The sequence below is a fragment of the Pan troglodytes genome, chromosome 5 (genome assembly GCF_028858775.2).
Source record: "Pan troglodytes isolate AG18354 chromosome 5, NHGRI_mPanTro3-v2.0_pri, whole genome shotgun sequence".
NCBI lineage: Eukaryota > Metazoa > Chordata > Mammalia > Primates > Hominidae > Pan > Pan troglodytes.
Window position 1 is genome coordinate 39639990 of NC_072403.2, and position 69633 is coordinate 39709622.

At 52.9% G+C, this 69633-nt stretch overlaps 2 protein-coding genes across 2 annotated transcripts; both read right to left on the minus strand.

Moving 5' to 3' along the window:
* Positions 1–11564: 11564 nt before the first annotated feature.
* Positions 11565–29571, minus strand: LEMD2 (LEM domain nuclear envelope protein 2). The gene is made up of 9 exons (XM_001171510.7): positions 28780–29571; positions 27133–27173; positions 24721–24796; positions 21447–21523; positions 20470–20549; positions 18605–18750; positions 17501–17602; positions 17317–17419; positions 11565–13132 (listed from the first exon to the last, which is right to left on the minus strand). The coding sequence occupies exons 1-9, from the start codon at positions 29513–29515 to the stop codon at positions 12982–12984; spliced, it is 1512 nt and encodes a 503-aa protein (XP_001171510.1). The 5' UTR covers positions 29516–29571; the 3' UTR covers positions 11565–12981.
* A 5721-nt stretch (positions 29572–35292) lies between these two features.
* On the minus strand, positions 35293–41395 carry MLN (motilin). The gene is made up of 4 exons (XM_054686560.1): positions 41221–41395; positions 39279–39395; positions 35899–36001; positions 35293–35303 (listed from the first exon to the last, which is right to left on the minus strand). The coding sequence occupies exons 1-4, from the start codon at positions 41335–41337 to the stop codon at positions 35293–35295; spliced, it is 348 nt and encodes a 115-aa protein (XP_054542535.1). The 5' UTR covers positions 41338–41395.
* Positions 41396–69633: the final 28238 nt, after the last annotated feature.

The following is a 69633-nucleotide window of genomic DNA, read 5'->3' on the forward strand; positions in this document are numbered from 1 at the left end:
GGTGAAACCTCGTCTCTACTAAAAATAACAACAACAACAACAACAAACTAGCTGGGCGTGGTGGCGGGTGCCTGTAGTCCCAGCTACTTGGGAGGCTGAGGCAGGAGAATGGCGTGAACCCGGGAGGCGGAGGTTGCAGTGAGCCAAGATTGCGCCACTGCACTCCAGACGGGGTGACAGAGTGAGACTCCGTCTAAAAAAAAAAAAAAAAAAAAAAAACGAGGGGAAAGGAAAAACAGAAGCCCCTAGTATATGGGTCCATGCACCAATGTGGACCCCCCACCTTGCCCTGCTGAAGCACCAAAGGATGCACAGTGCAGGTGGATCAGCACAGGTGGCATGGCTAAGGACTCAGAGAGGGACTGAGCCTGCGAGCCTGCGGGAGGTCAGAGACAGATGCCGATGTGAAAAACTAATGCGCGCTAAGGGGTTAATTGCTCCACCTCTCAGCTATCACAAGGGCTCTTCAGCAGCTTGCTGATGCTCCATATATATTCACTAGCTAGAAGCTTTGACCCTACATTAGAAAGCAACCCTTGGGTGGGATGTAGCTCATGGTAGCCACCCCTGGAGAGGTGTTAGGAGTGCTCAGTGGAGACTGCACCCCTTCCCTTCCCCCATGGGTCATCCAGGCTCAGGGTCTTATGTTTCCCAGGTTCCATGTTGAATGCATGACCTGAAGGGTGAGGGTGCAGGTTTGCATATATAGTTTCTCATATGCACGTGTGTGCACAGGTGTGCACATGTTGACATGTATGTGAGGGCATGTGCCTGTGTGAATGGTGTCTTCAGTGGAGGGGCATGAGTCTGTTCACTCCCTGCACACAGGAACGTAATGGGGAGACTCAGAGCCTCCTTCTCCTGTCTGTTTTGTTTTGTTTGAGATGGAGTCTTGCTCTGTTGCCAGGCTGGAGAGCAGTGGCGCAATCTCAGCTCACTGCAACCTTTGTCTTCTGGGTTCAAGCGATTCTCCTGCCTCAGCCTCCCAAGTAGCTGGGACTACAGGTGCCCACCACAATGCCCGGCTAATTTTTGTATTTTTAGTAGAGACAGGGTTTCGCCACGTTGGCCAGGATGGTCTCGATCTCTTAACCTCACGATCTGCCCACCTCGGCCTCTCAAAGTGCTGGGATTACAGGAGTGAGCCATTGCGCCTGGGCCCCTGCAGATGTTTTTAGAGCTGGCCGTTAGCCAGAGCTGTGTAGCCCACAAAGGAAGTCCTGGGAGCCCCCGCCTGCTCTCTCGATGGGCCTCTGCCATTCTTCTTCACCACGAGACTATGCATCCTCTTCTCTCCTTCGACAAACCTACTTGTAGGTGAGACTCTGAGAGGTTTGCATTTTTAAAAAGGACAAAGTGTTAAGCTAAAGGAATGAATCTTTAACGGTGGGATTTCAGGCCTCTTCCTCTTAGGGGAGGTTTTATTTGTTTTGACTCTGGCTTGGTTTTGGCAGGGAACCTCCCCTGTGTCCCTGGAGCCACCCTGAAGCCCTCAGATCCCTCCTGGAACTGTCAGCTGGGTCACTCTCCCCTTTCGACAGAGCATTTCCTGGGGTGGGAGTCGAGGTGGGGGACATCAGCTTCCTTAAGCTCCAAAGTAGCCCACCTGCCAGGGACCCATGCCCTCTCTGCTGAGCCTTCAGCCCGTCCCCTTCTCTCCTGCCTGCCCTGCTCTGATACAGCCTCCCCGAGGGGAGGCCAGGAAAGATCCACCCCCACTCCTGAGGGGCCGGGGCTGGCCAGGCCGCAGTGGGCAGAGGGCATCCCAGCCACCTCTGCATCTGACTCCACAGCTGTGAGACAGTGCCAGCTCTTACCTGGACTTAGCCCACCTCAGTCGCTGGGGATGCAGCTGCTCTCTCTGAATGGGAGCCTCCAAGAGTCAGATGCAGCAATAAGCCCCTCATCTTCTGCTGGGGCCCCCAGTAGTAGGCTCTGGGGGCTTTGTGCACCAGGGCAGGCTGCAGGGATGTATCAGGCTCTCCCCTCCTCTCCAGAGTGGGGGACAGTTTCATACTCTGCCTGCCACCTTCTCTCCAGGGCAGCCTTGTCTCAGGCCCCATGCTCTGCAGGCCTGCAGGGCCAAAGAGGGAGAAGCCTGGGTGTCTCTGTCTGGCCGAGCCAGCTGGGATGAGGGTCTGGGGACAGGGTTGCATCCCTGGCCTTCCCAGGGCCCAGTCTCCTCATCCTCAGTCTCCTGGCCCCAGGAGACCCCCAGTGGAGCTGAGAGGGCTCAGTGCTGGGGATGGGGCTCGACGGACCCTGGCAGCCTGCTCTGTGGCACTCAGAAGGGGAAGAAGATCTCAGCCCTAGCACAGAGGGCTGGGAGGCTCAGGCACAGAAAGCCTGGTCAGCAGGCCCCATGTTGGCCACACGAGTGACCCTTCTGGGGGCCTGAACCCAGAGCTCTGTCTCCTGGGACGCCAGCAACCCTGCTCCAGCCCCACAGCCTGCCCGGAGCCCTTGTGTGTTCAGCCTGGGGCTCCTCACTGGAGGCCTCAGAGCTCCCCTCTCCCGTGGCCCCAGCCCAGACTGGCTGCTGTCCTTGCCCTGGCCTGGCCCCTGCATGACACTTGTGAGAAGCTGTCAGCCTGGGCTTAGGGCCAGTGACTGGGGACTCTGCCCTGAAGCAAGGCAGCCTGACCCCGGTGTCACTCCTGTCCCCAGAACTGGTAGGGAGGTTGGCCTTCCTCCCCTCCTGCTGCACTGCTGACCCCTGCTGGCCACCCTCGCACACCCTCCCCACACAGGCATTTCTCCACAAGGATCTGCTGCTTGAATGCTCCCAGCACAGGGGGCTCAGCACCTTGCACAGCCTGCTCCAGTGAGAGACGCTTCTGCCTCTCTGAAAAGTTCTTTATCATTAGCTGAAGTCTGAATATTAGTTACTTCTATCTGTTATTCTTAGTTATACTGTCTGTAGTCACATATTTTCATAATAACAATAACAACAACAGATACTGTCTGTGTGCCAGGCGCCGTCCACTATGTCATTTAATCCATTCAACAGCTGTGAGATTGGTGCCTGTGTCATTCCCATTATACAGATGGGAACGTGAGGCCCAGAGAGAGCGTGTCGTCTAAGGCCACCCAGCCATGAAGTCAGGAAGCCACTGAACTTGGAATTGGAATCCAGGGCCCAGGCCTTGCCAGCTGTGCTGTGGACGGCACTGCCATCCCACACCCACCATCTGCTTGTCCCTCTCTGGCTGGTTCTTATTTCCCCACCAGGCCCTGTGGCCCCAACATGAACTCACTCCTCCTCCTCCTCCAGACCTTGCAGCTGGATTGACTGCCTCCTGGAAGCCCTCCAGAGACAGCAAAGAGTGAGGAGTGAGCCACCTGCCCCCTCCCTCCTTATCTTCTGACAGGGAGGGGAAAGGAGGGAAGGGGATAATGGGGTCATATCTGCATGTGGTGTTAGTGGGTCTTCAGTGAAGAGGGGTCTGATCCTACTGCTCCCCTCTCCTCCAGACCTGAGGTCCTCACTCAGAGCCTGGCAGGGCCCCAGGAGTCTGCATTTGGTGGGCTGGTCTGGGCCTGCTCTCACACTGACCCTTGGCAAGATGACCATGGCTGCGGCAATGGGGGTGACATCTTCCTACAGGTTCGTGCCCCGGCCCTGCCCAGCAGACACTAGGTTCTTTTGGGGTCTCAGTAGTGCAGAGAGGGCAGGGCTGGGGTACAGACTTCATTGCCCCTCAGAGGACAAGGAACAGGGAAGGGCATGGAGGGGCTTTCTAGGTTCCAGCCTCCCTGGAGCACAAGGTCACATGCGGAATGAGGAGCTGTGTGGGAGCATGAGGGGTGGGACTCCGGGCAGTTCTGGTTCCCAGAGGTCTGGAGTCCCGCTTCCTTTTGTGACCCTTGGCCACACTCCAGGGCCACAGTTCTGCAGTCATGCTCAGGAACTTCAGCCCTGGCTGCCACCTCAAACCCCTTCCATTTCTCAATTTAACACGGAGACCAGGCAAACAGCTCCCCAGGGAGAGGTACCACATTCAGGAGGATTTGGATTCCTGTGGGTGAGAAACTCGGCCCAGCTTTCATCAAAAGCTTGCCTGGAATCACACCATCTCAGTGTAGGGCAAGACCTCAGTGCATGCATCCAGCTCTATCCATCCATTCAGGGCTAGCGTCCCTGCTGAGTGACCATGTAACTCTGCTTACATACCTCCAGTGACCTAAGCCTCACTACCTCTTAGGGCAGCCCAAAGCCTTCCTCCTCCTGTAGAGCTGGGGTTTGTTTTCGGAGGTGTTCACTCACAAAGCCCAGCCCTGCCCCCTTAGGTGTCCTCAGAACCAGCCTAACCCTCCCTCCTATAATGTTTAGAACAAGTGACCATCTTCCTGCTGAACCTTCTTCCCAACCAGAGCCAAGAGACAGGGCCAGTAAGAACCCCCTTGGAGAACTGGGAGGTGCCCTCCAGAAGGGAGAGAGGTATCTAACGTAACTAACTCCCAACCCTCAGCTGCTGCTGAAACTCCAAGCCCGGCCTTGTCAGCTTTGGTGGGAGAGTGGAGAGAAAGTTCTTGTAAAACTGACCTGTTTTCCCTGCACTTTGGGGGATCTCAGAGGCCCAGGCCAGACTTGCAAGGGAGATGTGTAAAGAGAGAGAGGGCTGGTGGTGCCTGGGCCACAGGGAAGGAGAGACAGGGTGTGGAGGAAGCTGTGTCCCTGCCCAACAGATCCTGGGCTTCAAACCCAGGTGCCCTGACTCCTGAGTCCCCACTGCCCTCCCCAGCCTGGATGCTATACCTTTATTGATGCAGCCACAGACCAACCCTTCCCCTGCCAGCCCCTGCCAGCCACTGTTGCCCATAGAACTGACCATCATCATTAAACCCCCAAGCCCACACCAACCTCAGCCCCCCACCCACTCCCCACCTCAGGCCTGTGCAGTCAGGTCTGTGGCCCCAACGGTGGCGGGTGTTTCATTTTTTTCCTCCTGTGAGCCTCATTCCTCCCAATTCCTCAGCACATGGAGGCAGGACACAAATAAATAAATAAGGTGAAATAAACATGTTTGTCCCTGTTAAGTTTCATCTCATTAGATCTACCTCATCACTCCGGCCTGTCAGCTTCTCTTTAGATCCCAGCTCTGTCATCTGGCATATTTGCCATCGTTCCCTCCAGCTGTGTGGCATCTGCAAATTTGATAAAGTACATGGAGCATGTTTGTCTCAGAGGAAGCCCCTCCCCCCACTGGGTGGCTGGAGCATAGGCGTGCGCGTGTGTCAGTGTGCCCACATGCGAGCATACACACACGCACACGCACACACTTCCCTCTCTCTGGCCCGGGCTCCTCACTCCTGTCCAGTCACCTTCAAGATCCTGGTGGGGCCTGTAATCGCAGTACTTTGGCAGGCCGAGGTGGGCGGATCACAAGGTCAGGAGATCAAGACCATCCTGGCTAACACGGTGAAACCCCATCTCTACTAAAAATACAAAAAATTAGCCGGGCGTGGTAATGGGCGCCTGTAGTCCCAGCTACTCGGGAGACTGAGGCAGGAGAATGGTGTGAACCCGGGAGGCGGAGCTTGCAGTGAGCTGAGATCGCGCCGCTGCACTCCAGCCTGGGTGACAGAGCGAGACTGTCTCAAAAAAAAAAAAAAAAAAAAAGATCCTGGTGGGGATCGTGGGCACCTGCTCCACACAGGGCCTGCATTGAGCAGCAGCATGCTGTGCACATGAGTCCCTGCGTGGGATGGGACGCTCTGAGATGTCCACCCTACCTCACTTCCACTTCCACTGACTGACCTGGTTGGGCCCTGCTGGCTTCTTCCACCAAGCTTTGGTCAAAGCTGACTGGCTGGCATGGGCCCCGGCTCTCCTGGGACTGCTGTGTGGCCGTCCCTTCACTGCTAACCTGCCTGTGCAGCACCCAAACGTGCAGCCTCATCCTCTCTGCTGTGGCTCTGGCTGCTGCTGGTGGAGCTGGCATGGCTGCGTGGCATGAGGACTCCTTGCCTATGCACCTACTGGGCGCCGCTTCTTTCATTCTTCTCTTCAGGGGACTCCAGACCTTGTGTAGGTGGTAATTGCACAGCGAGGGTAGCCAGCTTGGAGGGATTGGCTGCAGTGCCTCACTACAGAATCTGCCAGACACTGCCCTGGTCTCTGCACCAAGGCTTAGCAGAGCCAAAACATCCTACGGCCTGGATACGCCTTCCGGAGTCTTCACATCCATTCCCCACCTTCCAGGCACTGAATGTTGGTGGGTAGAGGACTCAGGTGTTCCCCTGCCTCCCCTACTGCAATGCGAGTGTGTGTCCTCCCCTCACGGAAGATGGCAATAGCCAGTTACCTGTGCCGGCTATCACAGGCCATCGGATGCTGCAGTAACAAACCCTGGATTCTTGGTGGCTTATGACAACATCGGTTGGTTTCTTGATCACACTGTACATTATGGGGCAGCTAGAGCTCCTGCTCCCAGTCGCTGTTACTCTGGGACCCAGGCTGAGGGGCAGCCCCCAGCTGCAGCACCACACCCTGACAGAGGAAAAGAAGGGGCTCTAGAGGTTGTGTCTTGAAGTGCCATTTGTCGCTTCCATTCACATTTCTTTGGCTAAAGCAAGTCATATGGCCATGCCTACTTTCAAAGGGGTGGGGAAATCTAATCTTTTCTGGTGCCAGAATTTTGGCAAATGGCTTCAGTGACTACTCTGTATATGAGCTGTTCCTATCTCTCAGGGTTGCCCCCAGTTCCCACAATACCTCTTGGATGCTCATTCTGGGTCCAGTGTAGAATGTCCTTCCCCTCCCACCTGGGGCCTGCGTACCCAGGGTTTGTCCTGGGTGCTCTCCTTTGCTCTGCAATGCATATCTCCCCTCTCCTCTTCTGCTCCCAGTGCCCATCCCTTCCTTTGAGGGTTGCTCCTCTTCCCTGTGCCCTTATGATTCTGACCAGCCGCCAAGCATGGTTCTGTGCCCTGACCCAATGGAGGCACGGGGCTCGGTCCTCCCCCGCCCGTGCCCCACCATGGTGCTCCCTCCCAGGGATTGGTTGGGAAGTGGGTCCCTCCTTCGTCTCATATGTGTCCTCTAGAAGGGACCTCTAGAAAATGTGGCTCATGCCCAGGACTTGATACTTCCCCTGCCCCTGGGTGGAGCTTCTCTGAGGCCTGCCACCCTGCCTCTAGTGGATTGGTTTACGTGAGCCAGCACATTCACCTTGTGCTGAAGTTTGTCTGAGTTGTGTTTCTGGGGGATCTTGTCCATTCTTGTGTTAATTATCTATTGGGAGTAACAGTCTACCCCCAAACTTAGTAGCTTCATGGTATAACATTTCATAAAAACTGCACACACACACGCACACACACACACACACACACACACACAAAATTGTTGAAACCCAAATACGGCCTGCACCTAAGTTAATAGGATTGTATCAAGGTCAGTTTCCTTGTTTTGATAGTATGTTGTGGTTATGTGGGATATTATCATTGGGGGAAGCTGGGTGAAGGGTACACACGAACTCTCTGTACTATTTTTGCATCATCTTGTGAGTCTTAAACTATTTCAAGTTAAAAAGTAATAATAGGAATTTGGTGGCATAAGACAACCATTATTTACTTATGCTTCCACCCTTTGGGCAGTGTGTGGTGGGAACAGCTTATCTTTTCACCTGGTGCATCTGGGCTGGTACAGAGTAGCTGCACTCACGCATCTGTTGTGTCAGCTGGGATGCTGGAACGGTGGGGCTGGCCAGGCATCTCTCCCCACAAGGCATCTCCAGCTGGGCAGCTGGACCTCTTTCTATGGAGACTCAAGGCCTAAGAGGGCAAAAGGGGAGGCAACGAGGCCTCCTGAGGCCTCAGACTGGAGCTGGCCAGTGTCCTTCTCACCACATTCCACTGGTCAGTGCAGTCATGGGGCCAGCACAGATTCAGGGGAGACAAAATAGACTCCACTTCTTGATGAAAGGAGTGGCAAGGAACGTGTGGCATCTTCAACCCACCGCCATTGCCAAATATGACAGAGACTTCTGAGTTTGTCAGCTCAGATCTAGTCCAACTTTCTCACTTGGGATGAGGAGATGGCAGCTGGAGACAGGAAGAGGGTCAGCCACATGGGAAGTGTCATGGACTTAGGGACAGAGCTGGACTTCCAGCCAGGGCTCATCCACCCTCACCCCATCCAAGCCCTCAGCTCCATGGGTGGGACAGCCTCACCAGCCTGGCATAGCTGCTGGATTCTGTTTTGCACATGTTGGTGTTTGCAATCAGAAAGTTCAGCGGTCCTTCCAGTGTGCTTAAATTAGTCCCCATGAAAACCAAATCATTTCATTTGCAGAGAAGGGCTTAATTGCAAGGGGAACGAGGCAAAGGGAATTCTGTTGCCTGTTTTCATTGAAGAAAATTACTGTACTTTCCTCTGTCTCCTTACTAAACAGAAGCAGCTTAGAAATTGGGCTGTAATCATCAGTGATACCTCCTTACCCTTTCTTCTCAGAGGTTGTTGTTCAGCTCTTTCCCTGTTCCAAGACTGTACTCGGGACTGTTCCTGCTTATCTGCCCGGCCAGGGCAGCCCAGTCCTGGTCCCTTAGTGGGTAACGCTTTCATGGTTTGCAATATAGCCATCCGTCCCTGGAATCTCACCACACCTTCACGATGCTGAGACAATCACCCTGACTTCATGGAGGAGCCTCAGTGATGAACTGGGCCACACTCTTGGCAGGAAGAAACATCCCATCACTTTCTTTAGAAACCAAGTTAAACCTGCTTCAAGCTCTCACTCACAGGGCTGGTGAGAAGTCATGTTTTAGAGGGCCTTCCTGGCCAGCATCTTATACAAATCCTGGAGTTTGTGTGGTTCTGTGCCCGGCCTCTAGACCATCTTCACCACGGCTTCTTCTGTCATGTGGTGCTGGGGGCTAGGCAGGTCCTCGGGGCTCCCCTGGCTGTTCCACTCAAGGAAATGCAAGTAAACACAGCTGCTCCTGGCCAATTTGTCTGGCTAGTCTGGGAGACTTGTCCCATCTCATACAGTCCAGCCTGGTCCCCTCTGTGGTCAGAATAAGGCTGCCTTCCCAGAGATAGCCTGCAGGGGGCGGGGTGTGTGCTGCAAGGCAGTGGGAGGGCTGGGGCTGTGGGAGGGCTGGGGCTGTGGCAGATCAGAGTCACTCAGATTGGAAAAAGAAACACGAGTAAACAAAACCAGCCTGAAAGGAAACTGGAGGAATCCAGACGTTAGAAACTCAGTGCCAGGTTGGGCGCGGTGGCTTATGCCTGCAATTCCAGCACTTGGAGAGGCCAAGGCAGGAGGATTGCTTGAGCCCTGGAGTTTGAGACCAGCCTGGGCAACGTATTAAAACCCTGTGTCTACAAAAAGACAAAATTAATCAAGCATGGTGGCATGTGCCTGTGGTCCCAGCTGTGCCTGTGGTCCCAGCTACCCGGGAGGCTGAGGTAGGAGGATTGCTTGAGTGACGGAGGCTGCAGTGAGCTGCGATTGCACCATTGCACTCCAGCCTGGGCAACAGAGCGAGTCTGTCTCAAAAACAAAACAAAAAAACCTCATTGCCAGGTTCTTCTCCTTCTGGGATCGAGGTTTCCATTAATCTATTTCTTGAATATTTATTGAGTGCCTCCTGTGGGCCTGGCAGTGTTCTGATTGCTGGGGACACAGCAGTGAATGAGCCAGACAGAGGCTTGTGTAGTAACTCACCTAGATACAGGGATAAAGTGATTTGCCCAAGATCCCAGCCACTGAAGGCCAGAGCTGGTCCTGAGGATGCTGAGCCCTAGGCCTCCACCCCCACCCGTGTGCAGCGTCACTCCTGGGAAAACATGGGGGCGCCAGGTGGCATGGTGCCCACAGGGTCCTCCCACCTGCCCTCATCCCTTGCCTCTGTGTCCCTGCACATCATGGGACCCTCTGTTCAGACTCTCTGCTTGTGTCTAGAACTTTCTCTGGGGATGGGTGGAGAGGCTGGCCTGGCTGCCCGGGGAGGAGTGTTTTGGAACAGTTGGGTGACTTAACTGTATAACCGCTCTCCCGCGCCTTCCTTTTGGGGGAGACCGACAGGATAATGGATTTGAGTCCACACACCTGCCTCAGCAAAGGGATTTTTTTTTTTTTTTTTTTTGAGGCTCAAAGTCAATGGTGTATTAATTAAGGGGGAACAGCTGCTACCGCAGCTCTTATGATAAGTCAGTGACAAATGGCCATGTTTACCATCTTCTTGAGTCGAGACTCCGGAAGGTGGCCTGGAGCTCCTTGGTGGATGTCCATGGCTGAGATTTGTGGGGTACAGCCTCCCCTTCCCTGCCCCTGAAGCTTCTTTATCGGTGTCCACTGTGGCCCGAGAGGGCCGTCTGTCACCGAGAAAAGACAGGTCTGCAGCCCAGGGAGCTCTCAGAAGGGATTTGGGCAGAGAAACTGGGACTTCTCAGCAATCACTCCAGCCCACAGATGCCCTTGGACAAACCCACCGCCCCATACTGTCCCTTGTGAAATAAGAGCTGCTTGAAAGGGGACTTGGCCCTGAGAAGCTGAGGAAGGTGGAAAGCCTGCTCTGAAATGTCTGCAGCCTGAGTGAGGCCGAGGACACACCTTGGGGCCTCTGTGCCAAGGCGCTCTGTGTTCCAGAAAGGAAGAAGCTGGGCTGGCAGGGGCCTTTTGTTATTTAGTTTATTTTGATCTCGCTCCTGCTCTCCAAACAGCTTCACAGAAATAGAGCCCTGCATTAGCTCCCTTCTCGGCTTAAAACAAAACGTGGCAGAGGGAAAGTCTTTCATGAGGAACAGAAAAGGGAAAGACAGGCTCATTTTTTCCCGAGTTGCGTTTCCAGGTCCTTTGACTATGGACCCAACTGTGTGACTCTAGTGACGAGGATAACAGGCTGGTGCTCACTGTGAACGGGAAAGGTGACCACAACAGTCTACAAGCCCCATGGGGCATGGCAGGACTGGCTGCCTTCTTGGGGTGACTGACCTTGGGGCCTCTGCAAAAGGAAGGACAGCAGTGAGATCCAGAAGCACACTCAGCAGCCCTGGCAAGGGAACCCTCACGTGCCTGCCAGACCACATGGGTGGGCAATGAGTGGTCTTCCCTATGGTTGGGCCTCAGAGGAGACAAAGAAGTCGGCCTCATGAAGGGACGCTACCAGCTGCTGGGAAGCCCCATCCAACCTCACCCTGTTCTTTCTTCCTCCTCCTCCCGGGACTGGTGCTGAGCACCTGAGGGGAACCTCTGGGTCTTGAGGGGAGGCAGAAATGGAGCCAAAGGAAAAAGGCCCCACTAGCCCCCACTTCTGGCCACCCACTGGGACCAAGGAGGCACCCTGCATGCTGCAATCCTCATAGCCACTCCGTAAGACAGGGTCATCACACGTTGCAAATGTGGAAACTGAGGCTGTGAGAGTTATGCAGCTTACTCGAGAAGTGGTCACTGGGTGGCAGAGGCCAGAGGTCTGGGAGGAACTGCAGAGCCCACGTCCTGCTCTCTCTCCCACCTTCCCTTCCAGCCACCTCCCAGAGCTGGTGCTTAAGAAGTCCACACATTGCCATTCCTTAGACATAGCTTTGGGGGAAGGGAAAGAACCATGGGCAAGAAACATCCGTTTTTAATAAATAGTTTATTCATCCAGCAGTTTCAGCCCTGATACTGAAGCCTGTTGCGGTGTTTCTTATTTTTCTGGCTGGAGCCTGATTATGAGAACATGGCCTCACCACGGGGCCAGCGCTCAGATTCCTGCCCTGCCGATCATCCAGACATCAGAGGAAATGAGAGTATTGCTCAAATGAGGGAGACTGGAGCTTTATTAAGGAAACAAAAAATACCAGTAAGACTAGAGAGGGGTGGTTAATGTTTCTGGAGGCAGCTGTGGAATTTCCTGTTTGCTCCCCTTCTCCTGCCTGCCGCAGATGAGGACACACGGGGAAGACTCGCTGGAGAGGCTTCTCGCACTTAATAAGGCCCCCCGTCGGGGTGCTTCTGGAGCCTGCCTCCCAGGGAGCAGGCTGAGGAGCTGGCGGGAGGGCCGGTGGGCGGCGGCGCGGACGCTGCTCCCTTGTGGCCGGCAGGGGGCAGCCTGCAGCCACTGCGCCTCTCCCGCCGCCAAGAGCCGCGGCCGGGGTAACAGAAACGCCGGCTGCGCTGAAGTTCTTGTTAAACAGCCCCGCGTCGGGGCTGTGGTCACAGTAAAGCAAGGCGATCTTCGCACACAGCAAGTGCGAGGCTCTGGGCCCTGACGCAGGGCTCCCAAGCTCCCGGAATCGGCGTTCTGGCTGCAGGCCTGGTCTAGAGTCGCAGCTTCTGTGAGAAGCAACACTGAGGCGGGCCCGCCCGCCCTGGGGCTGCCCGACCCTCCTCTCTGCTCTCAGCCCCAGTCCCTACTTCGGGATCCTCCCAGGAGGCTGTGCCGGCTGCTCACTCCTCCTGACCTGAGGGACCGTGTGTCTGGGCCTGGTGTTTCTAGACGGTCCCCCCTACAGTCACTTGTTCTAATTTCTAGCACCTTCCCTCTTCAGGATAGAGGCCCAGCCAGCCAGAGCACAGGCTTTCTCCCTTCACCCTTGAGCTCTCAGGTAACACCCCCCCTGAAGGCACATGGACCAAGCTGCTCCCCATCCCGCCACCCGAAACGCCATCCCTGCCCCACCTCCCAGGTGACAGACTCCCTGGCGTGGCCATGCCCCAGCCCACCAGCCCCACGCTTGTCGGCTGGGCCTGACAGCTGCTGCTCTTGTTTCCTATTCATGAAAACTAAACCCTTCTCCCCGTTTCTGCCAGCAAAACAGGGCAGAGTCTGGGCTGTCACCCTGGCTTCTCCCCCTCCCTTTAAAGGAAGCCCACATTTTCCTGCGAGCCGAACTCCTCTGAAGAGTATGGCAGACCTTTGGAATCGTGTCAGGACGAGACTGAAAGTCAAGGCAAGTGTGAATTCAGCACCAGCAGGCCTGGTGACCCTCCTGTGCCTCTGGAGTGGGCTGTCCTGGGACAGGCTGACCGGGAACAAGTCCCCGCCCGGGGCTTATCGCTCTGAGTCGGAGAAGGAAGAGGGCTTAGTCCATCTCCACACCAGCATGTCCTCTCCTGCAACGCGGTGGGACTCCGTCTGGATCCGGGATTCGTTGGAGGCCAGGAACTCCACAGCTCGGTCCCAGACGCGCTTCATGCGCCTCCTGCAATGAGAGGGACGGGGCTCTGCCTGGCACTGCTGAGGTGAGCCGGCCTGTGGATGCCCCTCCTACAAAGGGGACACATTTCCAGGCTCTGGCATGGAATTTATGTAAGAGAGGAAAAGCTGGCAGGTACTAACATGACAACTGCAGAGGAGAAAAACGTCTTGGGCCATAGAGAAATGATTCCTCAACCTTCACTGATCCAAACACATTCAATTAAAGGGAGCTAAAGGGCCGAGGTGTCTGGAGCACCCCCAGGTCTCCAGGTGTGCAGGGCTGTGCTAGGCTAGCTGACTCTTGCTGGGACCTGTTGCCTGCGCAGCCCTTGCCAAGCCAGTTCCAGTACCCCGCCAACTGCATCTTAATGCTGCTCTGGGTGGGCTCATTGAAGAGTGAGCACTGGGCTGTTTCATCTAAGCTCCACAGCACTCCAGGGGATGGGATGAGCTAAGCATCAGACGGGGGAGGCCAAGAAGCTGGAGCTGCTCTAGGGAACCAGAGCCACAACGGAGGGCCCCTTCAGTGGCCAGAGTCCCTTCTCTGCTGGGTCTCTAGGGCCTTGCACCCCCCTGGACAGCCTTCCCCTCATCTCTTCTTCCCCCCTTCCAGACTGGACAAGAAGGTTCCAAAGCCATGGGGGAGGGTCACTTTGATCTTTTCCCTTTGTGAAGCATGGTATTGCACAGCCCCCAGCCTTTTCTCATCACTGCAGACCACCTCCCCATGACACCACGCGTGGAAAGACAGTGACTGTGAGTGTGTACGCATGGGAGCAGAAGGGGAGGACAAACGGAGGTGGCCAGTGAGTCAGGAGGCGGGGGGGGGGGGGGGCTAGGGCTTCCCCAGGGGTCAGGACCTGCCACCAACCAAACCCCATGGGCCTATTCAGCAGCCCCAACTTGGCTGGTCTGGCCGAGGCCACGCATTCCCTGGGGACTGAGCTCCAAGGTGCTGGGTCCCTGAGCAGGAAGCGGCCAGTGTTGAGTGGGCAGTGCCTCACTCCAGCCCCTCCTTCCCAGGCCAGTTCTTCTCATCTCCCTCAGTCTTTCCCAAGCAGGCCCTCATCTACAGGGCAGACCTGACTGGCTAGCCAATGTCTCCTGACGTGGGGAGCTTGGCCTGGACTGACTGGGTGGCTTGGGAGGTAAGTCAAGAGAGCAAACAGGGCATGGGCGTCTGGGGTTCACATGGCTCTGACCCTGAGGGCCGGCTGAGTGGCAGCAGCTCTGGGTATCTATGCTAATGCACGAAGGCTTGGGTGGTAGCTCCGGCTGCAGGCAAGCTGCAGTGCCGTCTCATGCTCTTATTTAAGCGAATATGTGTGTGGAATATCATTTAAGCCCAAGGCATAATGGCTACCCTTGGATGATGCCCACGTGCTAGGCACTGACTTTTTTTTTTTTTTTTTTTTTTTTGAGATGGAGTCTCACTGTGTCACCCAGGCTGGAGTGCAGTGGTGTGATCTCAGCTCACTGCAACTTCCGCCTCCTGGGTTCAAGTGATTCTCCTGACTCAGCCTCCTGAGTAGCTGGGACTACAGGTGACCGCCACCATGCCCGGCTAATTTTTGTATTTTTAGTAGAGACGGGGTTTCACCACATTGGCCAGGCTGGTCTCAAACTCCTGACCTTGTGATCTGCCCGCCTTGGTCTCCCATTTTTTTTTTTTTTTTTTTTTTTGAGACAGGGTCTTGCTCTGTCACCCGGGCTGGTGTGCAATGGCGTGATCTCGGCTTACTGCAACCTCCACCTCTTGGGTTCAAGTGATTCTCATGCCTCAGCCTCCCGAGTAGCTGGGATTACAGGTGCATGCCACCATGCCCGGCTAATTTTTGTATTTTTAGTAAAGATGGGGGTTTCACTATGTTGCCCAGGCTGGTCTCGAACTCCTGACCTGAGGTGGCCCACCCACCTTGGCCTCCCAAAGTACTGGGATTACAGGCATGAGCCACCGTGCCTGGCTACTAGGCAGTGACTTAATGAACTTTGAGGCCACCACCCTGATACCAACCCCCCTTCCCTTAGGGTTTGTCACTACCTAATATCACATCTTTTCCTTATGCATCTTGTCATCTGTCTCCTTCCTGAGAACAAATGCTCCAGCTGGACAGGGATTTTTGTTTCTTCCACTTCCTGCTGTCTCCCTGTGACCCAGTAGAGTGTATGGCATGTAGTAGGTGCTCAATAAACATTTGTGGAGGAACTCAATGAATGAATGAATGAATGAATGATAGTCTCTTCGTCACAGCCCTGTGCAAAGCAGCAGGATCACCTGCATTTTAGGATAAGGAAACTGTGGCACAGGTTGACTGAGATGCTCATTGTCACGATACTCCTGCCAGGGCCAGGAATTGGGTGGGAGTTTGAGTACCCCAAGTCACCCTCCCTGGGAGGTAGAGGGCCTCACGCTGAAACCAACAGCAAGCGCTCCTCAGAGCAAGCACAGCCCATGCTGCTGTGAGTCTGCTCACCCTAAACTTCCTGCCTGCCACCTTTCCAGGGGTGAGGTGAGCATGACAGGCACCAAGCACCTTCATGTTTAAGATGGACCTTTTTTTATTTTTTTAAGAGATAGGGTCTTGCTCTGTTGTCCAGGCTGATGTGCAGTGGCATAGTTATAGCTCACTGTCGCCTCGACCTCCTGGGCTCGAGTGATCCTCCTGCCTCAGCCTCCTGAGTAGCTGGGACTACAGGCATGTGTCACCATGCCCACTAATATTTATTTTTTGTAGAGATGGGGTTTTGCTATGTTGTCCAGGCTGGTCTTGAACTCATGGGCTCAAGCAATCCTCCCACTTTGGCCTCCCAAAATGCTGGGATTACAGGTGTGAGCCACTGTGCCTGACTTAAAGTGGACTGCTAACGGCTCTATTTTTCTGATTCCTCTTGGGTTGCAGATAGGGATGATGTTGACAGTAGAGCCTGGTGGCGGGAGCACAGAAATGCCACTAGCCATGGGACTCTTGAGCACATTCCTCTACTTCCCTGTGCCTCAGTTCCCTTATATGTAAAATGGGGCCACTTCTGTTGTGTGCGTGAGCCATGGTGAGGATCAAGTGAGTGAGTTTGCATCTGTGGAGAGCTCCAAGTAGTGCCCGGCTCCCAGCGAGCACTCAGCAAGGGTGAGCTCTCAGCATCACCCAGCAGATGACAGCATCTGGCCAGAAACCACAGCAAGTGTCTGCTGGGGAGGGACCACAACCAGAGCCAACACTGGGGGGGCCCTGCTGGCTGTCTCCTGGGACTCTGCCCTCCCCCACCCTGGTTCTGTCAGGACCCCAGTGTACAACTCCAGCAGTCACAGCCCATGTGGAAGGTGCCCTGCAGCTGCACATGACAGTGGCCCTGCCACCCCTTCCCATGAAGCTATGTGCCCTGGAAGCTGACCCCATTCATGTTGTGAAACTTTGCTTTCAATTACATGTATATGCATGAGTGTACGCATGCGTGTGTGGGAACTGGACCATGATGTTGCAGGTAACAGGTGTTTTTGACTGCAGGTCATGGTTTAAAAAGTTTGAAAAACAATTTCCTCCTCCTTGCCAGTGACTGATTCATAAACAGACATGTAAGAGATTCTGGTCAATAAAGCCTCAAGGAGTGTGTCACTGGAGGCTACTGGGAACATGTTCTCTTGCTTATAAGACAACAATAGGCCTACTTTTCCCCTGCTGGCTGTGACAAGGCAGACAGTGCCCCAGCTGCTGTTGGCCACCATCTGCAACCATGAGGGACCCCAGTCTGTTGATAACATCCATGGAGGAGTGTGGGACCACGAGAATCACAAGAGCAATGGAACCGGAGACCTGACTGTTCTGTGCCTGGAGCCCATGCAGCTCTGAACTTCCACTTACAGAGACTGAGGAGATCCTTCACTACTTGTGCCCTGGGGGAGGGAGCTGCTATTACTTGGAGCCCAAGGCCTCCTAACTGGTATCACCACTGCCAGTGTTCTCTCTACAGAGGTGTGGGATTGTGCTTTCATATGTCTTTTCTAGCTCATCCTGCCATAAAGAGCCGAGCATGCTGGGGAGCAGCAGGAGTGGGAGCAGAGCCACTCTTGGCCCTGGGGTCTGCACTGCCCTCAGCTGACATCTGATGCAAGGCTCCGGGTTTCCTTCTGGGGAGCTCAGTGGGGTCGGACCCCATCTTACCTCACACCCAGCGCCCCAGCCAGGGACTCACCGGCTCTGTGGAGGGATCAAGCTGTCGCGCACGTGCAGGATGCCTACATATGGATAGCGCTCCATGTCCTGCTCCCAGTCCACATAATGGTCCTGGACCACGTCTGCAGGAGAGAGCACACCATTTAGGGCAAGGACCCTCTGGCTGGCGTCGGCAACCCTTTATTCACCAGGGGGCCACGCACCTATAATCTTCTTCACCATCTCATACATGGCTTGTTCCTCCTCTTCTAACTTTCGCCACCGATATTTTAGGAGAATTAGGAGCCCCCACAAAAAAGCCAAGCCTGTGAGGGAACAAAACACTGTTAATCCCTCACACTTCATTTGGCAGTGGGTCTCACCATGGACAAGATGCTGTGATGGATGCTGTGGGGGATCCGCCACATGGGTTTGGGTACCTACTATGTGTCAGGCTCAGGGCCAGCATGCGAGAAACAAAAGATACAGAAATGCAGAGGGACGACAGATTATTAAGTGATCATCTTCCTCCCACCGGCTGTCACCACAGCGGCATCCCCAGCCGTCCAGCTCTCGGCTCCTCCCAACCTCATTCTGGGGCTTTCATCTCCTCCCTTGTGAACCAGAACACAGTGTTTCATACATATATACATGCCGGGGCCCTTTGTATTCCGAGATGCTGCTGCCGATAATGATTTCTGTGCCTGATGGCACGGGGGAGGGAGCTGTGTGCACACTGAGGCGGTCTGTGATTTGTAGCTCCAACTATCTCTGGAAAGCTGTGGTTTCTGTGACTTGGCCTTTCGCCTTCAGAGATGCCCTGAGGTCTCTGCTCAAAGGCGGCCCCCGATGTCAGGGGATAAGACTGGTGCCCTCCTTTCAGTGCAGCACCCTGAGTCCTTCTTGCTTTCATCAGGTATCTGTAGCTCTCCAGGAGATGTTCATATTTTTCAGGGAGCAAAAGTAGGCCAAGCCCCTGCTGTGCCTCCTGCTCGAAGCTGGTCCACACTGGGATCCCTGCAGAGCCCAGAAGGGGTGGGGCCCAGCTCCTGCTCAGGCCAGGCTCCCGCTCAGGAAATCTGACAGTCCCCTGCCCTGAATCAAGGACATTTTCTAGTTATCCTCACGGATTCCTGCCACCAATCTCCAAAGGTAAATACAACCCAGGGCAGAGGCTGACTTGTTCATCTCCTCTGTTTTATGAGACAGACCTCAGGTTCACTAGACAGAAATGAACCCTCCGGGCCTGGAATTTCTATAGCTCATCATTCATGCCTAGGAGTATGCTTGACTGCACAGAAGGGGAGGGAAGGCGGCCGAGGACTTACACCAGAAGAAGATGAGCACGTTGGTGACAGCAGTGAGCAGGGCCCGGCTCAGGCGGCAGCCAACACCCATGCGGGGGTGGGCAGATTCCAGGCAGACCACCTTGTCCACGGTCGTCACCAATTCAGACTGGTCTTCTCCTTTCAACCTGAAAGAGGACACAGGGCTCTAAACATGTTGGAAAGCTCCAAGGAGAGGCAGTGCAAGCCCCACTTCAAACAGGAGGAAGCGAAGGAAAGTGGGGACGCAAGGCCTCTACTTGCTTATAGAATAGGCTTGGTATCCTGGCTGCATTCTTTCCAGAAATTTCCCACATTGGCTACTTAGAATGAATAAAGCTTTAAAGACGGCAGCAGGCTTGAACCCCTACCGCTAAAGCGACGTCCCCCTCTGTCAGGTCTTTGACAGCCTCTCTCAGCGTGTAGGAGATTAAACTGTAAATTGGATTCCCACCTCCCAGCATAGAGAAATGGAAATGTTTACTGAATCACTAGCTTTGCAATTGCATGGCAAGAACTGAAAGACAGAATCTGGGAGGTTGCACTTTTCCTCGGTGACGAGGAGGCACATAAGCTGTTTAAGCGTAAAGATCATGGGGCATCCATGAGGCTCATGGGGAATCCGTGAGGCTCATGGGGAATGAAAACCACCAGGCTCTCCGAGGCCAGACCCCAGCCACCGCGCCTCCACCATGGTCTCTGGCCAGGAGGTGTCAGGACCTGCAGAGGTGGGGACACCAGAGCCTTCTTCCAGCTAGGTGACCCAGGGCGAGAATATCATGCTCTTAAGGCTGCATGCTGGAATGGCTGGCATCCCAAGTGTCCTGATTTCTCAGGACCCACTTTCAATATGGTCATCCTGAGCGGCTCTGCCACCCTCCAGGCTGCCTTCCCCAACATGAAAAGGTGAGTGTCATCATTCTTCTGTGTTAGCAGCTTCAGTGAGCGCTGCTGCTGAGGATAAAATCCGTATTCTCCTCCGCCTTTTCTAACACAGGAAAATTGCTCAGCTACTCAGGGCAGCTTTTTTTTTTTTTTTTTTAAGCCAACAAATTTTAATCGTGCCATGCATCCAGTTATCCAGCTTGAGGTGGAACTGCCCGAGGGGCTTCTGCTGGATGCAGTGCTGATGGAATTAGTAATTTGGGTGGATTAGAGAGGAAAAGAACAAAACTCTAGAGGACATTTTAATATCAAGAGCTATAACCTGAACAGAGACCCCCACAAACACCGAGAGTGGGAAGTGGGGAAGTGATGCTGCTCTGCCAGCAAGGGACAGGTCTCTCGAGGCTGCCTGGCTGTTGGCTGACACGCCCCTCCCCGTGGGCTGAGCCGCCAGATACAGCCTTTCAGCCTCATGAAAGGGTTTGCTACCTTTTCTAACAGTGCTCACCAGTGATAAAAATGAGGCAGAAACTGCCTGGTCAGAATAAAATCCAGTATTTCCTTATGCGATTTCCATAGTAAGTAAAACCAACATACAGAAAGAATAATTTCATCTACAAATAAAAACTAGCTCCCGAGGAGGGGAAGTGCAGAAAAATGCCTTCCCCAACAAACCATGTGGTGTTGTTGATGAATGAGAAAGGCACAGACTGAGTTACCTGAGACAGGATTTAGCTGGAACACCAGGCTAACATCCTAACACCTGGATTTTGTGTCTCATCTTGAAGCTGCTCCTTACACTGCATTCCAAATGCTTCTTGCTTTTGTTGCCCCACTTCCATCCTAACCCACATGATTCTGCTGGGAGACCCAGCCTCCAGCTTCAGACCTGAGACAGCTCTGTTGGAGCACGGGTGTTAGCTGACGAGCGAGGACAGTGGTTGCAGGCACCCATGCTGCGTCGCCACCCTGCCCACACTCACCAGATGCCCACGTCCTTGTTACTGCTCAGTATCCAGGTCAGTGCAGCTTCAAACTTGGCGGAGGAGCTGCTGGTCACATTCTGTGGGAGGGCGCGGGAGAACGTTAGTTCGGCGTCTGGGCGGAGCAGCTGGAACATTATTCTGCTGCTGGATTAAGGAAGCCCTCTCCCGTGTCCTCCACAGCCCCAAAACCCTGTTCTGCTAAAAGCACAGCAAACTGGCAGGAAGGAAATCGGGGGTTGATGAAAGCCAAGGAAGAGGCTATAACCAGAGGAGGTGATGCGGAAGCACAAGCAGGAAAACAGTGCGGGTCTGAGGCGGCCAAAAGAATATGATTCTCTCGAGGATGGAAGCATCAGGCCAGAGAGCTGGCAGCTCATCTTAGGGTAAAGCGAATAACAGCATTGTGGCTGGGGGTGGGTGAGCCCAGTGGCCGGTGCAAGTGGTCTGGCCTCAGGCAAGTCCCTGACCCTCTCCAGGCCTCAGTTTCTTCATCTGTGAAATGCAAATGGAACCAGATGACCCCTAAGTTCCTGGACAGGCAGGCGACCTGGAATACCAGCTCCATAGTTCTATAATCTACCATCCTGAGGCCACACAGGAAATCAGACGGCCCCTGGGCAGTCTGAATGTTAATCATACGGGGGAGAAGGGACAGCATGTTTCTCCTGAAAGCCGAAGGCAAGACAAGCAAAGTGAACCAAGGGAGAAGCAGGTAACAGGCACACCTACAGTGCAGCAGTCAGGAGTGAGCCGCCCCACTGCACATGGTGGCCTGGCTCTGGGGCAGTCACTACCATGGCTGCCTTAACTGAAGGTAGTCTAGCACAAAAAGCCATAAACCAAACCTTAACTTAAGGTAGCCTAGTACAAAAGCCACAAAGCAAACAAAAAACAAAAACCCCAACAGGGCTTGAAAGACCAATAGGAAAGCACCAGGCCCTCCCAGGAATGGATAAGCACTGAAGCCTACTTACGGCTATATATTCTTGGGCTTCCATAACAGGAATGCATTTGCTTTTTAGATTCTCTGGATTTCCACACTCAAAATTACCTAGGAGAAAAAAACCACACATGCTCAAACACAAAGGAAAAATCACCCTGAAACAGACTAAAAAATGCAGCAAGAATCAAGCCATCAGCTCTAATAAGGAGCATGTTGCCCAGTGGCTCCTGGCTTCTGTGGGGCATCTTCACTCTGCACAAAGATCAAAAGCCACTTAGCTTGGATCGATTCCAGATCATTAAAACCTGACCTGCAAAGCAGTGTGGCGATTTGCATTAAATGACTAAAAAGCTGCCCAATAGCAAGGTCTCTTTGCAATTGATCCCTAAAAGGATCAGACAGATAGCTTCGGAAGGTACCGGAATGGCACTATAAATAAACACAGCCTGAGAAAAAAGAAAGGCAGGGAGGCCATGGGCACCACGGGGATTCTGACTCATGACACAGGCAGGCGACCTGGAATGCCAGGTCTATTGTCTTGAGGGGCCCCTTGGAGGAAGAGGATGTCTGTGTGCTGGGCAGTGGGGCCTCAGCACAGCACGCCAAGGGGCAGCTCCCCCGAGTGGCTTTGGAGGCCTGCTCCCATAGGATGGAGCTGGCAGCCTCCCACTTAGTCCTGCCCAACCTCCCCGGTCCAGCCCAGGGGCCATCTCCCCTGGGAAGCCCTCAGCCCCTGGGGGCCTTTTGTTTAATGAAATGGCCCCAGATTTGGTGACCTGCCATAGCCCTTGGTCCTCGCTCCTGTGCTGTGGTTTGCCTGACTCCCCGAGAGCAGGGAGGGTGCAGGGCCAGGCACGCATACGCTATTTAACACGTGTGCGTGGCCTGACTGCCCTGACCCAGCACAGCCTGGGGGACTTCGGGTGGCCAGTGAGTGTGTTTCTGCATGCTGGGGAAGGGAGCAGCTGAAGGTCATATTTTAAAACTTTGAAACTGAACTGAAGCCTGTCCCCTTCCCCTAACACAGCCAGATCCTCCTACTTCAAAGTTGATCTTGACCCCAGGGGTCCCCTGAGAGACAGGTGGCTTCTAGCATCCTCCTTTTCCCACTAGGACTCTTCCTGCCCTTGCCAGGCCTGCCTGGACCACGTAGATGGCCTCTCGATTCGGTTCCTCCTCTCCCTTTCCCAATCCAGTTGTTTTGTCAATAACACTTGAAAATGATTCTGCTTAACTGCGCTACTCAAGCTGCTGCCGCATTCGCCTTCCTGGCACCTGGCTCTCAGCATGATACTCCCTTGCTCAAAGCCTCTCTGGCCCTCACTGCCTGCCAGATCAAGCTCTGGTGGCCTGGCATCCAAGGCCATCTATGGTAGGGCCCAACCAACACTTCCAAACTTCATTCCCTCATCTTCCCCTTCCTCCATGAAGGTGCTGCTTCCCACCCAAGATGTAATTTCCTGCCGCTTTGCCTTGTCCTTCCCCACATACATGTAACCAGTCTTACCTGGGCTTCAGGGCCTGGCACAGATGCTACCTCCTGTGACGCTCTCCTGACTGCTCCAGCTAAAAGGCATTGTGCCTCCCAGAACTTCTGGCCTCTTGGTTCTTGTCTAATCACATTTTATATCACCCAGTGGTCAGGGAGGTAGGTGGCCTGTCTCTTCTAGTAGACCCCAAGCAGGGGTTGGGCCCTGCAGGCAGGACCTGGAGCTGAGTCATCTCACTGCAAGGGCCTGCACAGTGCCCAGCCCACAGCGGATCCCTAACAGGAGAGGCCTGGAAGGGGTTGAGGACTACTAGGGAGCCTCTGTGAGGCACACTCCTGTCTCAATGAGATATGTACCTTCAAGGCGGCCCCCCAGGCTTGTCGGAGGGCAACAGGTGCCAGGGCCCTTGAGGGCACAAGGCAAGACCACATATGGAGGGTAGGATGGAGGAGAAATATCTACTAGGACCCAATTTCGAGCAGTGCTTCTCAACTTTAGGGTGCACTCAAATCCCCTGGGGATCTTAAGATACAGACTCTGATTCACTGGGTTTGGCATGAGACCTGAGATTCTGAATTTCTAGTGAGCTCCCACGTGATGCAGATGCTATGGGTCCTTGGACCACAATTGAGACACAAAGGTTTGGAACACTCTCTTAGGTCAGAATTGACATCCCAAGCACCTGGGCCGTACAGAGGAATTCCTATGATGCTGTGAGCAGGAGCCCCAGTACCTGTTTCTCCTCCAAGTGCTCATGGATGCCTCCCCTACCATCTCATCTCTCACTTTCAAGAGGGAGGAGGCAGAAAAGCTGATGCTCATGAGATTGTCCCTGAGGACTGAGGGCCCAGGAGAAGTCCACCTGACCCTAATTTCCCAGTGAAACCTTAGACAAGGGTTGACCTCACAATCCTAAGACCTGTCCTCTGACCCCACAGGTAAGAGGCGCCTCTTGAATATCCCTTAAGATAGAACTGCTCTGTCTGGTTCTTGTGTCCAGCGCATTTAACACAAGGCGCACATGCTGATATTCACCTATGTCAACTGCAAGTGATTTTGAGAGCCTCCTGGATGCCAGGCGTCGGGCAGGACATAATAATGCAGGTGATATCTCTGGCCTCAAGGAATAACTTCACCAAATAAAACAGTAGGGGATGCATCTTCTGGATGCATTTTCAGGGGCATTTCACAGAGGTGCTGAGAATGCCCTCCTTTAGAGGACAGCACTTGACTCTCATTTGTAGAGAACAGATAGACCCAAGAGCCCTTGGTCAGACAGGGAGATGAAGACCCTGAGAGGATCAGGGACTTTGTCTGAGGTCCCACAGCCACATGGTGATCAGGACCAGATGTGACACCAGGGCCCACTACACAGACTATCTGCTACTTGCACAGGCAAGAGGCCTCTCCCGGGCCCAGCCAACCACCTGGTTCAGAGGGTCCCTCTAGGGTGGAGGACACAAATTCTGACAACACCTGGGGCTTGGCCCCTTCCCATGCCAACAGAGACCCCCAAAGCATTAGGTAGTGGGCATCCCCAAGAAGGAAGAACACCTGCAGGAAGGCCTGTTCACATGCCAGGACCTCCCTTAAAGAGGAGCAAGAATCAAATATGTTTTGTTCAAACACAAGGCTTATAAAAGATGTGCCTGAGTGAGGAGGCGAGAAGGTGAGACTCGGCTTCTGAATATGCCTTCTGGGAGACAACCAGGGAGTGTCTCGCTGGCCAGCAGCAGTGTAACTAAGCCTGATGAACCGGGTCAGCCGCCCATAGCTCTCACAAGAGGAATCTCAGGACTTACGTGACTTACTCACCAGCTTGGATGGCCAGGAAATTGTAGAGTTCATGCAGCAGCTCCAGCAAGGCTGCCTTCTGCTTGGCCTGACAGAACTGGAAAGGCACGGGACAAGTGGTCAGCAAGGAGGGGTGGGTGGGAGGGGTCCGTCTGTCCCATCTTTACTTCTCCAGCCACACTGTCAAATACTAAACAGCAAGGAATATCTCATACTTTTACAAAATAGAAAAAAATTCTGCCAAGTGCTGGGCCTAGGGAGAGAGTTGATAAATATTGGGTTAACTGCCTGAGAAAGACCCTGGAGAAGCAGAGGCAAAGCTGAAAGCAGACACTGTAACCAAGGGGCTGCATCCCAGAGGCTCCTGGCTCCTGCCTTTCCCTTGGAATGACGGCCATTAAGAGGGCTGAGCAGAGGCGACGTGGTCGGGGGATGATGCAGTCGCTCCGCTTCCTCAGACAGAAGAGCAACTGCCGTCGGAGTTTGCAGAGATGGGAGAGCTGGAAGAGCTAGGAGAGCTTGCAGACAGGGCAGAATGTCAGCAGCTGCCATCTCGTCTCCCGTTAGGTGGAATCTCAGAGCCCTCATCTGAGTAAGGATTGTGGTAGGATTCAGTGCGAACTCACACAAACCACTCAGCAGAGGCTGCTACCACCTAAAGGAAACAGGAGGACAGACGGTACCAGACAACGAGACGGCCTGATTAAGACAACACACCCACTCCCAGCCTGTCCCCACGTTTTCAGCAGCACAAAGGCAGAAAGAAAAACACAAAGTGTCACCGTCTTCAACGACCGAAAAGGGAAAGAACATGAATCTGAAATTCAAATGCCCGTCTGTGATCTCGGTAAGCCTGGAGCCATGCAAAGAATAAGACTTTCAGCAAGAGCCTCACCAAAGCCAAGAAACACGTCCCCACCTGCTTGTTCCTGTGTCCACCCTCCAGAAAGGCCAAGGGTGCCCCATGAAATCTTAGCTCCACAAAGCCTGCATTGAGATGGCCCAGCCCCTGCTTTCTGATGCTCTGATGAAGGTCTGAATGGTTACAAATAAGGATATCTGCATCTGAAGCCCTCGCTGGCAGGTGCTGAATGCCGTCTGCCCACGGAGCGCATCTGTAGCTAGGACCTGGAGGGTACCTGTCTGGGCTCACTCAAGTGGAGCCTGAGTGCGTCCAGATCAGAGAAGGCCAGGGAACAAATGTGCCATTCACTTGTGGGTCTGATTCATTTAGAGATGTGAAGGACCAAGAAATAGAAACCATGGAACTTTTTTCTAATTAAAAGACAAACAAAACTAACATCACTGAGAAGTCTTACAGAAAGTTATTTTTTCCTGTTTTTGTTTTAAGTCTTCAAATTCCAGTTTCCCCTCTGGCTGCCTGTGTTTCTGGGCCACTTCCTCTCATCATCAACTACAGTTTTTATGATAGAAGGCAGATTAAACTTACTATGAATCTGTTTTTACAAAACAATTGGGAAGCAAAGATATTTGGTGGATGAATGCAATAAATGGATGTAATAAAACACCCCCAACTATGACACACCCGAAGCCAAAGAGAAATAAAAGCCGTTATCTGCACCAGGATGCCCCCTCATTTACATGAGTAAGACAGTCAATGCAGGGGCGGCCAGAGGACCATGCGTCATTTTCTTTCCCAGCCCCTGGGCTACTAGAGATGTTAACTAAGGACTTGGGAGGCCAGGCATTGCACACTTAATTAGACTACTAAGTCATGCCCTCTGGCAGCACAAGACTCCTCCTGGTACAATTTAAGACCTGAAAATTTACTGCCCCATATCTTCTCCAGACTGTCACCAGAAGCAGCATCCCAGCTCCTTGATAATGCTGCTTTCATGATTCATAAATGGATGGGGCTGCTCGCCTTCCCCAAATATTATTTGTAGGGAATATTAGAGCTTCATAAAACAAATCTAAATGTAGACTAAGAGGGCTAATTCCACTTAAGATGTGTTCCAAACAAACTCCCTATGTTTCAAATCAGAACAGCATTTTCAGAGCCACAGCTGCACCACTGGAGACAGAGAATGTGGAATTGAGAACTTGGCCTCCTGATGCTTAGAAACGCCGGCCCTTCCTCCCAGTGCCAGGGAGCTTGAGGGTCCTTCAACAACAACTTACTGCATCCCCCTAGATTGACTCAGGCAGATCAAAGTCCCCGATGCTACATTTGATGGGAAAGTGTCCATAACAAGCCCAGGGTTGGATTTTGGGAGGTCAATTCTATTTCAAGTATTCCTTCACTGCCACAATTGAGCCTGACATGAACATCACAGAACACAATGTGACTCTGGTACATTACAGGAAGCACTCCCTGAAAATGATCCTATTCTTTTTCTGGGGAAGTTTACCTCCTGATGGAGGCTAATATCCTCAGGAAGAATAATAAAAACCAGAGAAACTCAAACTCACCTCATCTGTTTTTCTCTCACAGTCCACTGGCAATAACTTCACTGAGACCAAGAAAAGAAACACAGAGGAAATTAAGTGTGGGTTGAGAAAGGAATACAAAAAGAGACTACTCACAACATTCGGAGGGAGTAAAGCATTACCAAGCCAAGGGTGGGGATTAGAAAGATGTCATCTAAGGAAGGCACTTTTAAAATGCAGACAGCAAAATGTAAGGGTATCCAAATCCTGGATTAGGAATTACGATAGCTGGGTCCTTGTCCCAGCTGAAAATGATTAGCTCAAGTTTCTTGGGCAACTCAACCACTCTGAACCTCTGTCTCCTCGTCTGTAAAATGGGATCAAATGGGCCTTCCCTGCTTAACTCAGGGAGTTAGGCCCAAACAAAACAAAATATAGGAGTTTTGTAAACAATGATATGTTAAACAGAGATTAACACCATAATCGGAGGGGAAGTCCAGGTAAATACCAGCATACATTCTAGCGCTGTTGTCTTAAAGCATCTCAGCAGTGAGTACCAGTGTGATACTGTTTGACATCACCAGTGTAGTTATAGTACCATGACACTCCCAGGTCTCCTTAATTTCTCTAGCAGGTCGACAAACTATTCACATAGTTGATAAATGCTCTCATAGTGGGGAAATCATTTGGGTGTTTGCACACGAGTCTGTTAATACCCTTGCCCACAGACTTGTACACTCCCAAACATCCATCTGCCACGCCAGCTAAGACATACTTTAGCTTTTTCCTGTATTTTGGCAGTTCCTGCTAGGCATGAAAGGATGTGGCCTTGGCTGGAAGCTGGGAACAGTATTAGTCACATTCGTGCTTTGTAAAGAGTATTAAAAGTTGGTGAACTACAGTGGCCCTTTATACCTAAATGTATAATGAAATGATCTCTATGTTTCCTTTCAGAAAACACACAATCCTCAGCTATTCCGGATACATACTGTATCCTGCAGACCTCTCATTGGCATATCTAACCATGTAACTTAAATGTGGCCAGAAGGATGGCTGTGAGCATCCTTGAGTCATAGTCTCTCTCTTAACACACTCCATGAGGGTGCTACAAGCAATGATAAGGGCCTCCAGTTGCGATCAGTTTAACCTGTCTGGCAAGCAAGGCTGGTAGATTCTCCTGTTGACAAAGCGGCGGCCCTGTGATTCAAAGAAGTGGAGAGTGGACTTTTTGGTGCTACAAATCTGGGACCCCCAACCAGATCCTATCTGTGGGCCACTGAAATCTGGAATGCCTTCAAACAGGCACTAAATGTGTAAGCCAGAGGTCAAAAGGGAAGAACCCAAACGGATGGGGTGAATCTGTTAGAGGAGGGTGTGGCTTCCTCTCCAGGGAGAAAACCAGAGGTTGGAGGAGCAGTGACTACAGCTTGTGATTGAAAGGGAGACGTTAGAAGGGAGGGCTGGGGCAGAAAAGGAGAACAGGAGAAAGTGAAGGCAGAAATTATTGCAGATGCAGGAGCCTTGGCCCTCTCTTCCCACAGCTGGAAGAAGGCGGGCCTGGAAATGAGAAGACGGTCAGAGGCAGCTGACAAGGCCGGAAGTGCGCGGCCTGGCGCCGACAGGAACGGGGGATCCTCCGGCGGACACACGCGCGCCCAGGGCCCTCCCCTGCGCCGGCCCAGGACGTACTGTTGTCCTCCGCCTCCTGCGGCGCTGAGGGCTTGCCCATCTTCACCCAAAGGATGCCCAGGAAGACGAGCAGTAGCCCTAGGCTGGCCCAGAGCAGAAGCCGAGAGAGCCAGCGCTCCAGCCGGCGCCCCACCTCAGGTCGGGCCCGCGCCGCGCCAGCAGGGCCCGCTCGAGTCGCCCGCAGGCCCGGGCGCGGGTCGGGACCGAGGAGGGAGGAAGGCAGCCGCGCCGGGGCGGGAGACGCTGCCCACCAGCGGCGGGCCGCGAGACCCGGGCCCTGCGTGGCCCTGTCGGGCGTCCGGGCGTCCTCGTCCTCCTCGGAGCTGCCCCGGACCGAGGCGCGGCGCCTGAGTTGCGCCGGGCGGGCAGGATAGGCGAGGCCGCGGCTCCCTACCCAGGAAGCCGCGGAGGGCCGGATATCACCGTAGGCCCCAGGGGTCGCATAGGCCGAGCCCGAGGTCGGCTGGGAGAGCCAGGGCTCCGCCCGCGGAGAGGCCGCGGCGGGCCGGGCGCGCAGCGGCGCATCCTCGCGTAGCCGGGCCTCTTCCCGTAACCGCTCCTCGCCCCGCGGCCGGGCCTCCTCCCGCAGCCGCTCCTCGTCGCGCAGCCGGGCCTCGCCCCGCAGGCGGCGCAGCTTGTTGCGGTAGACATCCCGGGTGGTGTCGGTGATGGGTCCTGGCTGGAAGCCCAGGGCCTGCAGCTCCCGCCGCAGTTCCAGGTCCGACAGGCCGGCCATGGCCAGGACGCCGCCCCCCGCCCGCCCCTGGCGCGCACCGCACCCGGAACTGCTCCCTCCCGCAGGCGCGGCGGAGCGGGCGGGGCCACGCGCCATGATGGGAAGGTCGGTCGCCATGTTGGGAAGGTCTGCACTTGGCCTTTGGTCGGCCATGATGAGGCGGTCTGACGTGGCTCTTAGAGCCGCCATGGTGGGAAGGTCCAAGGGGGATTAAATTTTTTGTTTTGTTTTGTTTTGTTTTTCTCTCTCTCTCCGCTCTCCCACTTCCCTTTGTTTGTTAGATCAAGCAGTATTAATCTCTGAGTCCTCCAACCCTAGCTCTGCCTCTGGCAGGTGGTAAGCGTTCAGTAAAGTCAGCGTTGATTTAATAGATGAATTGGTTAATGGTGAACGAAGCCACTGCCACGAATGGAGAGACAGGATGATTTGCCTCTCTGGGCTTGGAGACTGATGTGTGATCCGGTTTTATTTGGGCCTTAGAGTACACTCCAGGCATGCTCCAAGACCCTGTCCCGACTTCGGGCTTGTTAACTGGGCAACACTGAGCACCAAGTAGGTGCGATCCCTGCCTTAGGACAGACACTGGCCCCCAAGGAGCGCCAGCCTGGAGGAGACGCAGCATCCATGGTGGAGGCAGAGGAGCAAAATGCCCTTGGGTTCCAGTGGGCAGTTGAGGCTTCTCTGCGGAGGGCCTGTGTCTGCGTAATGGGATTTTTACAAGGAGACATGGGAGAGAGAAGACTCCAGAGATACACGGTCTTGCAGCCTCACTGGTGGTTTAGGTTGTGGGCTTTGGAGCCAGACAGTTCGATTTCAAATCCCTACTCACAACTATTAGATGTGTGATCATATTCAATTAACATTGTTAGCCTATTTGCCAGTAAACCTCAATAGAATTGCTGTGAGGATTAGAAGAGGTAGTTTGGCTAAGGTGCTTGGGACAGTGCCTGGCACACGTTCATGCGTGTTTATACTTAACCCACATCTTTGCAGTGTCAGTGCTGTGTAGAGCCTCCCACAGGGCAGGTGATTTGGTTACATGAAGGCTCTTAGCAGGAAACCCCTAAGGGAAGCAAGGGAATGTGGCAACTGGAAATAGAACCAGTTTATAATCTTCCTTCCACATCCCTCAACTCCCATTCCCAAACATTTATTGCCGGCCCAATAGGTTCCATCCATTTCTACCCCTGCCATTCCATTCTCCCCTTCCCCCCAGGCCCCTCCTCCCTGGAACTGCCCCGTATCTGTCCCAGCAGCCCCCTTGCCCATTCCCCACTTTATTCCCTTCCCTCCCTGACACCCTGGGCAATGCTATGCTCCTCTGTCTGGGTTTTGCATTCCTGCCACTTGCTCCACCTCAGGGGTATTCAACACTGGCCACAATTGCTGGGAAAATGACAGCCTCGGCTTGGTCAGCTTCCACTGTTAGCCTCCCCATCTCCCCTGACTTAGCTGCTCCCATGTGGTGTGATTTCTCTCACCAAGTGTTGTTTTCCTTTTCCCTGCCTGTGTTTGCACGGAATGCCATGAATTTGATATAGTGATTGCCTAACACATATACCACATAATAGTATTTTATTTCTTTCTGAAGCACTGTTTGCATGACAAATGAGTTGGTAACATTTGTGCAACTCCTTGCAGCTGTGCGGTTCAATATGTAAAGAATGAGCCTTTCGGCATCAGTACTGGCCCCATGTATTCTAAGAGGGCTTGAAACTAATGCTTAAACAAAGTTATCGTTACAGCATTTCACAGAGTTATGGTCTGTTTTATAACAATGGATCTCAGGGCGATTTAAAAATATGGACTGAACTGGAGCCACCCCCAGTGGTGGCACGCAATGTGGGCTTTGTCAGCTTCCTTGTGTTTGGGGACACTGCTGCCGCTCCACGCACGTAGGGTCAAGTGGCCCACAGCCCCTCCCCCAGAACCCTGTTGTCTTCCCTGTGGTGTAGAACCCACTGTGCTTGGAGTTGTGGCCTTTGGCCACCCATGGTCAGCCCTTCTACCTCCATGGTGGCTTCTGGCTGTGGATGGCCTTGTCTTGCAGGATCTTACAGGCAGGCCTTTAGGTGTGCACCAAGGGGCACCCAGTGACCACTTAACTGCGAATTTGCTGATCAATGCTCCCCTTCCCCACCCCCTCTGAGAAGGAACCTCACAAGTTAGTCAGGCGTTCCTCCCAGTTTTGGGGCCTTTCCATTTCATCCTGAATTCCCAGCTCCAGTCACGTTCCTGCCCAGATTTATAGCCCCTCTTTGGTTTAGTGAAGTTGGCGTGTTGCTTTTTGCTTTCCTCCACACAACCATCCACATGCTGCCCTCCACTTGGAAGGGCTCGACCTCAGCTCTTCTTTGCCACTGCTGCCCCTTCGGGAGCTACCCACGAAACCCGCCAGGGCTTCTGGCAGCCAGCCTTTCTGTGCCTTCAGCCTGGCTCTCCTGCTGGGCCTGTCCGTGGCAGGAAGGCTTATTGTAAAGAAAAGGGCAATATTGCAAAGTCAGAGGCTGCTCTGCATGCCCTCCTTTCTCATCACTTTGCTGTGGGTTTTTTTTTTAAGGTGAGCAGCAGCTCAGGCTGTGGTCAGTCTTCCTGATGTATTAAAGGCTGAAGAGGAAAAACAAGCTCCAATATCTAAATCTACTTAGTAACCACATGCACACATTTAGCAGAGGTGAAGGGCTGCTCTGAGCACGCTCTGGATTCCCGGGGGGCTGCCATACTCCCTTCCGTCCCGTTGACCTCTCTCTGTCTTGGCAGAGCCTTATAATAATCACAGCCATAAATCTTTTAGTGGGTTCCATTCTCCTCGTCCTCCTGCAAAAAGCCCTGCACACATTTATCAGGTCCTCAAAGATACTCAGGGACCACGGACTCGTCCTTGATCCACCTCATGGAGGGCCTCACGTATTATTGCCTCAGCTATTCAGGGCTTCCTTCAAACTACATCATAGGTGGCATTACAGTGGGGGCAGGGCACCGGGAGATTGTGGTTGAAAAGTGGGGGCCATTTGGGGCTCAGATTTTGACTGGAATGACCCAGGAACACCCAGCTTCTCACTGCTCCATCTCAGTGCCTTATGGAAGAGGAGGGCACTCTTTTCCTCTCTCTAGGTCTGAGAGTGCATCAGCTAAGGGGGAAAATGGAGTCACAGAGAAATGCCAGAATGGTATTTCATAATCTGTTGAAAATTAAACAAATCTCTCACTCTTTTGACTGCTCTCACACTTCGATATCCATGAGTAAGGGTTCCTTCAAAGGCATGGAATATATTACCAAATGTCAATAACAAATTGTGTATGAAGAAAAATGTAATGCTTTGAGAATATTTTCTTTTGGGCTTTGTCCATGATTAGATTACACTAAATTACAGCATACAGATACCAGGCAATTACTCTTTGCTTTTAACTATTCAATTTCATGGCAAATCCACATAGCTCAGTAATGCTAAAATCACACCGATGTGGTTACCAAGAAAATACCTCATCATCTCCATTTTGTGAAGCTAGGTTCAAGTTGCACTGTAATGACCTGTAGTCCTGTTAAGTGTAAAGTACATTCCAGATGAACACGGGGTAATCCGTACCTCTCTGTAATTGCCAGATATCTGGAAAGATTCTTGCAGATGTTGCTGGATAAGCCTGGGTGAGGTGTGAAGAGGAATGGCATCTTTGCTCTCCTGGTTACTCTGGCTACCCTCCCTGTCTCTGATCCTGGTTGGTCTCTGGTCCTACTCATTCTATTGCTTTAACCAGGAGCATGTCTCCTTTTCTTCTGTTTTGTGAAAACATAGTCATTTTCTCTTCACTCAGCTCACAGAATCCTCCCCAACCTCCTCCCAATTTTAATTTCTTCCAAAGCTGTGGATATCCCATAAGCAATCAAGTCGGCTGTCCTGGAAACTGGAGGAGCTTGTTGGTGAAAAAAGAATTATTTGAGCCGATTGTGAGAAATCGAACAGTGGCAGGAGGAGGAAAACGAGAGAAGAAAGGAGCCGACACATCTAAACAAGCAGCCAGGGCACTGTGCATACAGATGTAGGTGGTAGCTGGGTCCCTGTTGCGGCTCGTTACTGAGAAGCACATCAGAAGCCGCGGGGTGAGGGTTGGGGCTGCCGGGCGGCAGCGCTGAGCTTTGAATGGGGTTTTTCTGCAGAACGGACAGCACCCTCTCCCTTCCCCAGTGCTGTAGTTGCTGAAACAATTCCCACCTAAACAGTGCAGACCTCCTGGGCAGAGTCTCCTGGGGGCCCCATGTCCCTCCATGGTGGGTGTCTATTTCAGCGAGAGGCTCTTCAACACCCAGAATCTCAGGGAAAATTCCCCAGCCAGTGCTGGGCACCCCCTCACCAGAATTGGGCACCCCCTCTGGTGATAGGGGAAGGCGGTCTCCCTACAGGGGCAGATTCCAGCACAGGGTGAGGGAAGGACACAAAATGCATTTTCTACGGGGAAAGAGACCACAATGAGCATCTCGTTTCTCTGCTTCTTGGAGTGTGTTACAGAAAATGGGGTGAACTGGCGTGGTGGAGCTCGGAAGGGCAAGGAAGAGCCTTGGATACAGATCTTCCCAGCAGCAGGCTTTATAGATTTCTGTGTCTCCCCCGCTGCCCCCCGCATGCCCTTCTGCTGCAGCCCTCTCTCTCTATTACCGGGCATCTTGGCAGCATTTCCCGGGAACCTACACCTGCTCTGGGGCTCATCGGTATATGTGCTGGAAATGCGTGTGAATGTTCAGCGTGGCGGGGGTGGGAGCCCATGGATGGTTTGAGTGTTTCTCAGGAGAATTCAGAGTGCCTCAAATGAGGGTGCCTTGTTCAGCAGTGGAGTTCTTGTTCTGGTAACTACTTTCTGTGGCTAAGCCTGGGTGGAAATGCAGAATGGACACTGTATCTAATTGCTGGTAACCTATGGATGGAGGGAGCTGCAGTTCCAGTGTGGCCCCAGTTTATAAATAAATGAACATTCATTAATGTAAAATTAAATTAGAATGAAATTTCCCATCCAGTTTTGTTTAGAAGGCAGAAATAAGTGGGTTGGCTGTGTAATTTTGCTGCAGATGCTGGAGTTGGTAGTCACAAGGTGCTAATAGTAATTTGCTCTTTGCTTGTGCCTCCATCCCAGATCTCGAGGCAGATATTACCACCTTGGTTTTGCACAGGCTCATTGAGGTTAAAGGGCTGGTTGGAAGTTACTTGGCAAGGGGTTGAGTGCAGAGGCCCTAAAATTCTCTGGCCCATTAGACCTTGAGCGAGTCAGTAAACTAGAAATGGACCGAGACCCGGGAGACCTGAATTCCAGTCCTCACTCTGTCACTGACTCAGTGTGCGGGCAAAAAATGATCAGTTTCCTCACCTATAATGGAAGGGCCAGTGGTACTCTTCCACTTATTTGGATCTGAGTTAATATTTGAACTTAGACCTCACAAAAGGCACACAATGCTAATGTAAGCATCATTTATGGCCAACTTTCTCTGAGCTTTACTTTCCCCCGCTTTTTCTTGCGACCTGAGTTTGCCCTTTGGGAATTAAAATATTAAATAAGAGTCATTTCTGTATATTTCATGCTTTATTTGCTGGAGGGGAATTTGCTTTGGAAAGGGTGTTTTCCTTCCAAGCCCAGCTGGCAGGCTGTGTAAATTCCCAGGGCCTCACTTGGGCAGGAGGGGCCTCCCAAATCTGTCCACCTTCTCCCCAGCGTGGCCATCACTTGGCTGCTGGAGAAAAGCAGAGGTTTGCGCTCAGTACCATCATCAGGTCTGCTTATGAAACTGCCCTCTAAAACTTGCCTGCAGGTCGGAGGGAGGAGGGGGCACCAGGGCAGGCTGGGTGGGAAGGTGGGAGGTTTTGCAAGGAGCCTGCAAGCTGTCTGTAGCCTGGGGCAAGTCATTTAACCTCCCAGTTTCTCCATCACTAACAGCACTTCCTCGAGTCTCTCCTCTCCTCCTGGGGACTATGAGAAGTAATTAGTGGCTGTTTGTCAGAGGAGATGTAGCTTTGCTCAGGTAACTCGGGCAGACCTTGAACTGGGCAAGGCCAAATGGGGCTCAGGACTTTAATCTGCAGAATGAATGGGGGAAGGGAAAGCCGCACCAAGGTTTCCTTCGGAGCAGCCGCCATGTGGTGATGTTGTGGAAGGGAGTGAAAATATCTGGAGCAGGGGAGTGGGGTGGGTAGCTGGGAACCCAGCCTGAGACCCGCCTCCCTGGAGAACTGCTGCAGCCACCAGCAGGTATCACAGCATAGCCCAGGGAGAAGACGGCTCCACATTCTCAAGTGCAAAGCAGCCAAACAAATTGCCACCCTGAAACCCTGCCTCTGGAGTATTAACGCCAGGGTGGGCGGAGGCCGGCCAAGCCACAGAGATGCCCGCCCTCCCCGTACCGTGCTGGGGAAGCATCTCACTCAGCAGCCCTTCCAGGGTGGCCGGGTACTTTTCCAGCTGTCTGGAGTTCATCCTCATTCCGATTTCCAGAGGAGCAGTCAGCTGTGAAATAAGGCAGCGTTAACAACGAGGGAGAGGTGGAGAAGGCCCTTAACCCCTGGGTGCACTACAGGTGGCAGGAGGGACCCTTGGGAGCCACACCACCCTGCAGACCCCACTAGAGCCTCTAGGGATGGCTGGGAATTCTGCCACCTTCCCCTAATTCTAACCAGAGGGCTGGATCCTGAAGGTCACTGAGTCCTGCTGAGGGGATCAATACACCTTCCATAATGGGGAAGCTGGGACAGGAGGGGTGGGGTCAGCAGGAACCCCAGCAGGCTTTTCTCATGGGGAGGGAATTCACTCCCCCCTCAACAATTATAGCCAACATTGTGGAGTCTTACCCTTATTCTAAGCTTTACGCTTATTCTAAGTGCTTTATGTATGTTAACCTCTCAATAGCTCTGTGGGGTAGGGATGGTTAGTGTTCCCATTTTGCAGATGAGGAAACTGAGGACAATGAGATTGAGTAACTTGCTCAAGGCCGCACAGATGGTAAGGAGCAGAGGAAGAAGACGGTACACCCAAGGGGCCTGGCTCCACGGTCTGTGCCTACGACCACCAGGCTACCTTTCCTCTTGTTGTCTGGAGACTCTCCACCAAAGAGGTAGTTGCAGCCTTGAGGCAGAGCCTAGGGCGCTGATTGATCTCCACGTCGCCCCCCGCAGAGCTTCCTGGATCAATGCTCTTGCTGCACAAACTAGCCAGCAGACTGGGAGACTCCTGGCCTCTCGGGAGAGTTGCCCTGGAGGAGTCCCAGCACCGGCTCCCCTGCCTCCCACCGGGCTCCCTGGGTTCCAGAAATGGGTCTCCTAGATGCTTGGGGGCTCAGGGTGCCTGAAGGGCATCTGAAGGGCCCCAGTCGAGTTCTGCCTGTGCCATTCCCAGCTGTGGTTATGCCTCTCCCTCTAGACCCTCCAGCAGGGTCCTTACTTAACACAAGGAGGCTGGACTGGACAATCCCAAAGGGCCCTCTCAGCTCTGTATGTTGTGGTTGTAGGAGATGGAAAGAGGTGAGAGGTGCCCCACCCAAGCCTCCCCAAGAAGGCTTCATGGACATACGATGACCCCGGGCAACCTTGGAGTTAGTGCCTCAAACTCCGACTCAGCTGCATTTAGGAGGTGATTCTGAGTGTGCTCCCTGCTCACCAGCTGCTGGATTCCCTCCCAGCTCCCTCCTCAGGAGCCCAGGGAGTTCGGAGTGGATGTGGGGGGAAAGGGGCCCCACCTTGCTGAGTGCCGAGTGCGGCAACAGCACCCAGGTTGTTTTCTGGGCCCAACAGCACCGGGAAAGATCACTGGCCTGTGTCCAGTGGGAGGTGGGAGTCCAGCTGGATTCTGCCCTGACTCCTGTGTGACCATGACAAGGCCCCTGCTCTCTCTGGATGTCAGTCTTCTCGCCCCTCAGGCGCCTTTATGTGGTAGCGACCCACACTCAGGTCTGGGCCTCTTCTTCTCCATCCACACCTGTCCCCTCAAATGGCTCACCCAGGCCTAGCTTGAAATTCCCTCTAACCACGGATGACTCCTACATGTGAGCCTCCAGCCCTCATCTCTCTTCTGAACTCCAAACTTGTGTGTCCACCTGCCTGGGCCATGTCTCTGCCTGGATGCCCAAGAGCATCTCGGTTTTCAGGCCTGGTCTGACTCCCTGATCTTCCTCCTGCCATCCTGCAGCCAACCACAGGCTACTCTGTCTCCATGAGTGGCAAATCCATCTTTCAGTTGTTCTGGCCCAAACCCTTGAAGTCAATTTTCACTTTTTCTTTACATCCTATATCCATTCTTTAGCAAATCCTGTGGGCTTCTACCTCCAAAATATTTTAAAAATCCAACCTCCTTGCCCTGCCTCCTCCAAGACCGCCCGAGGCCGAACTCTCTCTCTCTCTTTTTCTCTGTCTCTCTTAGACTATAGCAGCCTCCTCAGTGGCCTCCCTAAATCTGCCTTTGTCCGGTCCCTTCAGTCTGTTCTCAGCAGCTGGAGAGACCCCTTTAAAATGTAAATCAGATCCCATCCCTCCTGTGCTCAAAACCCCCAAGGGCTCCACTTCAGCAGAATGAATGGAGAGTCCAGTGGCCTGTGAAGTCCACAGTCTGCCCCTACCCCTCTACCAGTCTCTCTGGCCTCCTCATTCTTCCTGAATGCACCAGGCCCTCTCCTGCTTCAGGACCTTGGCACTGGCTGTTGCTTCCACCTGGAAGGCTCTTCCTCCAGAAATCCTTGTGGTTCATGCCTTGCTCTCTTCTGGTCTTTGTGCTGCTACCGTCTCCTAGGACACCTGCTGTCGCCCACTGAGATCCATAACCCACCGCGTCTCCTTGCGGCTCTGTTTCCCTCCATAGCACATGTCATTGCCTGCCACACTGCTGAGTTTGCTTCCTGTCTTTACCTTGTTTGTGGTCTGTTTCAGTCGTCCTAGGATCTTGTTTCTTCTTTCCTATGGAATGTGAGTTCCACAAGGGCGGAGATTTTGTCTGTTCACTACCCTGTCCCCAGTGCCTGGAACAGTGCCTCAGACCTAGTAGGGGCTCATTTATTGATGACCCAAATAAACAAGTCTGTGAAATAAAAGAGCTCACGGGACAAGCTCAAGGTTCTCCCCAGCCCCAACAATTGGCCCTGGGTGTTGAGGCCTGTGGCTGGCTCCTGGGTTTCTGTCTGGGAGGGGAGGAATTGGCACCCTCGCCACCTCTTTGCCGAAGACTGTAGCGCCTCCTGCCTGGCCTCCTGCCTCCACTCATGCTGCCCCAGCTCTAAGAGGGCTCCAGTGGCTTCCCTGCTTTGAATCCCCAGTGGCGCTGCATGCAGGCCCTGCCTGGGCTGGCCGTGCTGACCTCTCGCCCACTCGACTAACCCCTGCCACAAGGGCCTGTCGCCCACCGGTGCTCCTCAGTCTTTGCACTCACTGTTCCTTCTCCTGGGAGGCCCTTGCTCCAGCTGTTTGCACAGGTGGCTCCTTCCCTTCATTCAGGTTTCAAATCAAATGTCACCTCCTCCAAGAGGCCTTCCCTGACCCATCTCAGGGACAAAGCAGTCTCCCAAACCCCACTCAGTCACTCTCCTACTTCCTTATCTGGTGCCTGAAATGGTTGATTTATCTCGTTGCTGGAGTCTGTCTCTCCCTACGAGGATGGAGCTCATTGCCTGGATGTCTTGCTCACTGCGATATCCTAGGACACTCTGAGGCTCACTGTGGCTTGTGGGCTCTGCCTCCAGGCCAGGCAGGGGAATGCATGCCCTGCTCTGAGTTTCTCTCCCTTGTCCCAGTTGTCTGCTCACCTTGATCATTTCGTTTTCTTCTTCCTTGATGGGCTCTGCAGGGTCTACAGGACCTTCCTCCCCAGACCTCTGCCATACACTCAGGGATTTCTTTTGCCCTTTATTCCGTTCCTTTTCCTAGGGGCAGAACAGAAAATTGCACAAAACCACCCTCCCTCAACCCACGCTGATGGCCCCTTGCCTGTCTCCATCTGCCCAGGGTGCTACCTGCCCTGAGCTCCCTACAGACTGAAAGAACCCTTTCCCCCAGGAGCCTCCTGCACGAGGAATCTCAGATACTAACTAGTGGCTCATGGATGTCCCTTGAGGTTGCCCACCAAGGGCCTTGCTCTTCAAGGTCAACTTGAAGAGGAATCCATTCCTTTGTAGTTAAAACATTGCACCCAGATTGTTACTGTTAATTAACTTAAAAAGCTGAAAATAATGCCTGCCCTTCATGCATATTAAGTGTGAAAATGTGTCTTTCTTAGCAGAGAGCCTATAAAAAAGGTAGCGAGACAGCCTAGCCTGGGAGGGTGCCATGGGGTGGCCCGGGAACTCAGAGTCCCTGGGAGGTGATTTATAAGAGGCAAGACAAGAGATAAATTATGGAGGAGGGAGTTTGTAGCTTCTTCATAAAAATCCTGGTGCCTGGCAATTATGAGGAGAAAAGCCATGGAGCAGATTAATGCAGTGTCCTTTGCTTGCTATTTTGCTAGTTTATGTTCCATTGGGTTTGACTGTTCCTGTCCAGCCCCCAGTCTTGCCCGGCATGCTGCTGGCCAGGTCCCTGAGCACTGAGATCCTCATTCCTTTGCTTTCTCTAATGACACTCTTGGGACTCTGCTGTTGGCCTGCCCTGAGACGTGGTGATTCTAGAACAAACAGTCATCCTGTGGGGAGCGTGCTGGCGTGGAGGAAAGTGTGTTGGGGCCTGCTGCAGTACCTACCCAGTTCCCATGTCTGCTTGCAGAAGGGGAGCTGGATTCAGCCTTGCCTCTAAAAAGAGCCCTGTTCACTGGGAATGTAGATCCCCACATACCTCCCCACATAAAGTGGGCAGTTGCAGACAGGCTGTGCCCCAGAGCCTCGAGACCTCCCTGGGCACTAACTCATGTATTCATCCCTATTGGAGTCTCAGTTTCAGACAGGGTGGAGCATGAAAGTCCCTTTCTTCATCTCCTTAGGTTAAAGGGAACCAAACATCTGCATAGATACTCAGCGTCCCCTGAAGTCTAAAGTAAAAGGCAGCAGGGAGGCAGAGCCAGCAGTTCCATTTTCCTTAGGCTCCACTGCCTGAGTTCCATGAGGCCTGCCTTTTTTTCTTCTGGGCCCTAAAGAGGAGGCTTTGGCCACTGCTACATGGACCGCAGCCTTGTTTCCCGCCTCTGGGCGCTGGCTCCCATTGGTCCCTCGCTCTTGATCTCTCAAGGCCCCCAGCTGAGTTCCACCTTTTCCCTGCAGGCTTCCAAGCACGCTCCAGCCCTTGGTGATTCTCCCTCCTTGAACCTGAGCGCTTAGCATCAGCACCACTGATGGGGCAATTCATCATGTCCTGCCTGTGACATCTCTCTTTTGTCTTCGACTGTTAGTTAATTTTTCATATGTTCGTGTCTTGGCACCCCAGCCTTCTCCCTGGAGATGGGGAGGTGCTGAGATTCTTCTGCATGCTCGGGCTCATCGCCCAGGGTGGCCTCTTGTACTGCAGAGCAGCTCGGTAAATATTTATTGGCTTGTTAATTTAAAATTTCCTCCAAAGGATAGGCAGGGGTGGGAAAGATGTTGCTCATACGAGCCACTGACATATCTGAGTGATGCCAGTGAAGGCGTGAAGGTGGCCAGAGAGGCGGCTGGAACTGGGGGTTATCTTGGGTCCTGGTCCTTTACACTTTCCTTGGTATCACCGGCATAGGTCATAGTGACCTCAGCCTTGCTAGCAGGGCAGGCAGCAGGGGGTTCTTACCTGCATCCTCTGGAGTTCGCCATAGGTGAAGATGGGGACGAAGGCTTCCGTCTGGGAGGCCAGCATGGCAGCTGCATGCACCACCAGCAGAGCAGCCACAGCCTTACGGGATACCATCTTGGAGCTGGACAATGACAAGGAGCTCTTGTCACTAAGTTTGGGGTACAGTGGCAGACTGCTGTGTCCAAGGCAGGGGCCCTCAGTTCTGGCCCATGCCCTACCTCCAGCTGTGTGGTCTTCAGCCAAAGCTCAGCCTGTCTGGATTTGGGCCTGGTATCAGAGCTTGAGCAGATGAGCTCTGAGCACCTTTCTGCCCCAGAGCTGTGGCAGCTGGCCAAGCTCCTGGGAAAGGCCATCCAGCTCCCTGCCACACACCAGGGAGGAATCATTTCACTTGTCCACTCTTCTCTTTTGTTACAGGTGAGGTCTTCTGGGGTCAGCTGGACTCATAAGGCAGGAGGGACCTCATCTTTCAGAGAAGGAATGCCTAGATTATCAACAGAACTGTGCCCCAAGACCCAGAGAGACCTCCCTGCCCCAGTGCCTATTAGAATGACAAAAGGGGTGGACCCAAGCCCAGATGACCAGGGCTCTGCCTGGAAGTGCTAGGCCAGGACCCTGGGTCTGTAGAGCCTCTGCCATTGCAAAGGATGAGCCAGATGGAAAAATTCAGCATGGAGCTGTATCCCTGAGCCAAGAGGGCACCCCCTTCCCCGTTGGGGGAGCGATGGCTTGGGAACAAGCCCCCCGTCCCGTGCTCCAGTGCATCTAGCTGCCTTTGGCCACCATCCTGAAACAGCAGGGAGCAGGCTTCCTCTTTCCTCACACCCTGGAACCCAGTGATTGCTCACCAGGAAGCAGGTATGTGTGGAATGGCTGGTAGGACATTGGGCTTTAGTGGGCTTTTGGAGCTCGGGTCCTGGCAGGGAGCAGGTAGGCATGGTGACTGCAGGGGTGCAGAGCCTTGAGAAAGGGTCCACTGGGCAGACTTTGGGCAGGAACAGGGTGGTCCTGGGGTGGGAGTGGGATGGCCTAGCTGAGTGCCAGCCAAGGTTGACTCATTCAAAGGCAGCAGGGGCTGGAACCTTGGCCTTTTGAGGCCCAGTGCTTTCCCCAATACCCCACTCTACGTTGCCTCTGCCCATAGTAGGCAGAGGAAGGCACAGGGGGCAGGCCTGTTGAAGGCATCTTGGGCACCACTGTTCCTGCGCTGGGTGGACTGCTGAGTGCAGGGGCCAGGCCTCCAAGCAGGGAGGGGAGGCCGGGACAGCCCCTCCAGCAGTAGGGGTAGGGGTGGAGGTAGTTACAAGGTTTCAGATAAAGCGCTCCTCCAGTCCCCAGGCAGCCTGGATTCTGTCGGCAGGAGAGGGTCTGCCCTGGAAAGGCCTCGGGGCTCCTCTGCAGGTCTCAACCTGGCTCCCCCTTTGAACAGAACCTTCCAAGGCTGCAGGCTTGCACCCTGCCTCTCAGCCAAGACCTGTCTCCTCAGTCATCTGAAACCACCCTACCACGCCAGACGCTCCCTCTGCCTTCTTGCTATTCCAGCTCTCTCTTCTTCCCACTTCCTATTTTCTCTCCATTTTGTTCAAACTCCATGAACAAGAACAACAGAGCTCAGACAGCGAAAGCCTCCCCATCCCAGCTGTATGCAAATTCCCAGCAGGCTGAAAGGACCACCCGCCCACCCAAGACCACCTCCCGGGAAGCCGAGGCCTTGTGTGCAGCCCCAGAGGAGCTTGAGCTGAACGGAGAATGGGTTGAGGTGGGTGGGACCCATCACTGTTCTTCCCTTCTCATTCCTGCGCGTTCCCTGAAGAGTCTCTGGGGCCTACTTTTCCCCCCATCAGAGACAGATGTGTCACATTTATGGCATCCCATTTCCTTCACAGAGAGGCTATAGATCCTGTTTCATTCTGGTGTATTTAATTCACTCCATAGGAATCAATAAAAACTTTAAATTAAAAAAAAGGCAAAATCCAATTGCTTCTCATTTTCTTGATCCAACTGGCAGTCGGCATGTCACCTACATTCATATGTGTTCTGGTGAGCTGGAGGTGGGAGAAGGAGCTTTTCATTGTACAGTGAGGCACTAACTTTCCTTTCCCATCATCAGAGATGGGGGGCTTCAACCTTCAAGTGTCCAGCTCTGCATGAAGGGGGTGACCGTCTGCCCTCCCTTGCAGCACCGCTGGCCGGGCTAGCCTTGCCTCCCCATGTGCTCTCCCTCGGGGTCAACTTTTTCTTTTCCTTTTCTTTTCTTCTTTTTTTTTTTTTTTTCTGAGATGGAGTCTCGCTCTGTCTCCCAGGCTAGAGTGCAGTGAGTGGCGCGATCTCGGCTCACTGCAACCTCTGCCTCCCAGGTTCAAGCGATTCTTCTGCCTCAGCTTCCTGAGTAGCTGGGACTACAGGCATGTGCCACCTCGCATGGCTAATTTTTGTATTTTTAGTAGAGACAGGGTGTCACCATATTGGCCTGGCTGGTCTCAAACTCCTGACCTTGTGATCCGCCCACCTCAGTCTCCCAAAATGCTGAGATTACAGGCATGAGCCACTGCAGGGCCAAATTTTTCTTACCTTTCCAGAGCAAAGCCACCATGCCAAGAGGGGCCCTGTGCCCATCATGAGCTCTGGCTTGGGTTCCCAGCCCACCGTGGATGTGCCAGACCCACCCACAACAGCCTCTGCTTTGCCAGGAGTTGTACCCACCTGCTTGCCTCCAGCGTCTGTGCCTCAGCCCTGCCTCTGCTCACTGATGCCCTGGGAATCAGCTCAGGCACTCAGTGCGAAGCCCGGCTGGGCACTGGAAGGTGGCAGAGGGCCCTGGACCAGGCTGGCTCTGGCTTGCACCAGCGTTCTGCTTTAGGGCTCATGCTGACCACTCCCCACCCACTTTCTCCAAGGACTACTTACGGCGTGCACGTGGTCTGAGTGGGTCTGGAGGAGTCTCTCTGCTTGTCTTCTGGTGTCCAGCTGATCTGACGGGTTCTTATATACCTCCCAACCCTGGGAGCTGCTCTTGGAGCCCATTAACCTTTGACCACAGCTTTGGGGGCCCTCAGAGGGGGAGCCTGGATTCTTGAAGCTCGTGGAAACTCCAGGCAGGGCTAGCCACGCTATGGGCTTCCAGGGCTTTCCTGGAAGGAACAGCAACAGTCAGGGTTCGGTGGAAGCTAGCCCCCACCCAGATGGCATTCTCCCGTCCACTGAAAACTCAGCTGCCTCTCAGAGGTCATTTTAACAAAGCCTTTTCTTTTTTTGTTCCTTAAATATATGACATTGGTGAGCGTCTACAGGCCAATGCTCTAGTGATCAGATTTTCTGCCGGCCTGTCAGAGCGCTGTATTAGAAAGATAACTTCTCTTCAGTCTTCCCCCTGAAGCCCCTCATGAAAGAAAGTGTTCAGGAGTTTGTGACAGCATTTCAGTGGATTAATGAAAATAAAACTACTGAGTCCAGACCCAAGGCTGTGTGGGGCCAGATGCCGCGAAGGAACCGAGGAAATGCAGAGGGGTGACAGTGTAGGAGGTCTGCACGCTGCAGCCTAAACGGGGAGAAAGACACCTACCTGGGCAATGTTTCATGGTAATCATGCAATTCAAACAGTATGTGTAAAGATTCAAAGAGGGAAGAGGGAAGAGGTGAATGTGATCTGGAGTCAGACCTGGCTCGCTGTTGCTGGGGCTGGGCGGGGCCAATTCCAGAGCGCAGCATTACCCAGGAAATGCTGAACACGAACGTTCTGATTAAATGCAGCAACCCCGTGAGGTGGGTGCATTTATTTCCCCCATTCAATAGATGAGGAAACGGAGGCACTGCTAAATAGCTCATCTGTGACTCCTCTGCAAGGTGTCTTTATACTAGGGTGAAGGCCAGACGTGGCCAGGTGCAGCAGAGGGCAGGAGTGAGGGCTTCTGGAGATTTGGGGCACGCACAGGCTTAGAATGGTGTCACAGGAGGTCCCCTGTGTGGGCTGGGAGCCGCTCAGTCGGGTCTGAGTGTAGGGACCCTTAGCAACCAAGCAGAAGGATTTAGATTTGATGGAGGAAATGGAATATTGGGCATCTTCATGATACCTTGAAGGGGATGTTAGGGCAAAAACATCACTCTGGAAGATGTCTAGTTTTCTGGGTACCGGTCATGGACCAGGCAGAGGCTGAGGTGGGGTACAGTCTGGGTGTGGAATCCTGAGGGTCTGGGTGGGCAGTGGCCATTTTCCCAGGCGACATACGTTGGCCAGTAGCACCTTCCCCACACATCCAGACGCTGCCCCACACATCCAGAGGGGCACTATTTCTTGCCCAGGAGACCCTGCCTAGCCAGTCCTTGGGTCTGCTCTGGCCCTTCCACTCAGAAACAAATATTTGCAGTGCTTCAAACCCGACACAGATAATTTCTACCTTCCCTACTCAGCAAGGCTTAATGAAAACAGATGGCAGCTCAGTGTCCTCGCTTCCTGCCAGCAGGGTCTCTGTGTACAGCACCCACATTAGAACTCCAGCACACTGGACCAGCGGCTGTTGTGAGATGTGCAGTGTGGCTCTGAAGTCTGAGACTTACGTCAGGAATTAAAGCTCCAAATGCCGGGGTTTGCAGCAGAGTTACCATCCCTTAACCTTGGGCCTCACTGGAGTCTGACTGTGCCTGTTTCAAGAGGGGCTTTTGGGAAGAGGTCGCTAGGCTGGGCAAGGTGGCTCACACCTGTAATCCCAGCTTTTGGGAGGCTGAGGCAGGAGGATTGCTTAAGGCCCAGGAGTTCAAGACCAACTTGGGAAACATAGCAAGACCTCATCTCTGCAAAAAATAAAAACAATTAGCTAGATATGATGGCATGCGCTGTGGTCTCAGCTACTCGGCAGGCTGAAGTGGGAGGATCATTTGAGCCTGGGAGATGGAGGATAGAGTGAGCCATGATCATGCCACTGCGCTCCTGGGAAACAGAGTGAGACCCTGTGTCTGAAAAAAAAAACAAAACAAAACCGAAAGACAAGGTCACAGACCTTGGAGGGGGGCAAAGTAGTCCCTTGAGAGTTGGGAAGTAGTCTATCAGCTTCTCAGGCTCTGGGATGCTCTGGGGAGCTCCATCCATAAGCACGGGCTGCTGTGATGGGACACATCACACCTGCATCTCTAGCACCTAGACCAGGACAGGCAAAATGGGCCAAACCGGCCTGCCACTTCTTTTTATAGTCTGTGAGCTAAAAACTGTTTTTATATTTTTAATAATTAAAATATCAAAAGAATATTTAGTGACATGCAAATTTAATTTCCATGTTCATAAATACAGTTTTATTGGAACAGGTCCACTCATTCATTTCTGGGTTACCTATGGCTGCTTTGGGGCTGTAACAGCAGCGTTTAAGTAGCTGTAGCAGAGACCTATGGCTTACAAAGCTGAACATATTTGTTGTGTGGACCTTTATGGAAAACGTTTGCTGGTCCTGACCTCAACAGTGTCTGGAGCATGTGATAAATAACAGCCAGATGTTACACGTATCTGCTTTTTAAAACCTTACAACAGCCCTGAGGTTCATGTGGTTATTATCCCAACTTACATGTGGGGAAACTGAGGTGGAACAACGGACCCAAGGTCACACAGCTATTCAAATGGCCAGGCCAGGATTCAAACTCAGGGAGTCTGGCTTCAGAATCAAGTTTTTATTTTTTTATTAAATAACTGTGTTCTCCTGCCCCTCATTGTTTGGTGAGTGTGCATAGGGATGTTTATAGCTGGGGAAGACACAAAACAGTGGCCTGGTACCAATTCTACAAACCTGTCACTCTCTCCTTAAGCCATCCCCTGCGAGGTCTCTGAGCATGAGGCAACCTGAGCTGACCAACCGGAACAAGTGCCGCTTGTGCTGTGTGTCCTTAGGCTTGGAGATGCCAGGCTTGGGCTGGGAGGAGGACTGCAGATTGGTGGACCAGGCCTATCCACTGAGCACAAGGAGACATCTGAGGCCACTTTCCCAGGGCCCCTCCACACTGGAGCTCTGAGATCCGTGCCCTGCCTCTGCTGGGCCAGTCTGGGCTCTGGTCCAGAGATGCCTCCAAGACACTCTGTCTGAGAAATGATTAGGAGCTTCCAAGCCCAAGACAGGCCTGTAGTGAGGGATGGGGAGAAGGGAAGTGCGGGAAACAGTAAATAACCCGGGATCAATTTTCTGGGCGTGAATAGCACTAACCTGGATCGCTCCCATGATTCAGTGTTTCTGACCCAAGTAATTTGCAGTATTACAGTGTGACATCTGCAGGTTGGTGTGGAAGGAAGGCAAACCAGGGTTCACAATGAGCTATGCCTGCTAATGCAGAAGGGGAATGTAGACTCACAGGGGGCTCCAGGTCTGCTTTGGGGTCACAAGCTGCTGGGATGCAGTGGCCTCCCCTCACACTCCTCTGGGCTGCAGGCTGTGTGAGCCAGCCCTTTGGGAACCATCTCACCAGGAATACGTCTTCTCTCCCCTGTTTGTGCCTTGGTCCTCGTTGGGCATTTTCCACTGCCACAATTAGTGCTTTAGAAATGGAGCTGGGTAGATAACAAGCTTAATAACCACTACTTTGTCTTTACCATGTACCTTGGCTCTCCCTACAAATGCTCAATTAGTGGCTGTTTCTCTCCTGCTAGAAACCGGACAAAAATAAAAGGAAGGCATAATCTGATGTTCTTCATTTTCCAAGTGGGAATTGCCACGGATATGCAGCAGCCGAGGCAGAGGGGAGGCGTAGAAACCTAACCCCAATCTGGGAAAGGAAGTTGACAAAACTCAGAGGAAATGGCTCAAACCACATGTGAGCACTTGATTGCGTCTTTCTCCCACAGCAGGCAGAGGTATTAGCAGTTTAGTTCTCCTCTCCTCATGACCTTGAAAATATTGTTTGCCAGGTACTGCCATAACATCTTCATTAATGGTCTGGAACAGGGAGGCAACGGCATGTTAATTAAATTTGTAGATGATACTAAATTGGGAGATGTAGCAAACATCAGGGAGGACAGAGATCTAATACAAGAAGACGTCGGGAGTTAGAACTTCGTGCTGGAAATGGCCAGGTGGGCTGCTGGACATATGTCACCAAGGCCCCGAGGACACAGGATGGAGGATATGGGTGACAGGGAGGGACCAGCCAAGAAGAAAAGGTGCAACTGGGGGCTCCTGCGGGCGGGGCAGCTTGAACACCACCCTGTTCTCCAGGTGGGTTCCTCAATGAGCCAGAGGGCAGCGGCCAGACAAAGGCAGAGTTCAGAGGAGCCAAAACAGCCTAAGGATTGCAGGAGTGCCAAAGCTGAAGGAATAACAATGAAAAATGAAAGGTTTCAAAAGGTTGGCTTGTCCAGAACGCTGGTAACAATTAAATGTGCATCCCTCATGTTAAGCAAAGGCTAAAGCAAGGCAAAGAACCCAGGTGTAGGAGGGAGGGCAGGAGGAGAGAGAGTTGTTGCTGAGCCCTCGCATCTAAAGTCCTTGATGTCCCTTACAGAGCCAGAGGTGTGCAACTGGACTCATAAGCAAAATTACAAGTTGATGGTGACGACGTTTAAAACTGGGTCAAGCAAAGCTCTGAGAGATGTATTTTGGCAACGACTTTGTCCTGGCCCAGGGGACACAGGCTCTGGTGACCTGTGGAGTATTTTTATTCTTTTCCTTCTATGGCTCAGGATCTTTTTTCAGAACTCACAAATGATTGTTGAGAAATGACACACAGCAGAAACCATACGCCAAGAGCCCCATGATACAGACTCAGTGCAAGTGGAGAGGAAAACACTGACACAGAGAGGGTCTGGCCAGGATTAATTTCCAATTTTCCGAGCTTCTTGTTTGTGTGTTACATCTGCTACTTGAATTAACATTCCTGCATCTCCAATTTCCTGTTGAGTCCATTCAATGTGCACTGACAACCTGGACCCGAAACAATCCAATAAAATGCTTTTCTTTTTCGTTCAGCCTCAAGGACTATTGACAGTGTGCACACAACCTGGGGACTCGGCTGAGTTTTACAATAGCATCCCTGCCGATTTCCCAGTCAATATTTCCCCGGGGGGTTAAAATACTCCTAGAAATGTCCCGTCACCAACTTGCTTCTGGGTTTCCTTTCTATTTATGGGGGCTTATCACCAAAGCTGCTGCTATAAAACTTCAAGAAGAGATCACATAACTTTTTTTCCAAGGACGGGGTGTGGGTGCTAAGAGCAGGGTCTATGCACTGGACTTCTATGGGATTTTTTTTTTTTTTTTTTCTGTTTCTTCTGGGAATTGAGCTTGTGGTACCAGATCTCCTTTTAATCGAGTTTTAATATTTTTATGGCAGTGATGGATGTGTGTGAAGAGAAAGCAGATTTCTTTGGAAGTGATGAATTAATTCTAAGGAAAGGTTGGCCTCTTGTAAGCCAAAGCCTCTTCTTTCTCTTCAACCCCTTCAGGGCAGGCAGCGCTCCTGGCTCCCTGACCTGAGGGCACCAGGCGTAGAACAGGAGGCAGGGACAGCTGACACATTTTCATAAATGATTAAGGAAGTCTGAAGTCTGTGGTTGAGAAAAGTTTGCGCTTTCATGTTTAAGAAGGGAAGAAGTCTTGGTAGAGGTTTTAGGCCATGAAGATGGGAGCCAAAGTTGTTTCAAATGTCAGCCTTATCCAGGGTGGATTCAGGTAGAAGACTCAAGCTGTCCAAATTTTTTCTCTTCCATTGCATCAGCAAACCTCAGTTGTTGACTTCCCCACATCTGCTGGGCTGATGACTTTTGGATTTGGGGGGCTGCCAGCAGCTGCAAATGGAAACAGCGGGCCACATGCAGCCTCTGCCGTTGACAGCTGTGGGTGGCAGTCACATGGGTCTCCTTCAACCAGCCCACTCTGGAGTGGCAGGAGAAAGGGGAGGATTCTGTTTCCTCTGGGGTCCAGGGATAGGGCTGGGTGGCTGGGTGAGATCTGGGGAAGTGTGAGAGGCTGGTGGAGGAGGGTGAGTTCACCAAGGAATTGAGTGTGAAATTGTTTGCTGGTCAGGTCTGGTATAAGGGGCCAGTCTCACCTTCCATTCCCTGGGGACCTCATGCCCCAAACCCCTTCACAGATGTCTGGCTAAGTAGAGGCCAGATCTGCCACCATAAATGACCACAATCCTCCATTCCTAATCTTTGTGGCCTCGTGTGTGCCACATCTAACTATGCAGCAAATGGGCAGGTCCGGAAATCTCAGGCAGGATAGTAGAGTGAGCCAGAGGCATGATCTTATGTTCACACTGCAGCATCCAGGACGCAGGCAGGATGAATTTGGAGACAGCAGTTTAGATAGTGGCAAGCCTCAGCTCCTCTTACCTAGATCTAAAACAAGAAAGAGCTGTCCAAAGCACTTCTGAAGACAGGGGCATTAGAGCTCACCCTTCCCTCCCTTGACACCATCCATCCCTTTTCTCCCTTCTCCACTTCTTAGAATAAGATTTTCCTTGAAAGAGCAACCAAGTTATTAGGAAATTACAGCCAAAAACGCTGCAGGACCTTGAGAGAATATCCCCAGCTCTCAAGCAAGACTCCATCACAGAGATGATTCATTCAATCATTATTCACCCAGGGCCTGTCTCATGAATGTTGGACTGTCAGAACTGAAATCCATCCCAAAGTAAAGCTCTCCTCAGAGAAGATTTGAGTTGTTCTTTGTAAAAAGGAGATAAAAAAGGGGAGTTTATTTAAAATAGACACGTGTAAGCCCTCGAGGGACTGAAGGCATAAATTGCAAGAACAGATCCAATCAAACCTGAATCCTCCTGCTTTCAGGTTTTACCAAGGAGGATGGAATATGAAAGGGAATGGAGTATCCCCACTCACTTCCAAGTCACATCAAGGCAGTCAGCTTGTGACAGGAAGATTACCTGCAGGAGGGCTTTATTTGATGTGAAAAGGGTTAACATCGTCTTAGTAGATTAGGAATTCTCTGGCTCTCTTAGGAGGGATAAGTGAATTCAGAGCTTTTACCTGAAGGAATGTGCATGAACCCTTTTTAGACACTGGCAATGAAACGGGGAAACTCCCTTACTTGTTTTGCATTTAACACACAGACTTGTGATTAACACAAGTTTTATTATTTTCATTTGGGGATGGCCTTGCTGGGTTGCAGAGAGGTAATGCAGAGTGGGTCAGGACTATGTTCAGTTCAGAGCAGTATGTAAAAGGTGCAGCAATGGACCCACTGGTGAGTGGTGAATAATTACTACCTAGTGTTGAGCTCTGTGCTTGGCACTGGGTGAGGGTGTGCACACGGATGTTGTAAGCACAGCCTAGCCCTGCAGGAGAACTTGTTCTGCTCGAGAAGGAAAGATGAACAGCCAGGAATCAATGCTGAATACAAGGAGACGGCACTTAGCATGGGCAGCCAGCTCTGAAGGACTCCAGAGAAGAGAATATCTTTAAGGCTGGAGTCATCAGAAAGGGTTCTTAAGAGGGGGTGGGTGAGCAGACTTCAGCTGGCTGGTGAGAAGGTGTGCAGCCTCAAGAACCTCCATGCCCATGCCATCCTCTTCTCCCCATCCGCCTCTCTCTTCCCTCGCTGTCACATCCCTCTGCCCTCAGCATCTCCCACACCCCACCTCCACCCTCCCCAGAGACTGGGGACACATTTCAGGCCAGCTGTGTTATTGGATTTTAAATGATGCGATGGCTTTTAAATTCTTGCCTAAATTGCCTTTCCATGCAGGGCACTGAGGATGGTTGATTACCAGGCAACTGGGCCCGCCGGTGACATTCCTTATCCGATGTCCCTTCAAGCTGCAGTCAAAGGGATGTGCTCTCGGGGCCTCGACAGTGAGGTTTTCTTACGCCTAGAAGCCACCCCCTCCCCAGCTTCCAGCCTGCAGGCACCTGGTGGCCTCTTGGGCCCAAGTGCGCTGTCCGTGGTGCTGATGGCCCTGGCCACCCTTCACGCAGCTTTGAAACTTGGAGGGCTGAATAATTTAAACAAATAGACTTGGACATATTTCCCTTTTCCCTAAGGGCAGCCAAACGTCGCCTGCTGAGTCTCTGGAATGATTACCCTCATTCAAGGGTACTCAGGAAAACAAGAGATTCAGGAAGCTGGAGAGAGGAGCGTGGGCGGGCTCAGCCTCCCTCTGGGGGGGCGGGGGGCGGGGGCTTGCTGTTAGCTCCCAAGGGAAGGGGCTGCTGAAATGGCGAGTCCAGCCCTCCCCTCAGCCACTGGCTTTGTCAGGTTGTTACAGGGGTCCAGTTTGTCCCCCCAGTGTTTTTCCAAAAAGCCCATGATGACAGGGCCAGGACTCCTAAAAGACCCCCAGCCGGCTTAGTGTGTGGAGGCTCCCACAGAGGCCAGCTCTACACAGAACCACACGGACCAATGCTGCATGGGGAGGAGATGGCTCATTAGAGGACAAAACAGCCTGGGCATGGCGATAACCACACGGAGGGGCTTCCCTTTGCCCTCCCACCCCCAAGCTGCCATCCCTGAGGTCCCGCATGCCCTCTTCAGGCCTGGGCCCAGCTCAAGTACCAGGGAGGGGGCCCCAGCCTCCTCTTCCTCCCATTGACCCTGCTCCGTCTTGGTGCTGCCTCCCTGGTTGCTGTTCTCTTCTCCAAGTATCGTTTGGTCTCCTTCACTCCCCATCCGACAGCCTAGCACTGAGTGGCTACCCCCGATGTGCCCTCTTCACAGACCGCAGCCACGTTTTCCTTCCTCACTGCCCCTGTGTGCTTCACTCGGATCCCTCCTGTGTCCAGCAGGTCCAAAGTTGTAAGGTGCTGACCAGGGCACTGAGCATTGGTGGGTGCCCAGGAAACAGGAATGCAGTCCTCTCTTCAAGGGCTAACTCTCTCGGGGGGTACGGAGGGCAACAGGGCCACTTTCTCTCAGGAGGTGCAGCCTAAGGGGCCAATCCTGGGGGGCCAAGGAGGCCAAACTCACTGAGGCCACCAGGAGGGAGTGCTCTCCTCCACGATGGGTGGGGCAGGGGACTTAAGCATAATTTGGTGATGGGAGGGGCTGAAGCAAGAGAGTTCTCCCTGAATCACGCTGTATTGCTGGGTGGGGAGAGACTATGAGAGCCCAGGGGCCAGAGAGTGCCAAAGGGGAGCCACGGGGTATGAACTCTGGGGCCTCAGCCTGGTGCTGCTGCAGGCCCCTTCCCCAGCTGTGCCCCATCCCACCACCACCCACCTGCTGGCCCGGGTGTGACAGGTTCCACCGGCCTTCCTGCTTTCATGTCGGCATTTCAGTTCGCTGATTTAACATTTCCTCAGAAAGCAGGATTGGATTTTTCCCCCACTTGATTTCCTAGGGTTTGTCTCCTCATTGTTTTTCTTCTTAAAAGAACAAAGGCAAAGACAATCACCTGTCTTTTATGCTCTCGGCTGAAATTCTGCAGCTGTTGGTGGTAAAGGAGGTTGGGGGAGGCGGGAGAGGATGTGTTTGGGAGATGGGACACAGAGAGGCAGGGTTTCCACACCCAGTGAGGTGAGCCCTGCCTCTGGGAGAAGCCCCCCCAACTGCAGATCCCAGGCCTTGGGGGAAGGTGGCGGGCACCAGAGGACGCTCCCTTGGGGGAGCAGCCGGAGCGCTGCCCTGACAACACTGAGGGTTCACAGACGCACTGGCCCAAAGGCTGGATGAGGGTCACCCCACACAGCCAACCGGAGCAAGACCTGGCCCTCCCACCCTCCCTACTGCTCCCTCCAGCAGGGGCAGTGGAGCGAGCAAGAGGACTGTGGGCAGCCAGGGCCATGGGTGCCACTCCTCTACCAGGAGCAGCCCTACCAGGAAACTGTACAGGCAGGAAGAAGTTTGGCTGTGTTCTAGAAACTGACATTCCACATGGTATGGAGTGGGCCCGGGGGGGCAGTGGGGTGGGTGGATGAGCTGTGGGGAGGAGGAGAGAGAAGCCATCCCACAAGGCCCCAAGGGCCACATGAGGACACTTATCATTCCCTGACCACCATCAGCAGCCACACTTCCTCCCATCTGGGGGCAGAGGGAGAGAGCCAGAGGGACTGGACTCATCCTTTCTCTCTCTCCCTTTCAGCTAGGATTTGCCACATAACCTGGCTTGGCTGACTGCTCACTTCTGCCCTGGACTTTGAGTCTCAAGTGGCCAAAGATGGAAAAAAGTCAGACTCCCTCTCAGTGGTAATGGGGGAGCTTTGGGGGTGTTCTGCATAGGCTGTTCCCACTAACAGATGCCTCTTACCTGTTTTCCAAATCTAGAGCCTCATGTCATCACTTCTGAGCCCCCCATTTCTTTTCTTAAGATAGCCAGAAGCAGGGGGTGTTCCACAGGGGGCACATATCCTGGTTGACCCTGGATAGTTTGAAGGGGGTGCCACTGAGGGACATTAGACGGTGGGGAGAAGACATGGTGTGGGTCGGGGTACCATGTGGAAAGAAGATTGTGGGAGGAAATGAGAATTAGGGACCTCAGTCGGGAGGCCGCAGGCCAGGGGAGGGAGGATGGTGATGATGGAAACCCAAGATTCAGAATATATACTTGGAAGCAGATTTGGTGATGAAAGAATCAAGGGTGATATTTAGATTTCTGACTTGAGTGTGGTGTGGACAGTGGTGGTATTTAATCAGCTGGAGAAAACTGAGGAAGGAAGAGATATGTGTTAGGCGAGGTGGCATCCACAGTTCCGTGTTGAATATTTTAATGGTGAGAAGCTCTATCAGTGACGGTCCAAGCATGAAAACGGAGCTTTCGCCAGGCAGTTCAATCAGGGAATATAATATGCAAAAAAATTACAGAGGTGCTGGGGGAGCTGAGCAGGAGATGGGGAAAGAAAGATCTGAAGATTGCTAATGGCAGGAATCTGCTCCACCCTAGGTTGGAGGAATAGGGACAGCCTGGGAGCTGGGCTGCCCACTGGGAGCTGGGATGCAGAGAAGGGGCTACCCAGGGGCCTCCCAGACTGGAACTGGAACTGGAATTGTGGAGGGACAAACTCTGGAAGCCAATAAACAGCCACTGGCAGAGACACCACAGATCAGAGGAGTGGGAAGAAATACCCAGGCTTCTCCTCTTCTCCCTCCTACCAGCCTCCAGCCAGTGACTGCTATTGGTCTAACCTGACAGGAAGCCAGCAGGCAGGGAGCCTGGGAAATGTAGTTTGTGGGGGCAGCACACTGTGAACCATTGCAGAGCAGGGGAAGGGGGCAGGCGCACAGGATCCTCACAGATGCCACCAAAAATCACTCTGAGTTTGACAAGTCTTCCTCCAGGAGTATCTGTATTATTTTTATTTTTATTTTTTATTTTCATTTTTGAGACAGAGTTTAGCTCTGTCAACCAGGCTGGAGTGCACTGGCACAATCTCGGCTCACTGCAACCTCCGGCTCCTGGGTTCAAGTGATTCTCCTGCCTCAGCCTCCCGAGTAGCTGGGATTACAGGTGTGTGCTACCACGCCCGGCTAGTTTTTGTATTTTTAGTGGAGATGGGGTTTCACCATGTTGGCCAGGCTGGTTTTGAACTCCTGACCTCAGGTGATCCGCTTGCCTCAGCCTCCCAAAGTGCTGGGATTACAGGCATGAGCCACCGTGCCTGGCCCAGGAGTATCTGTATTTCTAACAAGCCCTATTCAAAAGGATAAATCTATAATGAGGAGATTCAGGTATCAGGGACAGGTGAGTCTGGGGGCCATGGATTCATGAGGGTCCCTCCTAGTTCCTCTGCAGGATGTGATCTTTGTTCCATCCAGGCTGAGTCTGCCTTGGAAGTCAGAGCTGGACTTGTTCATATTCTAAGAAAGCCACCCCCAGATCTGCCACCTCCATCCCCACCTTTCCAGTCTCTATCTTCAACATCCTTCTCCTTTCTTTTTTTTTTTTATTTTTTTATTTTTTTATTTTTTTATTTGCAGGGAATGGAAATGGGACTTGTCAGAAACCTGCCTCCAGAATAAAGAGAAGAAGGGGAAATGTGATTAGGAGAGCTGTGAAGTGGTGATGACAGCAGCTGCTTAATATGGAAAAAGGAATCCTAATTATTGCTTGGACAGGCAGGAAGTAAAAAGTCAATCAGAGCCAAGGTGGAGGGCAAACACACATGTCAGGGCGGGCTGCCCCTGCTAAGAACCCCTTGCCTTCTTGAGGTGGAGGAGCCTCTGATTGAGAGGCAAGGAGATGGTGAGCAAAGGAACTGGGCCAACCAGCCGCTCAGCCTGGGGGAAACTGGTTCTCCTGAGGAAGTGGCAGGGCTGAGGCAGAAGAGCTGCATTTGTATTCCAGCCAGAAGAGCAGGGGCTTTGGGAGAGTGTTAGGCAATGCATCTGGCCTCAGGGGCCTCAGTTTTCTCATCGGTAGTGACCCAGATGTGTCCGACTTCTCCGGTCTATGGGGTCTGTGATTTTCAGGGCGACGATACTCTGAGCCCCTCCCATTCCCGCCATGTGGCAAGTCCAGTCTTTTTCAGGTTTCCCTCCCAAGTAGTTCTAGGGATCCCTAAGGAATTCTTGCACATCTCCCAAAATCCGTGGTGGCAGCTCTGCCAGCATCTCACTCCCACTGACAGCTGTTCCTGGTCTCTGCCTGCCATGTCTTCACTGTGGGCACTTTCAGGTCAATTCCTTCCTCCTCAACCCCTTCCTTCCAAGCTGGGACACAGCCTAATTCCCTTAATTTGCAAAGTCTGGCAAAGACCAGGCTCTGGGGTTTAAACAAGCTTTACTTAGGGCTTAGCCAGTGTAAAGAAAAGTTGGCTGGCAGGTGCCCTGATCCTGCCTCCACGGGCACCTCTCCAACCCTTCTCCCACTGGGTGGCTCTCACTTTAGGTTGGACCGATACCAAGCGGCCACTTACACCTTTAGTGAAAGCGCCTTTGGCCCTAACCCTGTGACCCAGGGTCCAGATCCCCAACCTCTGCTGAGCTGAGAGACAGAGTGAGAGAGGCCACATTGCCTCCAAAATCATGTGCTTCTCATCAAATCCACTCTCTCCAGTCCAGAAGAGGAGTTTAGCTGCACTTTTACACAAAAAAAATCTGCTAAATTATTTTTCTCAGAACAGAAGAGCTGTCTTTCCACAACACGAATCAGAGAAGTGCTGACAGCTTTGATATAGAAGTTTGTTCCCATTTCTGGCCAATGAGGTTGCAAAAATATTGGGGCTTGGCTTGGCTGGAGCCCCTTTTCATATAGATCATGGGGTCAAGGTCTGCCTTGCTGGGGTGGGGTGAGCATTAAATAGACAATGGATGCCAAGAGGCTGGTGTGTCTGGTAGGTGCTCAATCCATGCTGAGGCGTTTCCCCATCTTGACTCGGTTACCTCAACTGTAATATTAATGCAAGGAAGGGGGTAGGCCATGCTGGGGACTTTGGAGGCCCCTCCCAACTCTCTTAGTACCAGATACAGGGAGGAGGGAGTTTTCTGGGTGATGACAAAGGGCTTGGGGGTGGGACCAGACCAAGCACTGTGCACGTGGGGTCTCCTGGAGGCTGGCTTCGTGGACCCTGAAATGTGTTGAAGCTGGATTCAGGTCCAGGCACTCTCCCTCCCTGCTGTGCTGTGTGCTTCTTGGGCAAAGAACAACCTCTCTGTGTTTCACTTTCATCTACTGATGACTGGGCATATTTGTCTCTTCCAATCCTTTACTTCCTGGTTGACCTGAGAATTGAATGAGACATGGATGTGAAAATCTTTCTTCAACTTAAATGTCATCTCCACCAAGGATGGGACCAGCTGTCTGATTTAGGTTTGAGTTGCCAACACCTGAAGGTGAAGGAGAGCCAGGCCTGGGGTTGTGTGAACCCAGGGGTTGCAGGATCTAACCCATGTGTGGAGGGTTTGGAGAAGCCACCTGCATCCACACATACCTACACATGCGTGACGCTGTTTGTGTCATTGCACCTCTGCTGGCCTCACTGTTAGTGGAGTGACTGCCTAGCCCTGCACCTGGGACACAATGGTGCTTACTAAGAGCTTGCAAAATAAATGGATTTGTGTGTGAGAAGCTCTGGCTTAAAAAGGGAGAAAATGATCAAAGGGGTAGAGAAAATCAATAAGGATGGAAATATTTCAGCAAGGAAGGCACATCTCCAGGTAGAAATATGGTCTGCTGTTTGTTCAGCTGTTAGCAGTTGCTGAGAGCTTTCCATGGGGGATATGGAGATGGACAAGGCACTGTCCCTGCCCTTCAGGGGCTCACAGCTACATCAAAGGGGAAGCAAATGATTCACAACCTCAGTAAAGGGCGGGCCAGGCAAAGTCCAGAGGACACAGAGGATAAAGGTCAGTGGGCCTTACATGGTAGATGGGCTCCAGGAGGGCTCCCAGGAGGAGGTGGCATTTTGATGTAGAGCAGAGAGGAGGGTGCTTAGGCACAACTTTTCACAGGACCTGATGGAGTGGCACAGAGGTCAGGCAGGCAAGACCCTTCAGCAGAATAGTTGAGGCTGTGGGCTCTGTTCCGGACACCTAGAGGGGGAAGCTGACTGCCCCCACCCCCGTGCTGGACCTGGACCCTCTCCCTGAGTGTCTGCTCCTGCTGGTGGTGGGATGCCCACTGCTTTTCACTATGCTCTGAGCTGAGGCCTTCGATCTACACCTGTGTTGCAGCATCAAAATGCAGCTCAATTCGACTGAACACGTGTTTATGGAACAGCCACTGTGGAGCCCATAGCAGCGGCCCTGACTCGCTTCTCCTCTGGGGGTTTGGAAGGGAAGAGGATTCTGATTTGGTTTCTGGCCCAGGATTGTTCTTACCCGCCACGATGGGGAGAAGGTTGGGAGGAATAAAAGGCAGGCACAGTTACGACCAAACGAGAGGGACACACAGGCCGGTGGATCCCGCCTTTTCAAGCATGAAGGTCCATGGTTGACAAAAAAGTCTCAACCGCTTTGAACACGACTGGATGTGAAAGAATTACCATTAAGCTTTTTTCTTTGAGTGTGATATTGGTGTTTTGACTCTGTTTAAAAACAAAGTCCTTATCTTTTAGTGATCTATAGTAAAAGATTGAAATAGGAAATGATACGGTGTCCGGGGTTTACTTCAAAATAACTAGGCAGGGGACATGGCTGGGGCGTAGATGCAATGAGACCGGCCAGGAGCTGAGGGCTGCTGATGCTAGGGAAGGGGTATCTGGGGCTCCCCAATTCTCTCTGCTTGTGTGTGTGTGTGTGTGTGTGTTTGTTTAAATTCTCCAGAATAAAAAAGTTAAGAAGAAAACCAAAAAAGAATAAAACCCAGCATCACTTTGAAAATAAAAACTTTCAACTGAGCTTTCAGTACCAGTCACTATGTATGAAATTCACAATGACAAAAATCCACTATGGGTTCAGCAACGTTTTGGATGCATTTGCGTTTTATTAATCACAAGAGCATCTTTAGACATCTGAAAAATGGCAGTGCAAGTGTGTGGGACAGTACGTTCAGTCTGCAGGCCGCGTTCAGCTGGCGTGCGATGTAGGAGATCTTTGACAGTTCTCGAGTCAGATGGGGCTGGGCGTGCCGGCTGACAGCACCCACTGGGGAATGAACAGCAGTGGCCTCAGGCTCCCCAGGAGGTGGACTGTGGGGTGACAGGGATCACGGGCCAGTTCCTGCCACAGACCTGCCGCATCTGGTTGCTGTGCATGGTGGGGAATGGCTTCATTGACACCTCGTAACCCCATTCCACCTGCTGTGCCTCATTAGGCAGGTGACACATATTCTTCAGGCTCAAGAGAGAGCTAGGGATGTGGAGGAAGGTGGCTCTCCCAGGTCCCTGCCCCTGCTAGAGTGGAGCTCTGGGCACTTCCGGGGTTGAAATTTGGGGTCGGCCCAGTTTTCCCCCTGCCCATCCCCACTCCTCCCTGTGGGCAGGTCCTGGCGCTTTCTCCGCTTCCCAACCTCCCCTTTGTTTTTTCTGGCTTCTTCTCCTGCCGTTGCAGTCCCAAGGCAGGGCTCAAGAGGCCAAATGGGAGAATGGAGGGAGATGCTCTTCACCCCCCATTTTGTGTTCTTATTTGTGTCCTTCCAGGGAAGTCACTGAAAAAACCTGAGGACTTCTCCAGGAGGATTTACAAAGAGGACACAAGGGGAGGGCATTGCTTAACCCAAAGGAATAACAACCATGGAGGAGGAGGGAGGGGGCAGGGAAGCAGGGGAACTGAGGGAGGTGGGAGAGAGATGGGAGGAAGAGAAAAGAAAGAAGGATAGAGTGTGTGGTGGGAGGGAGAATTGGTACACATCGAGGCAGGAAACAGAGGAACTGGGGTTTCCTGCTGTCACCCAGGCCCTGAGTGGGCTTGGTCCTGACCTGGGGAGACTCCAGTTGCAGGGGCATCTGTGTCCTCTTCTAATGCAGCATGCTACCATCCATCTGCATCCCAATGGATCAGACTAGGTCCCTGTCACTGCTGTCACTTCCACTGTGACACAGCAGTGGCTCCCTGCCACCAAGCAGCGGTCTACAGGCACCTGGGCTGGCACAAGCAGAGCCTCTTTTCTCTCCGCTTTCCCTCTCTTCCCCATGTGGCAGGCAGCTTGTGGCTGGCACTCTGGAAGGAGGGTTTAGAGAACCCTGCCACCCACCCCCAGGCCAGATGGGAGGTAGCTGGAAGTGGGAGCAGGAAGGCATTTCTCTGATGCTGTGAGACTACGGTGCTGCTAACCTCCTGACCCCCACCCCAGGCTGGAGCTGAAGGAGTTTCTAGGAGGGGGTGCACCGGGCGTGCAGGGCTTCTCAGACTCGGTGCCCATGGAAGTCTACACGGGGCTCCCAGTCAGCATTTCTGGGCCAGTCCTCTATGTCCTATATAGGTTGGGAGATTTTGCCACATGGAGGTCTGCCTAGCCTGGCCACCTCCCCAGGAGAAAGAGGCCTGAATTTGGGGTCCTGTAGGACCACTAACTGGCTATGTGACCTGAGGTGAGTTGCTGCCTGCTAGGGTTTGAATGTGTCCCCCACAGTTCATGTGTTGGAAACTTCATCCCCAATGCAACAGTGTTGAAAGGTGGGACCTTTAAGAGGTGCTTAGGCCATGAAGGCTCTGCCCTCGTGAATGGATTAATATCATTATTGAAGGAGTAGGTTAGTTATTTCGGGAGTGGGCTTGTTATAAAGGCAAGATCAGCCCCCTCTTACCCTTTCTGTCTTGTGCCCTCTTGCCCTTCCATCTTTGGCCATGGGATGACACAGCATGAAGGCCCTCACCAGATGCTGGCACCTTGATATTGGACTTCTTGGCCTCTAGAACAGTGAACCATATAAACTTCTATTGTTTATCAATTACCCTGTCTGTGGTATTCTGTTATAGCAACACACAATGAACTAAGATACTGCTCTCTCTGGGCTCATTTCCCCATCTGCTGAGAGGCCATACACTCCCTACCAGAGCTACTCTTGGGACCCCAGGCTAGAAGGGTGAGGAGGAGGGAGTTGGAGCCCCTTCCCGGAGGTGCTGGGCTGCACTGGGGCTCCTCCCCCAAGAGGGCTGGAAAGGAAGAGATGGACTTTGAGGGCCTGTCTGGTCCTGTGCTCCTGCATGGCTTCTGCTTTTCCTTCTGCCCATCCAAATCCAGCTGGCTCCTCTAGGAGGTCCTCCTGGATTGCACTAGCCCTTTCTGCCCTCCTTTCCTCTGACTACAGGGCTGAGTCCCCAGTCCCGTGCTGGGACCAAGAGGGTGCAGGTATCAAGGCTGAGGCCTTAGTTATACATATTTTGCAAAAAATCTTCTAGAGCAGACCTCTGGCAGAATCTCAGTGCTGCCCCTCTCACCCCCGGATTCGTCACCTAATTGGATCAGGTGCCTGGACATGGACCAACCAACTGTGGCTGAGGAAATAGGGCGGGGCCATGTGATACAGGTCCCGGCGCTGGCACATCCCTGTGGCCAAGCTGGGAACTTCAGGGCATATGGACCCCTCTCTCTCCCTCCTCCTCCCTCAGGCCAGGAGTCAACAATGTCTGTTCCCAGTGCTGCTGCTCCACTGTCCCCAACCCAGGACTCCATCACCCCTCTCCAGGATGTCTGCACCTGCTTTCTCCCTGGTCTCCAACCTCTCTTCTCCTCCTCCTGCCAGCCCATCCACCCTCAGCCTTGCTTCTGAATGCCTGACGGCTCCTCTTTCTGTGAAGTCACAGCCACTTAGGGACTTTCAGCACCTGCCCGCCACCAGCTTTTTCTGGCCCACCTCCAGTGTCTTCCAACCCCCATATCTGACCAACCCCAGGCTTTTGGTCCAGTTCCTTAAAAATGCAGATCCTGCCTTTCTCCAGGCTGTGTTCATGCTGTTCTCCTTGGCTGGGGTCCTTCAAGGCTGAGTGAAAATGCTACCTTTCCTCTGGCTGCTTTTCCTGATTCTTCGGGTGGAATTAATTGCCACCTGTGTCCCCATTGTATCTGTAAACACCTCTAGCATCGTTCCTCCTCCTTTCTATTAACGCTGTTTTATCTGTCTCACTCCCCATCACGGCTTTGTGTCTAGACAATGGGGACTGCCTCTTACTCATTTAAAATTTTGGCCTGCACACAGTAGGCACATAATAAATGCTTGTTAGGTTGAATAGATAATTGCCATTCACACCATGCATGAATTGTTCGTTTTTTTTTTAAACTTTGAAAATTATTACAAAAATAATCTCTACAGGTATTTAAATGTTCACAACAATGCCTAAGTGGATAAATACAAAGCAAAGGTCCCTCACACAGCTTAATTCCCAGTCGAATTCCCCAGCGTGAGCCTAGGAAGAGCTGGGAATGTTTTCTCTAAGCCAGTGGTTCTCAAAGCTGGTCCTCCTCCCGGCAGCATCAGCTTGTGTTAGGAATGCAGATTCCTACTGAACCCCATGCTTGGATCCCAGGAGGTGGTGCTCTCACAAGGCTCCAGGTGACAGCGCTGGCCCAGGTGGTCTGGTTTCCAGCCTGAGAACCAGCTCTATTTGTGCAGAAGCTCCTAGGTCTGGGGCTTTCCCCAGAGCCCCAGCCCCAGTTTTGGATCAAAACTCCAAAGTCAGCCCCTCTCCTGGTCTTTTGCCTCTCTCAGCCTCAGTGGGTGGCAGAGACAGCCAGTGTGGGCATGGCCAGTGCCCTGGCCTGGCGCCGGAGGTGGCTCTGGCTGGGCCACTGACTTGCTGAGTGGTGACACTGGGGGAGTCACTGTACTTCTCTCCTCTCAAAAAGGCAGGGTGTTCTCTGAATGTTTTCCAAAAAAGATGTGAGCAAAAAAATATTTGTTCTTGGAGCTCTCTGAGGGCCTATGCTCTGGATAAAGAGAATTCTATGGAGAGATGCTATCAGTTTCCAGATTTTCTAGGAAAAGGGATGAGACCTCAAAGTGGTATGAAAGACCTCCCTTCTCCCCTGCGCGTTCCAGTGCAGAACAAATCACCTCCCTTCGGTTGCTGCATGTGTGTGGATCAAGGCAAGAAAAAACTCTACTGCATAATTCACTCTGTAAAGAGCTGTGTGTAACCAACATATACTAAGCACCTACTCTGTGCTGGGCACTGTTCCAGATGCTGGGCATAGAGCAGAGAAGAAAACAGACAAAAACAGTCACCCTGACAGAGTTTACATTCTAGTCAGGAGAAATAGACAATAAACCAAAAAACAGCTAAAATATGTAGAGCCAGGGGGGCTAAGGGCCGTGAAGGGGAATGAGGCAGCGGCTCTCCGGCTCTCCGTGCTTAGGGCCAGGAGGCTGGGTGCGGAAGTGCTGGAGTTGTGAGGCTCCTCCTATGAAACAGGAAGAGGGAGTTGCCAAGGGCTCTTCACAGGAGCCAGGACGAGGGCCGCACTGCCCTTAAGGAGCTCCCAGTGTGTTTGGAGAAAGAGGCCAGATCAGCCACAGGGCATGGTGGGTTTCTTCCATGGACAGGGTGTCGTTTCTGAGCTGGCTTCGGGCAGCGCAGGGAAGGTGGGAGACCTAGGCTGGAAGGCTCAGAGTAGGCTCCGGAGAGGAGGTGGCATCTGGGCTGGGCCTTGAGAAATGAGTAAAGTCATAACTGCACGGGAGAGAGAGGGCACTCCAGGTCAAGGTACAGTGTGCGCCAAGGGTGGCAGGGGCTGCTCCCCCTTGGAGGAGGGCATGGGCCACCCCAGTCCCTGGGCTGAGCTCTGCAGGCACTGCTGGGTTTGGGCCCTTATGAATTACACCCTGGGTAACACTGCACCCTCACTGCCACAGTGCCTTGTAAAGGCCCTTGATGACAGCCTCTACCCTTGGCAGCATATTGACATCATTCCTCTGTTTCCTGCAAGGACCCCTGTCCCCCTCCCACTGCCACCGCCCTCTCCTCTCTGTCCCCTCCTAGTCTTAGACAACAAAGAACTGTTTCGGACAAAAATCAAAAGAGAACGTTTTCATTGGGAGAGTGGACTATAGGAGGCACAGAGAGCCATTTCTCTTTTCTTCAAGGAGGCCCCAGGTCAACTCCGGTCCCAGGAAGCCCCTGAGTGGGTGGGGAAAGCCAGTACAAATGAGTGGGTCTGGTGGTCCAGAAAGGGGTTGAGAAGTCTCTGTGCCTCAGTGTCCCTTCTCAGGGCTGTGTTGTGGAGCTGGGTGGAACCAGGGCCAGGCTTGCCAGAGAGAGGCCCGGTGGTGGGTGTTTTACCTCCACCCTGCAGCTCATTGCAGGACTGCGGGCATGTCTGGGCCGCAGAGACCCTGGGTTAAATATGGCCCTGTGGAGGAAGGCTTGTGGGTGCTGAGCCTGATGAAGGCATCCGGCCATTACATAACCATCCTGATAGGCTTTACACTCCCAGTGGAGACATTTTTGCTGCAATTGCAAAAAAAAAAAAAAAATAATAATAATAATAATAATAATAATAATGTGGTGGCACCTCCTCCAGTCATTTTTCTACTTATTCCCCATAAATGAAAAGGCAGGATGTTTCCCAGAAGGGTTGCAGCTAGAATTTCATTTCTCCCTGGCACCTGAGAGCCTGGGACGAAGGGAGAGCACTGTATCCCCCTCGGGCCCACCCTCTCTGCCTACCTCCTCCATGACACCTAGGCCATCCCTGGTAACCAGCCCCAGACTCTTCCTCACTTTCTCCTTCTCCCACCATCCCACAGCTACAACTCTGGTTGAGTCCCCTTGCCTTCAAGGTTCCCCAACTGCCTCCCTTCGCCCTGCCCCCTCCTCCCCTCCCTTCTTTCTCTGCCCCCTCCTCCCTTCACCTCTCCTTTTCAATGCTCCCCCGGGTCTCCTGCACAATACTCTTCCCCATCCCTCCTCTCCCCTTTCTCCCGACCCTTCCTGCTTTCCAGGGTTCTTTCCATTTTGCAGATGAGCAAAGAGACCCAGAGAGACAAAGGAACTTGCCCAAGGTCACAGAGCCCATCCACCTGTGTGTTCTCGCTCCAGAGCCCAGCTGGTGATGGTAGCATTGTAGGTGCTTGGCGTGCCACAGCTGCTGTCCATCTCATCTGTGAGACGAGGCCTGGACAATGGTCCCTCTAGCCAGGCTGTCTGTATTGCAGTCCTCTGGGGTGTCCACCTGGGAAGCCGCAGGTCTGGCTAGGCCAGCCCCTTGCCCTGTGGCCCAGAAGCGTTGGCATCACCTGGAGACTGGGTAGAAACGCAGAATCTTTGAATCAGCTTCAGTATTTTAAGGATACACCCCAGGACATTCATGGGCACATGAGAGTTTGTGCTGGAGTCTTTTCTTCAGGGTGGGGAGTCCCTATTCTGCTAGTCTTGCCTGCAGGAGGGAGACATATACCCTTCAGCCATCCCAGGTGTTTGTGCAGGGTGATGGACCAGGCTGGGTGGAGCCGTGTGCTCACAGCCATGGGCAGCAACCCCCTCTCCTGGCACTCTTCTGCATCAGGGAAAGCATGTCAGAGTCCCCCACCCAGGCTGCCTGGCTCAGAGTGGGGCCGCAGTGGGCAGGTGCTCGGCTGATTGCCTCTGGGTCTCCTGATTCCTGGCCATGCCCTGAGAGATAAAGGCTTGGAAACCAGAACCTGGCATTCATGGGCAGGGCCTGTCCACCTCTTTCCTGAGTGTAGGTAGGACACATGGGTGGCTCTGGCCCAGAGGCAGAGGCAGGATACTGAGTGGAAGGGCTGCAGGCCAGGCCCCTGCTCTGTAGTGCCTCCCAGCCAGCCACCCCAGCCCTGTCTCAGGCCTCCCACCCGAGGTTCTAAGAGTAGCTCCTGGGAGGAGGGGGCATTCATCTCCTGGGCCACATAAGGAAGCTGCTCCCAGCCCTGTTGCTAGTGTCCCGGGGCTGGAAGGGACAACTGGCTTCCCATTCAAACCCTTTATTTGACAGGAAGAAACAAGACCTGTGAGGGAGGGGGCTTGGACAAGGCCCACAGCTTGGCCTCTGGAGGGTAAGGTGAGAGAGAAGCAGTTGCCTCACTAATGGCATACACCAGGACGCAAGTGGCTCAGGCCAAGAATCCTGCAGTCACCCTCGCCTCACCTCTTTCACACTGTGTGGCAGAGTAATGGTGGCCACAAGTTCTTTGTTCTCTCCGCTGAGAGATGGTGGGGTCTAATTCCTCTCCCCTTGATCAGGGCTAGCCTTGGCGACTCACTTGACCAATAGAAGGCAGTAGGAAGTGATGTTCTGGGATTTCTGAGGCTAGATGGTAAGAAGCCCTGCAGCTTCTGCCTTGGCTTCCTGAGATGCTTGCTCTTGGAACCCAGGAGCCCCGGGAGAGGCCCACATGAGGAGGGGCTGAGACCTTGGGTGGATGGGCCAGGCCAAGCCCCAGTTGCAGCATCAGCCTGCGCCCACCAGCTGTACGGGACTCACCCTGCCTCCCAGGCCACCCTGCTGACATCATGTGGTGCAGAGAGGAGCCTTCCCCACTGAGCCCTGTCTGCGTTTTGCAGATTCATAAGCAAAATAAATGCCTGTGGTCGTTTTAAGCCACCAAGGATCGGGGGTGGTTTGTTGTATAGCAATAGATAACTGGAAGACATCCTGAATCCAATCTGTCAGCAAATCTCGTCAGCTCTGCCATCTAAATATATCCACAATCCAGCCACTGTCATCTTTTGCTTGGAGATTACAATGGCTTTCTAACAGCATCCCTGCCACCTGCCCTTTGCCCCTGCTGTCTGTTATCCTGTTAAAACTGAAGCCAGGTCACACCTTTCTGTTCAAACCTTCTATAGACTCCCCTTCCACTCAGAGTGGAAGCCAAAGTCCTTTCCATGTCCCAGAAAGCCCTGTGGAGTTGGATGCCACTTCCCTCCCTGCGCCCACCTCCCTCTTGCTTACTGCCTCCTTCCACTCCAGCCCTGATCTGCTTGTTAGTCTGGGATCATCCGAGTCCCGCCCTGGCGGGGCCTTTGCACCACTGCTTGGCATGCTGTGTGGAAGGAAGCTTCCCATAGATGCCCCCAGGGCTCCTGCCCTCATTTCATTTAGGTCTCTGGTCACATGTGTCCGAGGGATTTCCCTGCCCAAGTGGTAGAAAGCGGTATTCCTGTTCGTTCCAACCTCCTCATTCTGTTGTATTTTTCTCTGCGGCACTTAGCACCAATGTCATTCTATGTTTACTTTGTTTAATGTATTTCTCCCCTCACTAGAACGTAGACTCCTTCAGAGGAGTCTGTTTGGCCTGTTTGCTTTGCTACTCAGCAGGTATTTATGAGGTGCAGGAATGAACGAAGCTGGCTTGGGCTGGCCAGGCGTCCTGCAGGGCTTGGGCTCCAGGGCCCTGCTCTCCTGGCCTTCTCCTGCAAACCAGGCTTCCCAGACCCTCTTGCTTCTGCTCAGGTTGGAGGGGGTGAGGAGGGAGCATAGTGTCTCGCACAGTGGGGCTCTCAGCCTACATTGCCAGGCAGGTCCTTCAGCCTCCTCTCTGCCTGGAGTCTCCCTCTGGAGATGCTGGCTCACACCTGCTCCCGCCCCTGCCCCTGTGGCCAAAGTAGCTTTCTCTTGTCTCTGCTGCTTGTTGAAAGAGGCATGGATCTCAGTATCATCCTCCTGCCACCTGCCCCACAGGAGTCTGCTGAGATGGCCATCTGGGAGCTCACCAAGCCTCTAGGGGAGCGGTGAGAATCAGCGTCTGAGTGCAGTGTCAGGGGTTCCCTGCTGCTTGTGCCAGACGAGGTCCAGAACGTGCTTCTCCACTCAGCTCAGCATCCGGAGCTCTCCCATTTTGCCTCTCCTCCGGGGCAGCATTTTCTTTCTAAATTCCCAGGCTTTTTACATTTGGCTGCCCCATGGGGCTAATTCTCTCACTTCGAGATGGTGCCCATTAACACTTCAACAGGCCTCGCCCGGAGCTGCAGCCCCAAGCCCTCTTCCCTGGAACATCTGCGCCCACGTTCACTTCGCTGTCATCACCCCAGCTGCGGAGGCTGGACTAGCTTCAGCTACTTTTTTTCAGGCTTCAAAAGGAGGACCTTGGCCGCCAGCAGCTGAGGTCTGCAGGGCAGCAGAGGTAAACTTCTGCCCTGAGTCTCCAAAAATAATTTTCTGTTTGGCTCCAAAACATGATTCTGCTCTTCATCTGCCTGCAGGAGGCCTTGGGAGGGCCCAGATCCCGAAGCTGCCCAGTGAAAGCCTGATGCAGGGAATGCTGAAAGCAGCCCAGCCTCTTGTCCCCTCCCCTCCCCTCCCTCACCTCCCTGGGTGCTGAAAGCAGCCCAGCCTCTTGTCCCCTCCTCTCCCCTCCCTCACCTCCCTGGGTGCTGAAAGCAGCCCAGCCTCTTGACCGCTCCCCTCCCCTCCCTCACCTCCCTGGGTACTGAAAGCAGCCCAGCCTCTTGTCCCCTCCCCTCCCCTCCCTCACCTCCCTGGGTGCTGAAAGCAGCCCAGCCTCTTGTCCCTTCCCCTTCCCTCCCTCACCTCCCTGGGTGCTGAAAGCAGCCTAGTCTCTCGTCCCTCCCTCACCTCCCTGGGTGCTGAAAGCAGCCCAGTCTCTTGTCCCCTCCCCTCCCTCACATCCCTGGGTGCTGAAAGCAGCCCAGTCTCTTGTCCCCTCCCCTCCCTCACATCCCTGGGTGCTGAAAGCAGCCCAGCCTCTAGTTCCTTCCCTCCTCTTCCTCACCTCCCTGGGTGCTGAAAGCAGCCCAGTCCCTTGTCTCCTCCCCTTCCTCACTTCCCTGGGTGCTGAAAGCAGCCCAGCCTCCGGTCACCTTCCCTCGCCTCCCTCATCTCCCTGGGTGGAGAGGTCGGCATTGCCTCCCAGGTGGATGCAAAGTACCAGTCTCATCAAATCTAAGATACCAGTGATTTTTAAAGGAACCATTATTTTACCATGAAGGGGTAAAATGCTGCTGATTAAACTAGGATATGCCACCAATTGTTAGACAGATTTCAATTTCAGGGATATTAAAGTGTGAAACAAATGTGTTCCTTAGGACAGATGAAATATAGTCTAGGTGGAACAGCCCCTTCGTCTCAAAGCCGGCACTCTCTAGCTCACACTTTCCCTGGAGAAGAAATGAAAAGTGTGCTTCGAATCCAAAGGCTTTCAGCTCCTACTCCTGCCAGCACCGTGTGTGTGAGAGTAAATGGGTGGTGGGGACA

Excerpts from the sequence above, each read along its gene's own strand:
- LEMD2 (XM_001171510.7), bottom strand. The coding sequence starts at position 29,515 with ATGGCCGGCCTGTCGGACCTGGAACTGCGGCGGGAGCTGCAGGCCCTG. Across the intron at positions 20,550-21,446 it reads AAGCCCAAGAATATATAGCC|AATGTGACCAGCAGCTCCTC; the intron begins GTAAGTAGGCTT and ends GCCCTCCCACAG. Across the intron at positions 17,420-17,500 it reads GATGGTGAAGAAGATTATAG|ACGTGGTCCAGGACCATTAT; the intron begins GTGCGTGGCCCC and ends TCTCTCCTGCAG.
- MLN (XM_054686560.1), bottom strand. The coding sequence starts at position 41,337 with ATGGTATCCCGTAAGGCTGTGGCTGCTCTGCTGGTGGTGCATGCAGCT. Across the intron at positions 39,396-41,220 it reads GCGAACTCCAGAGGATGCAG|GAAAAGGAACGGAATAAAGG; the intron begins GTAAGAACCCCC and ends TTCTGCCCCTAG. Across the intron at positions 36,002-39,278 it reads AAGAAAACGAAATGATCAAG|CTGACTGCTCCTCTGGAAAT; the intron begins GTGAGCAGACAA and ends CTTATTTCACAG.